Source organism: Centroberyx gerrardi, chromosome 8 (assembly GCF_048128805.1).
Source record: "Centroberyx gerrardi isolate f3 chromosome 8, fCenGer3.hap1.cur.20231027, whole genome shotgun sequence".
Classification (NCBI taxonomy): Eukaryota; Metazoa; Chordata; class Actinopteri; order Beryciformes; family Berycidae; genus Centroberyx; species Centroberyx gerrardi.
Genome location: NC_136004.1, coordinates 32,061,863 through 32,124,362, shown reverse-complemented (window position 1 = coordinate 32,124,362; position 62,500 = coordinate 32,061,863). Strand labels below are relative to the sequence as shown.

The 62,500-nt window shown below is 42.7% G+C and overlaps 2 protein-coding genes across 2 annotated transcripts in view; both read right to left on the bottom strand.

Annotated features, from left to right (window-relative positions):
* cep120 (centrosomal protein 120) overlaps positions 1 to 10,732 on the bottom strand; it is a 30,417-nt gene extending 19,685 nt beyond the window's left edge. The window contains exons 1-10 of the mRNA XM_078285254.1: positions 10,677 to 10,732; positions 9,172 to 9,328; positions 8,178 to 8,292; positions 7,260 to 7,404; positions 6,253 to 6,401; positions 5,305 to 5,502; positions 3,120 to 3,345; positions 1,998 to 2,046; positions 1,005 to 1,217; positions 328 to 477 (exon numbers count right to left, since the gene is read on the bottom strand). Of these exons, the coding sequence (XP_078141380.1) occupies positions 328 to 477; positions 1,005 to 1,217; positions 1,998 to 2,046; positions 3,120 to 3,345; positions 5,305 to 5,502; positions 6,253 to 6,401; positions 7,260 to 7,404; positions 8,178 to 8,292; positions 9,172 to 9,328; positions 10,677 to 10,725 (1,451 nt within the window). The 5' untranslated portion in view covers positions 10,726 to 10,732. The remainder of the gene's footprint in view (positions 1 to 327; positions 478 to 1,004; positions 1,218 to 1,997; positions 2,047 to 3,119; positions 3,346 to 5,304; positions 5,503 to 6,252; positions 6,402 to 7,259; positions 7,405 to 8,177; positions 8,293 to 9,171; positions 9,329 to 10,676) is intronic.
* Positions 10,733 to 15,341: 4,609 nt separating this feature from the next.
* On the bottom strand, positions 15,342 to 52,027 carry znf608 (zinc finger protein 608). The gene is made up of 9 exons (XM_078285124.1): positions 51,146 to 52,027; positions 36,310 to 36,580; positions 29,416 to 29,503; positions 24,158 to 26,675; positions 22,647 to 23,130; positions 20,738 to 20,870; positions 18,878 to 19,026; positions 18,295 to 18,351; positions 15,342 to 15,361 (listed from the first exon to the last, which is right to left on the bottom strand). The coding sequence occupies exons 1-9, from the start codon at positions 52,025 to 52,027 to the stop codon at positions 15,342 to 15,344; spliced, it is 4,602 nt and encodes a 1,533-aa protein (XP_078141250.1).
* Between the last annotated feature and the right edge of the window lie 10,473 nt (positions 52,028 to 62,500).

Here is a 62,500-nt window from a genome sequence, read left to right as displayed (position 1 = left end):
TGGTTTCACAGCAAGAATTTAAATCACCGTCCCATAAACAGACTGACAGACACAAGAAACAGTCAGTCGCCAATGCAAGATTTCAGGCAAGCAGTGTAAGAGAAATCACGTCATCATCATCATCACAACTACCATCACCACCAATAATGATGACATCATCACTGATCGATCATGGCCTTCCTCCTCTCTCTGCCGACCTGTCTGTACGTACTCTGCTGCATGCATATGTGTATAAGGAGAAATTAGGTGCAAAGGCATGTGAAATTAGAGGCTTTCCCTGTGTGTGTGTGTGTGTGTGTGTGTGTGTGTGTGTGTGTGTGAACCAACCTGAGGAAGGTGTCCTGTAGTTGTTGCGGCAGGGCGGCGAAGTCGAAGGCGCAGTAGGACTGAGGCAGAAACACCTCCATGTTCCTCTGCAGCTCCACAGGAGGGTTGGTCATGATGGGAGCCGCGCTGCCAAAGAAGTGGTACGAATACCTGGAACACAACACAACACACACTTTACTATCATTTACTATTACACTGTAATGTATAATACTCTACTGGACTGGAGGGTAGGTCGTTTGGCTGCTATAGGAGCTTAAAAGTAGAAAATAATATATACACTTAAATATCATTTACTATTAGTATATACAGCTGCACTGTCAAAGAAGTGGTACAAATACCTGAAAAACAATACAATATACACACTTTACTATCATTTACTAGTAGAATATAATGTATAATATTGTATTGATTGGAGGGTTGACAGGCGTTATTCTAGTTTTTATTTTCATTTTGCATTTTCAAATTTCATTTCAATTTCAGCTTAGTTTCAGTTTCCAGTGCAGGTTTGGTAGTTTTAGTTTAATTTCTGCTTTTGGTATTTTTGGTAGGTAGTATCTTTTATAATTCTAATTTTTATAAGTTCGTAACAGGTATTTTGTCATGTCATGTTATTTCCTTTTCAAATGTATTTACATTAAGTTTTCAATTAGCGTTCAGTAACAACAGGTGAGTTTTACCTGAGCGTCGCGGCGACAGGATGCGTCAGGCTGAGGTTCCCCAGGCTGCGCAGGTCCAGAGAGAAGCAGAAGTGATGAGCGGAGGAGGGGATGGAGACCTTCGGACCCGAAACACTGACGGACGACGCTCCGCCCTCCGCCGCAGCCTCCGCCTGCCGCTGCAGCGGGACGGGACGCTCCGACTCTGCAGCTGGAGGGGGAGATGGGGGGGGAGATGAGGGGGGAGATGAGGGGGAGATGAGGGGGAGATGAGGGAGATGAGGGGGGAGATGAGGAGAGGATGAGGGGGAGATGAGGAGAGGATGAGGGGGAGATGAGGGGGGAGATGAGAAGAGGATGAGGGGGAGATGAGGGGGGAGATGAGGGGGAGATGGAGGGGAGATGAGGGGGAGATGAGCGGGAGATGAGGGGGAGATGAGGGGGAGATGAGCGGGAGATGAGGGGGAGATGAGGGGGAGATGAGGGGAGATGAGGGGGAGATGAGCGGGAGATGAGGGGGAGATGAGGGGGAGATGAGCGGGAGATGAGGGGGAGATGAGGGGGGAGATGAGGGGGAGATGGAGGGGAGATGAGGGGGAGATGAGCGGGAGATGAGGGGGAGATGAGGGGGGAGATGAGGGGGGAGATGAGGGGGAGATGGAGGGGAGATGAGGGGGAGATGAGGGGAGATGAGGGGGGAGATGAGGGGGAGATGAGGGGGGAGATGAGGGGGAGATGAGGGGGAGATGAGGGGGAGATGAGGAGGGAACAGGCTGAAGTTAGGGCTGAACAAACTAACAACTAACTGAACAAAGTCCAGATTCTGTCCAGATCCATGGACTAGATTAATTAGCATTTATGTGATTTCAGCCCTCTGGCTCCCTAATGATCAGCTGCCTTCACCTTCACCAAATCAGTCATGATGCCAAATCGTGGCTGTAATCGGCCTAAAAGTCGTGTAGTGTGTGCCCAGCCTTACCTGCCAGTCCAGCCTGGTGTCTCCCATGGTGCAGCTCCTCCTGCAGACTCTCTGCCTCGCTCTCTGTATGAGAGGCAGGAGGAGGAAAAGGAGGGTGAGGAGGAGAGGAGGAAGGGCCGGGAGGAGAGGAGGCGGGGCCCGGGGGCGGTCGGACCGGAGACGGGGTACGACGTCTCTGGTCCGCAGGAGGACCGGAGGGAGGAAGAGAAGGAGGGAGGAGAGACGGAGGGATGGAGGGTTTCTGAGGTCCGTCTCCTCCTTTGCTCCCTAACAACTGGAGAAAGAGAAGGAGAGAAGAAGACAAGGCTGTCAATCAGAGGCATGATGTAGCGGTGACACTGACTAAAATCTAACATTAAGTCTACTGTTTGATGCTCAGTGTTTCCATTTTGTTTTTTTGTTGTATTTTTCTTCTTGGTGGATAACTGGCCAATCGTAGACGAGGTGACGTCACCTCCAGATGTTTCCAGCAGCTACAACAGAGTTTGATATGAGAAAATGTTTCAGGATGTAAAACATCAGCGGTAAACGTCAGGTTTTGGTGTCAGTCCCTCAGAATCAAAGAGCGAGGGCTTCTTTCTAGAGCCGCCATTTTGCACCAAGAGACGTTCAACAATCATACAGGGAGAAATCCATCGTAGAAGAGGAGAGAGACCAGTTTCTCCACCACAGGAGCAGGAGAGAGACCAGAATGCACTGCAGCAGAGAGACAGGCTGGGGTTTGAGTAAGGGGAGACTCTCGCTTTTTCTTGACTAGAAAAACTCTCACTCTCTTGAACTTATTATGCTCTTACTGTCGCTCTCTCCACCTACACATGCAACAGGTTCATATCCCTTCTCTTTAGGTTGCCAAAAGGCATTCTGGGAAATGTAGGAAACCACTAACTGAAGTAGAAGTAGACGAGGCAGGTTGAGGGAAAGTGGATACATCAAAAAGTAAATTACAACACTAAATGACTCCTGGAAGGCAGTGAACATCTCAAATTGATGATATAGAACAGTCGAAGAATAAGGGTGGATTTTTCCTTTAGAGATATTGATTTACTGCATTAAATATTGTCTATCAGCAGCTTCAATCCAAAAGAATATCGGTATCAGCCTTCAGAAACTCATATCGTCTGACCCCTGGTGTGTGTGTGTGTGTGTGTGTGTGTGTACCTGCGGTGTGAGCTCCTCCCTCCGCAGGGTGACAGCCACCCCCACAGTGGGCTGCAGGTCGGCAGGCAGAGCCGGCAGCTTCTGCTTGGTGCATTTGGGAGGCTGCAGGACGAACGCCCCCTCCACCGTCGACGCCTCGCTCTCCAGGTCCACAGAGCCGGCAGACAGAGCCGAGAGAGAAACCTCCGCGCTGCCGAGAGAGTGGTTTCCACAGCACAGGTGGATCTGAGGAGGACAGACAGACAGGTGGAGACACAGACAGACAGACAGGTAGACAGACATACTATTAGGTAGGCAGTAGAGCTGGCCGATATGGTTGAAATTAATACCATGATAATCAAAAGGATTTTTTTTCGACAGCGATATACACCGCCCGTCAAAAGTCTGGACCCACCTGATTGAATGTTCTGTGTTTTTCATTCTCTTAAAGCCATTTTGATCTAAAGGCTTCTGCTTAAATGCTTGAAATGAGTTTCTTAGACAAATATAAATAGTGAAGTTGATCCTATGTATGAATTTCTTTCCAAAGCCTTTTGCCTTTCCATCAAGGCAAAGGGCGGCTACTTTAAAGAATCTAAAACATAAGAAAGTTTTGATTTGTTTAACACTTTTTTGGTCGCTGGATAATTCCATTTGTGTTATTTCATAGTTTTGATGTCTTTACTGTTATTCTAAAATGTGGAAAACACTAAAAATAAAGAAAAATGTGGTGTGTTCAAACCTTTGACGGGCAGTGTATATCACAATAGTCTTATAAATGCAAAAATCACATGTTCAAATTGATGCTCATCCATGCCTGTATTACCGACCGGGCATGCAGGGCACATGCCCCGGGGCCCCAGACCACCAGGGGCCCCAAAATATTCTGAGTCCCGCGTCCGTGTTCAATGCATTTTGCAACATTTCACTAATTTCAATTGAAATGTGCCGCCAAGTGGGACCCTGACACACACTGACCTGCCTCAGGCCCGTACGCCACAGTTTAAAATGATTATTGGAGCCAAAGTCACAGCCTCTATTGACATTGGGGGCCCTAAACACGATTTCTTTTGATACGGAAGCCCCAACCGGCCCTGTGCTCATCACTTTGAACTGCATGGTAATGTTAAGTGCGATGTCAACCAAACTCAAACACTCTAAACAAATTTTTAAATAATATTCCTTAAAATTTTGATACCTCATTTGGCTTTAAAATAAGATTTGCTTGTTATCGTCAATTTAACAACAACAGAATTGTGTATCATGATATCACCACTTTTCAGTAATTTTATCTTGCATCCTGACTTATGAAGCTTACTTCAGGATATTTTTAGTCAAATTATCTCTTTGTGCCGGCAGATCATTTTGCTAATTTTAATAGATTTTACTTGATTTGTGTCAATATGTCAAATGTCAACCACAAAACAAGGATTTAAATCTTGAAACACGCTTTCAGGATATTTTCAATCAAATCATCTTACTGCACTGGCAGATAATTTCACTGGTTTTAAGAAAAAAAATGTTTCCCTAGGACATTGAAATTTTCCTTAAGTTTTCCTTGTTTCAAGCAAATGCCTTGAAACAAGGAAAACTGTCTGAAAGCAAGTTAGATTCTCAGCATTTTAGGCGTCAGCCAGGTGGAAATGAAATCCCTACAGTCATGACCACAGGTAGAAACACCCCCGCCGCTAACAGAGACGTTATTGCCATTGCCCGGGGTGGAAAGATCTTCTCGTCATCGCCGTGGGTTACAAATAAACAACAAATTCTCACCGCAAGTAAAAACATCATCACTGCGGGTAGACATTATATCACTGCAGGTAGAAACATCATCGCATGAGCAAAAATGTCATGACCGGAGGTAGAAACATCAAGACAGGAGGTAAAAACATCATGACCGGAGGTACAAACATCATCACAGGAGGTACAAACATCATGACCGGAGGTAGAAACATCATGACCGGAGGTAGAAACATCATGACAGGAGGTAGAAACATCATGACAGGAGGTAGAAACATCATGACCGGAGGTAGAAACATCATGACAGGAGGTAGAAACATCATGACAGGAGGTAGAAACATCATGACCGGAGGTAGAAACATCATGACAGGAGGTAGAAACATCATGACAGGAGGTAAAAACATCATGACCGGAGGTAAAAACATCATGACCGGAGGTAGAAATATCGACACTTTAAATCCTCACCTGTAAACTGGGCTGCTGTGCCAGGAAGGCCTGGAGGATCTGTTTGCTGCTGCGGATGCGTACGGAGGCGCGCTCCGGCTCGAAGGCGGGGCTCAGCAGGTCGTGGAAAGGCTCGCTGGTGATGTCGTTCCCCAGTAAAGAGTAGTAGAAGAAGAACTCGGACCCTTCCGCTGACAGCTTCATGGTGCTGGGGATCAGCTGGGAGAAACAATAAATAAACAACAAACAGCTCTGAACACTGACTGTGACTGCTGTTAGGTGTTCAGGAGGAGCACTTTGCTTTCTGTAAATTCATTCTTCTTTTAATTCTTCTTTGACTTGGCCCGCCCAAGGTTTCTTCCATTTGTTCCTAATAAGGTTTTCCTCGTTCCTTGTCTTCCATCATCCTGTTCTACGACTGACTGTTGATCAGTTAGATCTAGTTAGGCTCATTCTCTGTACAGTCCTTTGAGACAGGCTGAGATACTGGGCTATACAAATAAATTAACTATATTAACTAAACTAACCCTTGAAAGGCAAGTCAGGGTTCATACAGACAATATTAAATCAAATTCTTGGACTTTCAATGACTTTTTCCAGCACTATTTTTCAGTTCATAAGGACTCAGCACAAAAGCAAGAAACATTTCTGTAAACCTTACTGCATTTTAACAGCCATCAATGCTTTAAATCACTCTAAAACAAATTGGTCTTCGTTTTGCATTCTGTCAAATACTGCAAACATTTTATTTATTTATTTCTAATCGATCAAAGAGTCTCCCTGCCACTCAGGTGGGGCAGGTCACCCTGCCTTAAAGAGCTGTTCAGATTTAATTTCTATGGGTTTGAATGGAGAGATTTAGAGGTTAGATGTCCTGTCACTAGGGTGAGGGGAGGTTTCAGCTGTGTGGTTGTCGTGGTAACAGGTACGGTGAGAAGTCAGAGGTCAGGGGTGGAGTATCGTGTGTACCTGTTCTAGTTTGGTAGCGAAGGCCACAGTGACAGACAGGACGAACATGTCAGCACAGCGGTCCGGAGGTCCGACCTGGTGGAAACCCTGATCCTGGATCAGCTCCGCCTCCAGCTTCTCTGGAAGCAGATCAGTTAGTGCTGGGGAACCTGGAGACAGAGGGATACAGCAGAGTAGACAAGAGTAGAATAAGAATGCAAGACAATAGAAGAGAAATAGGAAAGAAGAGAGGAGTGGTGAAGAAGAGCAGAACAGAATATAACACAATAAAACAAGTAGAATAAAAACAACACAGAATATTAAGCTATATATTCAGTGTTTCCTTTACATTTAGTTAGCTGCAGTATGTTTCTAATAATTTGTCAAACTTTTTCTGCAATTTCCAAACTTCAAGACCTGGAAATTACCAGTTTGGTTTTCAATACATTTCCAGACTTTCCAGACCTGAGCAGGAAACCTGAATTTATCCTCATTAGTGCTGAAACGATTAGTCGATTAATCAATTAGTCAACTGACAGAAAATGAATCGATTACAATTTTGATAACCGATAACCAAAATGAATACTTTAGTTTTTATTGGCTTCTGGTCAGACAAAGTAAGCAATTTTAAGAATCACTTTGGGCTGTTTAGAGACTACATTTTATGACATCACTTATGACATCACTTCGGGCATTTAAGAGACTAAATGATTAATTGAAAAAAATAATTCAGACAGACCCCCCCTGGATCCCAGCAAAGTCCACATGAAATCAGATGTTTATATCAGCTAGATAGATGAAGAGTCATTTTTATCAGATTACACATAAACCGTAAATAACCCAAAAACCAAGTTACAACAGATTTAATACATGACAGAAGTGTTACTTAGCTGAAGTTCTTCTAAGAGTCGGCTTTAACAGTCTGTACTGTCCACCTCTACATTTATCTATCTCACAGACGTAAGAACAACACAAACAAAGCTACACAAGATTTAAGAACCAACAGCAGTGTTCCTGGATCAGCTGACCTTGTCGGGGCGGGGCCTTCTTGGCTTTGAACCTATCAGGAGAGGGCTCGGAGGGCTTGGTGTCGCTCTCCAGCAGCACGCTGAGCAGGATGGCCGGACGCTGTTTGGTGTATTTACTGCTCAGCAACGGATACCAGCGGGGCTCCTGGCAGACGAGACAGAAAAAACAACAAAAAAAATTTATCATAACCAGTCCAGGAAACAGTACGTCTAAAAACTCTCCGGCCACTTTCTCTATTTTACCAGCCAACTGACTCCAAATACTGGCTGGTTACTTGCTTACTTACTCACCATGAATAACATTTAAGAGGCTTCAATGCATAAAATATCATAGATGTTCATCTTAAACTCAAATGGATAGTTTGGATAGTTTAAAAGTAGTGATGGGACAATATATCGATATTCAATATATCGCAGTACAAAAATGTGACATTACATATGGAGGGTCAGGAACATGAATGGTGATATCAGCTCCATGTTATTCTGCTGTAGTAATCACTAATGAGACTCTTGACCATCACAGTTTCACAAGCTCTCCATCCAAATTATATTATTGTCACTTTGTAACGACATTTTTAAATTGTTGTTTACATTCTAGCAGCCAATGGCATCGCTAGAAAGATTTGTGTCTCAGAAATAAACAGAATTCTGCACAGTCAGACTTTGTTGTCACTGAACTTTTATTTATTTCATCGTAACATTTCACTTCAGCATCAGGTGAGCAAAAACTCTTAAAGCATATCAGAAAGTGACAAAAACTTGGCGCTCTGATTGGAGCCAAACAGATCTTGTCAGCTGACATCAACACTGCAGAAGCAGCAGGATCTCCCACGCTGCTCTAAACAAACTTCCTGATCTCATCTATTTCAAAATGTCACCCGCGGCCTTGAGGTCAGGACAGAGGGAGAAGAGTTTTACCTGTTTGACCTCCTGTACAGACCGGAGGTCCAGGACGATGTATCCCACACTCTCCCTGGCCTTACTGACCGAGTCCACAGCAAAACACTGAAGCTTGATGGGAGTTCTCTGCAGTCTGGAGGACAGAGAGGGAAACATGCAGGAATAAATACAGAGCTGGACTCACTTTCTCCATCTGCTGGCCATTTACCATTTACCATTTACAAGGCCAATGGATTTTGGGCAACTAAGAGAAGGCCAATAAGCCCTCAACTGAAGGGGATCAATATACCTTTTCAGCTTAGCTTTTAATTAGCCTTCTTTTTAACTGTTTAAATTGATTGTGTTCTTTTTTCTTTCTATTTTACTTGATTTGATTCTTTTAATGCAATGCATCACTTGTTCTTTTATATGAATTTTGTCTTTTTATCTGTTTTTGATCTGCCTTCTATTGATGTAAAGCAGTTTGAGCTGCATGTTGTGTATGAAAGGTGCTACACAAATAAAGGTTATTATTATTATTATTATTATTATTATTATTATTATTATTATTATAACGATTATGTCCTTGTGTGATTTTGAAGATCTAGTATCAACACTGGTTTTTACAGAAAATGAGTCTTGGAAAAGTCACGGAGAGATTGTGAAAGCAGTTATTTCAATGCTAAAATAAAATAAAAAACAAAACAGCAGTCAATTGATGCTAACCAACCAAATATGATTTTAAGAATAGAACAGGAGCTCTGAACAGTGACTGGATTTCTGCCACAGCGGCTCATGGTTTGACAAATTTGACAACCAGTCAAAATTCCCTTTTTTTCCCCCTTTTTTGCATGGGAAGAGTGCCTTGAATACATTTTTTCTGCTACTCCCTGTCACCTAAGCTTCAGTGAGCACCTCTCCACTCCACTACACTGAAGCCAAAGCAGCGTTCCTCTTTTGTAGATTAACATAATTACAAATTGCCTCTTGAGTAAGTGAATCCCAGTGAGCACAACACAGTCCACCTGCTGACCTGTGCTGGTGCAGCGTGCGGCGGTCCAGCTCCCAGGCCAGCTCCGTGCAGAACTGAGGCTGCTCCCTGTGGTCCACCGGGTCCGTGGCCAGCTGCTCCCCGTCAAACCGAGCCTGGACCACCAGACTGTGGCGCTGGCTCTTCGGGAAATGACGACCTGGGAACGGCAGAGGAAGATTTACACTGACACTCCTAACTAGGGATGGGACAATAACTTCCTCGGGATGGGAAGTGCAGATCCAGAGAGGCGGACTGAGGAATCTGGGTGCCACATTTTAGTTGAGGAAACTATGGTTCTTCACACACCTGTTATATACCAGGAGACAGGTGCATAGGAGAGGACTGGGAAGCCGGCAGATATGATATATATTTGCCCGACGAAGGTCTCAGTACCGAAACTTTGCTTATTTTCTAATAAATGTTTTATTTGCAAGTATAGACAGTGTGTGCGGGAATCTCTTCTTATGTTCTGCCACAATTTAGTAAAATAGTTGGCTGCTTTCAAGGCCATCCATTCATTTTCAAAAGCGTTTTTTTATTTTCTTTCATAGTTGTCCAAGGCCAGTGGGAACCCTGGCAGACAAAATCATAACCAGGACAAGACTGACTGGATGCAGACAGCCTTGGTTTATATTCAGCTGCCATCCACTACAGGGAAACTGTGGAGTCAGTCTCTGCCAGGAAGCAGCAATCTAGCAACCAACAACACTGAGAATCATCTGTACCCCAGAAAAATTACAACTCAAAGTGCATAAAAGATGTTAACTTGTTAGTAATGGATTTTCCTGTTAGAGGCTAAATTTAGCTGTTAGTGGAAGAGCTCAATACATTTTCTTTTGATGGTTCAGGCTGGTAAATGATCACCATCATGACTCAAATACAGATAGATTTTGGCTGTCGCTGGTAAATTTGTCTAATCCAGCAGAGACTTTGGCAGGTAACCAACCATCATTTGGAGTTATTCTATTCTATTCTATTCTAAACAGCTAGTTGGCTGGTAAAGTAGTGAAAGTGGCTGGTAAATTAGTCTACTCCACAAGTAACCAGCTGTTATTTGTATACTATTATAGAAATTGGCTGATAAAACAGGAGTGACTAGTCTGCTCTAGCAGCCACTTTGGCAAATAATCAACCATCATCTGAAGTCCTATTTTAAAATAGTGAAAGTGGCTGGTAAATAAAACGGTAAAGTTTCCTGCTGTGGTTGTTTGTAGCTCTGGGAGAGTAGAACTGGATTCTCTGTCCTAGATTACCGGAACAACACGGGTACAATCCGTTTTAAAGTGGATTTAGCTAACCAAGCTATCCATCACCAGTAGCAACAGGCTGCTGTCAGCCGGCCAGTCAGCTGGTTGTAACGTTACAACATTTATGACAGTGATTTAACTAATATCTGCTAATGTCAGCACATTTTGACACACACAGGGAGTGTGTTACTGTATAATGTAGTTTTCAAGTTAACAGTTAACGACGTTAGTTAGCTGGTAAACAGAACAGTAACTTACCTTCCAGAATGGACACAACGATAAGAAGTTGGTCTGTCTTCGAAGCCATGTCGACATTTGTAAAACCCGCAGAGGAAACTTTCACAAACCAGCGTCGACTGTGACTGTCTGTTTAAATTTCTAACTTTACGCCGTACTTTAGTTTCTAACTTGGTTCTGGAGAATAAACAGATGAGATTAGTTTACTGGAGGCTGTCCGTTGCTGCAAACAGCCGCTTTGTTGTCAAGCTTTGGCGCCACCCATTTTGTTTTAACAGCGGAAGAGTTGATGGAGAGGCTCGGGCGGCGCGCGCCCCTGCTGGGGGGGAGGGAGACAGCAGGGAGGGAGGGAGGAAGGAAGGAAGGAAGGAAGGAAGGAAGGAAGGAAGACAGAAAGAAAGAAAGAAAGAAAGAAAGAAAGATTTCCTGGAGAAAATGTGTTGAGTGTCCAAAGCTTTAGAGAGAATACCACTACTATTATTTACTACCACAACTACTAGTAGTAGTAGTACTGCTGCCACTAATTTTAAGTTTACATTGAATAAACTTTGTTTTTGGAAAGCTGCTACACAAAAAAATCATTACCTATATGTTATTATTTCCTGGTGAAAATGTGAGGACTAGCTGAAAGCAAATGAAAATATGGTTAATAATAATAATAATAATAATAATAATAATAATAATACTCATCTATTAATAGATAAATAGAAATGTACATTTCCTGGAGAAAATATGCGGGCTAGCTGAAAGCAGCTGGAAGTCAGCTTTAGAGTTGAAAGAAATTGATTTAATCAGAAACAGTTAATCTAATAAAAGCACAATTTGACCAACAAAGACAATTCACTCTGCCATTAAAAGAAAAGCTGGAAGTATGTACTGTAGTAGAAGTTAAAGTCCAAAGTTTTCAGCAAACTAATTAATAAACACCAAAAATGTTAAATTGTATTGATGAAATTATCAAGGGGAAACGTAACAGTGTAACTGATAAAAGACAAATCTCATGCACTCTCTCACAAAATATACAGTGTACAAATATAAAGTATAACAGTACTTCATATCTTTAGGGAGCATCAGTCAAAAGAAGAAGGTTATTTTCCTAATCAGCGGCATTTCAGAAGAAAAACTCAAGAGACAAAAGACTATATATAAACATCCTTTAATCATGATTGCCAAACATATGAATTAAGGCATATACAGTATAAAAAAGCAACAGCAGGTTTCATGTTTATACGATTTCAATGTTATTAACTGGATACACCGGGTGGATAAACTGAACATACCAAGCAGCCTTACGAGACAACACTGTGTCTCCCAAAAGATGACAGTATTTTGTAAACAGAGTTCATAGCACTATATTCAAGTAATAGAACGACCACTGATACGATGCAGGTAAGGTGTTGTGAGGCAGAGCCGCTGGTAGAGAAGGCTTGGCCATGAGGTTTTATGAGGCCTGTTGGCTTCAGTCCTGCTGCATGGTTGTTGCATTGCTAACTCATATGATCTAATGGAGGCTTTGTGACATAACCCTGTGGAGGCCATGTTGGAGGTCCACTAACTACTGATCACTTCATCACTGATCCATCTGATTGATTTAGTGTTTAGATAATGTCAGCTTGTTAGCTAGCTAACCATAGCATCTGGTCAGCTAACATCACTGTCTTGTTGTTAACACATCTGATTAGCACACTAGCTAACGTATCTAGCAGCAGCTAGCGTTAGCGTGTTCACATTAACATCAGTGTGTTTGCCGGCTAGTTAGCTAGCTAACAGTTTGTTCAGGTTAACTGAGCTGACTCTTCTCAAGCTACAACTCAGAGTGTTTTGGAGTAGAGACTAGGGCTAAAGACAAGACAGTTTACTGTGTCACAGTAACCAAATCCACCTTATCACACTATTCACTTTTACTGAGAATGTTACTGAATGGGTCTGCAACCAAACCACACAAATCTTTATCAGGTATCTCTCTTTTTTTTTTTAGCCTGGTTGTTATATATTTAGCCATTATGTGCACACAGCCAATTCTCCACTGGACCTCCATGATGGCACCAAAAATGTCTGCTAGGAAATTTGTGACCCAACGGCAAAGCCTGTATGGTCACGAGGGGGGTGTTATGGAGGACACTGGTCCATATTTACAGCCATCACTTCTCCCTTCTAGAGAAGACCATAGTACAAGCTGGACTGATTGTGCATTCATGTGCTGTCAGAATTATCGAATATACAACTTTCCGACCAGGAAGCACCACTTGAACGCCCCAAATCGGGCTCTGAAGTCGGGAAATCAGGATACTAGATGGTACACAAATTGGCCGAGTTGTGATGTAGCTTCCATAGCCAACATGTCTGACTACATGTAATTGAATAGTAGCCTAGATAACTGCTTACTTTAAACTTGATAAATCAATCAGATAGGACGCTTTTATGTCCTGATCAAACGCAACTTGCAAGCTATAGCGTTAGCTTGCTTAGCTGACGTAACAATTGAGATGCTTCAGCACCTCAATTTTTGTTTTTATTTCCGACCGAAAAGCACATGAACGCGTGCAAATTGGGTGTCCAACTCCACAACTCGTACAGCCGATGTGCACATGAATGCGACATAACTCTATCAAGGCGTTTTTGACAGTCCGCTCCATGAAAAAGACAGCAGGACAGCACTCCAGAGTATTGATCAAGATAACACAAAAATATGGATGATTATAGAGGGCTTTGCTTCCTATTTACAGCCAACAGTTCTTAGTTGTAGAGAGTGGCAGTGGTATGGCACCAATAGTACAACCTGACCAAACTCAGTCTATCAGAGGCTCTGGAGTGAGTTAGAGCTAGGTCACCTTGTAGAGAGCAGGGGAGCGGGGCGGGCCGAGCCTGACGGGACCCTGACTGGACACAACAGGCTGCTTTGACTTGAGCAATTTTGTGTCCCCAGTAGAATATGACTGATGCTCACACTTCCAGGGTTGGGGGTTGAATTCCCACTGGGGCCACCAACAGTAAAAATGTGTGCGCTCATTTTACTTAAAGAGTAACGAAACCCCAAACCCAAATCTGTGTAAAGCCTGGCATGTAATGGGAAAAAGCGTGCTAAGGAAATGTCCATCTGCTATTGGCTGATCTTTGGTACCAGCTGATGTCACCACCTGGGGCGTGTTCAATCGCCAAAAGGAAACAGTAGTGCATTGAACGTCCTGTTGCTAAGTGTTTGTTACAGGTTGCTACTGGCTCAGACGGCGATTCTGTGCGGCGTCCTCGAAGAATTCTCCGAGCCAATTGTGCAAACGGGTGACAGCCGTTTGTACGTAGCCAATGAAAATACAGAATCACCCTGAACGGGATCAAACATACCTCAAAAGCCGTTACAAAACGTTTCACACCACTGACAGCAAACGTTTTGCATCGTAGCAAAACGATGCAAGCTTTGAATGACATCACCTGGTACCAAAGATCAGCCAATAGAAGATGGCAATTTCAGCAGCATGGTTTTTACCTTCAGTTGTCAGGCTTTACACTTTTGGGTTTCAGGTTTAGTTTCTCTTTAAAGGTGCTTTGGATAAAAGCATCTAGCAAATGGCATGAATTACTTTAGTATTCACTGCTTTAGAATTCACCAAATGGCGCATATACCTTTCATGTTCACCAAACAGCATCATATACCTTTAGCACTCAATAAATGGCATTTATCATCAGCATTCACCAAATGCCACACACCGTTAACATTCATCAAATGACACAGACCTTTAGCACTCACCAAATGCGAGATACTGTATGTGACAATGCAATATAAACAGCAGTGCCATTCATCACGATGCCACCAAGTCAAGTTCCTGTAGGTTTATTGTACCTGGAGGATAAAGTGATTCTGACTCTGCTGCCTTCCCCCCCGCCGCCCGCCGCTCCCCTGCATGGCTGATGGAAATAAACATAGAGTACGATAAAGCATGTTAGTGCTCTGCCATGAATCTATACAGAATATATACACCACTGGGTTCCTACATGGCACTGGGCAGGTAGATGTGAAGGTTTACTCTCACATAAAGACAATACAATCAACATGGTTACGCTCAAGTACAGGTTAGTAATACAAATGTAGCGTCAGCACTATGGGGGGAGGAGGACCACTTCAATAATCATAATAATAATAATCATAATGATAATAATAGACTTTTTAGCTTCCTAATGCTGTTTCCCAATAGGAGTTTTTAAAAAAAACAAACGATCAACACTATTGGGATAATGTAAGTCATCATCAGTACATTCAATCATATGATCATATTACACTACGATAAATGTGCATTTATAAAGTTGAACACGCAGCCGTGGCAGGGCTGAGTGGGCGGCGCTGTGGGATGTTCTCTTTTTTTTTTTTTTTTATACACGCCGCTTGCCGGGCTTCCGTCCAAATTCTGCAAAATCGAAAGCTTCAAAAGTCTAGGTTTCTGGATTTGTACAGTTATTTCGTCCTTCAAAATGATCCCAATCCCACTTTCCATCTGTCCGTCTGTCCGTCTTCCCGTCTGTCTGCTCCTTGGTGGTGTGTTATAAAACGGGTGGTTGCTGTTAGTAAGAAATGAAAGAGGTTTCTTTTTTTTTTTTGTTCTCTGCCTCTCAGCGAGGCGAAGCTTATTCAACACCATGGAATTGATGTCTGATAAATCTGCCGTTCCTCATGTGAGACGCGGTCACATGGTCCTACTTCTTCCCTTCGCTCTCTGTGGAGACAAGGAGACAAAACGCAGGCTTACATTTACATTCTGGGCATTTAGCTGAACGGCTTAAGTCGTCGCTCTTATCCAGAGAGACTTACAGAGAGTGAGCAGGTAGCCCTCTGACAGGAATCACATGGGCTGTTACAGAGATCAAACCTGTGATCCTGCAGCCATGCGACGGCCTCCCGAACCTTTACACCTGCCGACTGAGGCAGCGGCAACATTCATCCGTTTTGTCTGTCTGTCTCTGTTCATTTCAATTCATTTTCAATGAGAACTGTCTGTTGTCCGGACTGTTGACACTCTCTCTGTCAGATTTCCATCTATTTTGACGGATAGAAACTTTAACTCGTTGAACTTTTTCTGGACAGACGGATTCCTCAAAAACCGTTCAGCCAATCAGAGGCGTTCCTACGTTTGTTTTGGAAAAACTAGCACACAGTCCGACCAAAACAAAGATAAAACAGAGAAAGCCTGGTGTAACGTTGGGATGACTGGAGGTTTTCCAGCTCAGTTTCTTATTGAATTTATGCTGTAGAGTCTTCTGTTTTCTATGAAGCAGCTCCGTTATGAGCAAAGCTTCCTGTTCCTCTGCCTGACCACCATGTTGACGCTCAAAACAAACCAACAGACAGGAAACTATCATCAATAATTCTGTCTGTCTCCTGATGGATCAGCATGGCCGCCATAGGAACTGTCGAACGTCCAGGAGTTAGATCCGTTGATTGATTGTAGCACTAATACCAGACAGGGCGTTTTTTACTGTGATTATAGGTATGACTGTCAGGCTGATATTGACGTTTTATTAAATATCTGATATCGGCCGGTCATGTCGTCCACTGCTGACATCACCGTGGTTCCTCCCTGACCACAGCTACATAAAACCAGTCTATTAAACCTTCAATGAAATTTCAATGTCTTTTTTGTAAAGACAGTAAAGGCAGTAATGTCTCCCAGAGTTTCTCTACCATTGAACAGGTGTGATGTCACTCTGTCTTAAAGAGCTGCTGACACTGAAAGAATTTCATCAGTCTGGTTTCAGTGGAGAGTTTTAGTTTCCCATGATGCTCTGAATGCTGTTTCAGAGACAAGAATACCATTCTGGGGAAAACATAGAATACTCATAATTTTTTGGCATACCGTATTTCCTCTAATAGTGGCCGGTAGTCAATTAAAAGCCGGGTCTCCGATAATGGCCGGGGCCGTGGTCGACACGAACAAATAAAGGCTCAAATACAGGCCGGGGGAAAAAACAAAGGAAACAAGACTAGGTCAAAACCTAGTATATGGCTGGACCGTGTCCGTCTCCTCTCTCCGCCACTGTCCTCTCCACCGCGCCCACGGCCCGTACCTATCGGGGACACCCGGTGACGCATCGGCGTCGGGAAATCTCGGCCGGATCACCGGGAACAAATCGGCGCCCAGCTATCGGCGCTGGCCGGAACCGTGCCCCCAGGAAACTCGAAGCGTCGGCAGTAAGCAAATCAAACTTCATACTAAAATATGAGCAAATATACTTATCAAACAGAGGGAATTAGAAATAAAGGCCTGTCTCTAATATAAGCCTGCTTCCAATAAAGGCCTGGCACCCTCTGCAGTTGAGGTAAATAAAGGCCCGGGCCAATATTAGAGGAAATATGGTAATAATTTAACGATTTTGAAATATAGGCTGCTTCAATGCGAAAACATCGGTATCGATAGCGGCCTTGAAAGACCCATGCCAGCTGAGCACTGAACTCCCCATAATGACAGTCAGAGACTCCCTCATGGGTATTATTGCTTTTATACAATGGCTACCAGTGCATGTGTGTGGTGTGAAACATTATCTTCAAAGTAGTTTACATCTGGGTTTCCCCAGCTACCATACCAGCCCACACTCCTGTTTTTCCCAGGATTTTGCCTTAATTCAATTCTCTTCCATTGTGCTTCCCATGACGGCATTACTCCTGTTAATCTCCGTATTTCAGAGCAGTTCTCATTTACAGATAATTGCAGTCTTTGCAGCAGTCATTTGTACTGGAGAGTTACTCATCACATTATGCTGCTCTTTGATTGCGCTGCACGTTCCCTCCGCGTTATTTCACGCTTTGAAACAGAAGCGGTGATATATGGGCTATGAAAATGTATGGAAAATATTGCAGCGTAAGTAATGATCTATCTGGATGATAATTTCGGCAACAAGGCACAAGCTTTAGAAAGCAGCATAAGCAGTGAGTTGTGATTCCCAGGAGAAAGGTGAATATTAGATTTATTGACCCAGCAGACTGCCTGAAAATGAGACAATTCTGTATCTCATTTTGCTCTCAGTTTGCATTTCGGATGATTTTATTACGTGGGCCTTTTGCCAATTCATTTTATAAGATACAAACTAAGAATATAAACTATGAGCCTGGGATCCACACTGAAAACCCATCTGGGGTTTAAAGATATTCAGTATAGAAACTGGCATTCTGTGATATCCAAATATAAATAAGGCCAATATAACTTTAAAAAGACAAAATAGTGCTACTAGCTAGCCCAAATCTACCACTACAGTGGCCTGCGTGTGTGTGTGTGTGTGTGTGTGTGTGTGTAGGAACATAAGGAACATAGCCTGATGCTAATACTACAGAGTCAATATGTTAAGGGAACACAGTCTGGGCTAATACTAACATGTAAATATGTTTAGTGAACATAGCCTCTTACCAATACAACAATGTCAATATATTAAGGGAACATAGTCTGATGCTAAGACTACAGTGTCAATATATTAAGGGAACACAGCCTGGTACTTATACTCAGTCAATATTTTAAGGGAACATAGCCTGGCACTAATACTAACATGTCAGTTTGTTTAGGGAACATAGCCTCTTACCAATACTACAATGTCAATATGTTTAGGGAACATGGCCTGGTACTAATACTACAGAGTCAGTATTTGAAGGAAGGTGTCCTACCAGTAGAGGAGTGTCCTGCCACCTGCTGACTGGAGACCAGCGATCTGGAGCTCAAACCTTCAACACACAGGAGAACAAGAACACAGTGAGGAAATCTGATGGGAACTATCAAACCCTCAAAACACACAGACAGTAAGACGGACCTACTATAATTGATCAAACCTCGAACAAACACTGATAATGACAGATGTACTGTAGCTCATGCTGCTGTTGGTTAATAGACCGATTTAAACCTCATACACAAAGACAATAAAAAAAATCAAGTCTGTCCTTGGAAAAATGGAATATTGCATTTCTATAAATGGGATTTTTCATTATTATTATAATTTATTTTTGTATTTTTTTTACAGATTTTCGCCTTTCTGAAACACCAGCATGGGCTACTACTATCAGATGAATCTGAAATCAATTTCAGTTTCTATTTCTGATGTGTTCCAGTTCTTGTTTAGTAATTAAATCACTAATACAAAGTCGCTTACATTTTTATCCTTGGAAAAAAATAAATAAAATAAAGCTTATTCTGTTTAGAGCTTAATCTGCTTCAGTTTGAATCAGAGACATGGCAGCCGCTGTGCAGTTTTACCTTGGTAGATGTCGTACTGTCCCGACATCAGATTGTAGCTCATACCCAGGTGTGTGTGATGGTGTGTGTGAAGATGCCGGGCGAACGACACATGGTTCCTCTCTCGCTCCGTCTCTCTCTCTCCCTCTGGGGAACCCTTCTCTCCGGGCTGCGGGAACAGACACAACTGGAGTTTCACTTTTCCTTTCCGACCCACTAGCAAACTGTTCCTTCATGTTGTTCATGTTGGTGAGATATCCGTCTCTTCTGCCTGCAGCATTACCACTTCCTGTCTCTGTTCTCCTCACAATGAACAGACCAACAGAACCAGGATCACTTCAGGTTCAGGACTTTGTCTTGTGACACTGGTGCAGAGACCAGCGGTTTTGTGTTTTTTGTTAAAGTACATTTTGACTGAAGGATTGTTCTTCGTATTCCTTCGCATCCCATTACATAGTAACAATTCTCCCAATAAACATTGCATCAGAAACTGTCAAATTATAAATTGCATCTGCATCAAATATGCACAAGAATGTGGTTTTAACATTAACTAACTCAAAAAACACGCATTGCGTTAGCCTGGTTGTTGTCTTGCTAGTTCATTAGCGTTGCTGTTTGGATAGCTAACAAGCTAGCTAATGGCAAAAGAAACATCAGTTTAACATTACTGAATAACAGGGATAGATATTTTCATTTTTTTTAAATATCAAAGATTAAATAAAGACATGAAGTTTAAACTATTTTTTATAAGCTCAACATAGTCTATAAAAACATGCACATAACATATTGAACTCCTTGTCCTTTATGCACTGCATTTGAAAGATCACATGTAACGTCTGTTTTATTTAAAGTAACTCAGTCACTTTTACACTGACTTCATTTTAAATGAGCTACTTTTAACTATTACTTAAGTGGATTTTTACACCAGTAATTTAACTTCTACTTGAGGAAGATGTTTATCTTTCCACTCCTGGCAGAGACAAACTGACACCTAACACAGTCCAGTATAAACCAGCAGAGCCTAACAACCCAAACAAGGCCCAGCCAGGGAGAGCAGGACCTGCAGACAGCAGACGATATAAATGACTCTTAGTTTTTTACAGTCTGAAGATATATGACTGTTTCCTGCCTCCATGGTTCTCAAACAGACATCTTGCTGTGTAACTTGCTGAACCGGGCCACAGTCTACCACACCGCACTATGAAATTTAAATGGCTGCTGCTGCATATCAGAGGCGGCGTTGTGCTCGTGTTGTGCGTGTTAATGAAACATTTGTCACTTTTGTTCGCAGCCTTGCTGCCACAGGCGCCTGCTGCACTGCTGAGAAATCACTTAACAACAATTCAAACCTTTTTGTGACAGCAAACTATCATGTTGGGTATGTTAGCAGTAATTGTGTCAATCGCACCAGCAGCATTATTGCTTTCCTGTTGCTGTTTTACTATTCAAGTCTCATTAACACCATAATCACATTCACACACTTTGGCAAGTCATGCCTCCAAAACAAGTCACGTATTTTCTTGTGCTTGTGATGGTAAAGAACACACTTTTCCACATAACTTAGAGTTAATTAAATGCAAATAATGGAATAATAGCAAATGACTGTATCAAGCATTCATCACCAATCAATTTTTTACAGGCAGCGCTTACTAAATTTGTTTTATTCCTGTTGTATTTGGCTTTTTTCTTCTTTTTTTAACTCTCATTTCATGCAGTTTTTTGCTCTTCACACTGATTAGAAAACATCAGATCTGTGTCGCATGTGAGAGAAAATAAAAATCAGACTTGGGGACAGGTGCGGCTGCAGTGTGAACGGAGCCTAAATAAACTGAATGCGAGCGAGCGGTTCTCACAGCAGGTGATTTCCCGTGGTACTGATGGCTCTGCTGCTGCAGCAGCTCCAGGGCCGACGAGTCGCTGCTCTGCTTGCTGCTCACCGCTCCTCCTCTGCTGGGCTGGTTCACCTCCGAGTCCTCCCTGCCCGCCGTCTTACCGTACAGAGGGTAGTGGAAGCCTGGTAGACACACACACACACACACACACACACACAGAGAGAGCCACAGACAAAGAAACACACATTCACAGTTGTGCACACCCACACACGCAAAGTAAGTTTATAGAATTTCATGATGTACTCCTACTCAGTTTTATTTTTAGAGCCATTTAATTGCCATATTACACATATTTATAATTAAAGTGCGACAGCAGCTGAATGCACTTTTCAGCACTGTTAGCACTTTAACTGAAAACTAAATGTTTTTGCTTCTTTGGTTCATGACGTTTGGGTTTTTTGTGTTTTTTATTCTTATTTTTCCTCTGCCTATTTTTTTCATGTCTTAACATTTTTTGTAATGTGGATGCTGCTGCCACCTGAATTTCCTTCTTAGGGATTATAAAGATAGAACTGAAGATTTGTTTTTTGCACACCACTCTGAGACAAATACCCATGTAAGCATCACACCAGAGGGGTCAGGGGTCAGAGGTCAGAGGTCGCCCGGAGTGGCAGCCATGGGTTCAGTTTAGTGCTCAAAGACACTTCGACAGAGATGAACACACCGGCTGCTGTGAACCCGTCACCCCGGTTACGGCACGTCTCTCTCATCACCAGCTCACCTCAGCCTCATTATCAAAGCCAAAATCCACCCTGTGACAGAAGTACCATATGTTCTCCCTTTGATCGCAGACATCTCAGTCTACATTTGTCTAAATCTAACTAGACGCCAAGAAGTCACACTGTTTGTATCTTCTCCACAGAGAGACAACAGGAAGCTACATTGCTAGACACTTTGACAGCACACAGGGTAATTATCCGGGGATATGAGCACATTTTTATGGTTCAAAGGTGCCGGTACTATAATGAAACAAAGTCTGTTTGGGTGTGAAAGCTCAAAGACACGTTTCATGAGGCCAGAAACTCAAACCTACCATTCACAGTTAATGGAGAAGCAAAAAACGATGGAACAAACAACCATGTCTCTTCATAACTCAGATCAGTGACTTGGTTTTCTCGATTCCAGCTTTATGACAGAGATTCTCATGTTCATAGTTATTGAACTGTCTAATATCAAAAGTCCAACATATGTAAAGTCAGATTTTCTGGGTGTCAAACAATTAGGAAGACCGTCTGGGTTCAACCTCCGTCACAGCAAGCATCCGCCCTGCTGAAGAGTCCTTGAGCAAGTCAGTGAATCCCTACCAGCTCCAGGAGCCTGACCTCTGACCTCTGTGTTTCAAAAAATTGAAAATATTGCTTGTGCACACAGATTTACCAGGGCAGTTGTGTACTACAGAGGCTGGATATAAACCAGTGCACAACAGAAAATCGCTGTATTTGTAAATAAACAGTTTGGTTCCAAAATGAAATAAAAATGGAACAAAGTGACTGCTGGCATAAAAGTAAAACTCACTACTAAAGGTGATTTTCTGCTACCTTGAGCCCTTTACTTACGAAGCAGTAACATTTTATGAGGATGTAATCTTTTACATGTGGAGCATTTAACATCTAAAATGGACAAGTAGTGTTTTGAAATGAAATCCCCCTGAGCAAAAATCTATTCTGGTGCTCAGAACCAGTTGAATATGACACTCAAAGAAGAAAAATGGCCTGCACACTGAGGAAGGCCTTAGTGCTGAAGTGTCTGTGTAGTGCTTTTTTTTTTTTTTTTATATTCTGCATTGATTGAAGAAGTAAAAAGAGAAAATAAAGCGAGCCTGAGCATTGACTTTTGAGTGCAGGCTATTTTTCTTCTTCGACTGAAACCGCGTCAAACCTGGTGCGCCGGAGTCTTACCGGGATAGTTGTGGACCAGAGTCGGGGACACTCCTCGGTAGGAGCCGCCGCCGCTCTCGCACATGGCCAGGTAGGGCGGGTAGGAGGAGTGCTGGTACTGGATGTAGGGCTGCTGGGGCGTCATGGGAGGAGACACCGCCGCCCGGGCGCTCTGGGACTCCTCGGACAGCCCTCCCAGCGGCTCCTGGCCCTGCTCCTCGAGCCCCTCCAGCCTATCGGAGTCCTCCGTGTCGATGGCGAGCGGGAGTTCGTGCGATCCGTGGGCTCTGGCTTTTTTAGCATCGCCGCCTCCTCCTCCTCTTTCTCCTCCTCCTCCTCCTCCCACTCCTCCCGCGGTCATCTTGGCCCCAGCAGGCTCCATGGTAGCTCCCCATTCCTTTGCCCTGTCGGCCTCGCCCTCCTCAGCCTCCTCGCCGTGTTGACTCTGTAGCTCCGAGTATTTGCTGTGAGCGAGGCGGTGAGCCCAGGCCGGGCCGTCTGAGGGCTAGATCGATGGGGACAAGTGTTGGTGCTAGTTGCAGTGTTTCCCCTATAATTCTTTGTTAACAGTGGTGGGTGGGAGTCATTTTGGGGTCGGTTCAACGTCCGTCCATGTCTCTGTCCAGTTTTTGGTTCTAAAGCCAGTTGCGGTGCTAAAACTGTTACTGCGATACTTTTTTAATGATAAGTCTAAATGCTACGCTCTTTTCTCTTTCGTGTTTTTGGGTGGGAAAACAGGCTAAATTATAGTGCTACTTTCATTTTCACATTTTCTTTTGGCAGGGGCGGAGAATTTCTTGCTGTGGCGGCCCACCGCTGCTGAGTGACTATAGAGGAAACACTGAGTACTGGTGTGAACAGAGCCATAGACAGACCATCTATCACTGGCTCTGGTGGGTGATGTTGATGAAGGATGACGACGTTTCGACAGGCGGCCATTTTGAAGTGGGATGAGAGGAGTATGGCGTCCCGCCCATTGACACAAATCAAGATTCACACCTGATAAACTGCAGACTTTAGGTCAAACTGAAGGAAAACAGCATTACCTCCCCAACACGGCCTTTGTTCAATTTGTACAAATCAAACACTTTGTTTCTGGACCCAGTGTCACTAGAGTTAGCGGATAACTGCAGCGTGAGATCACATGTTAAAAATCTGTACAATATTTCTGAAAAATCAGCTCATATCAAAACCAACACGTATATATTAGAAAAGTTTCTTTTGCTTGTTTATGTGTTGAATGTTTTACATTTACAGCTACAGTTGAAATTACACATTTTCCCCCTCGATTCTCACTCAAAACATTAAAACCATTTGCATTCATCAAATCAAACCACACCATTTAGCTTTGATGCCAAAGCACATCTATAGCACCACACAAACCACATCGTCATTGTTATTAGCACCTATTGGTTTTGCTGTACACAATGTATGATTAATCTCTTTGTGATACTTTGAATATCAACAACAGTCATTTAACACACCAACACATCACCGGCGGCGGCGGGCTATAGACAGAGGGAGAAACTTACACTGGAAAAGGAAACATTTGAGTCCAGATCTGTCTGACTGTTCTGGTTGTGGAGTGATGAAGAAGAGGAAGAGGAGGATGACTTGATGTCATCACAGTCTTTCATCGAGACCTGGTGCTGGTCCACCATGCCGCCGTGCGCCGACTTGGCCCCCAGACTCTGTCCCCTCTCCCCTCTCTCACCCCTCTCCCCTCTCTCACCCCTCTCTCCTCTCTCACCCATCTCCACGTAGGACAGGACGGGTTTGGGACAGCACCCTTTAACGCCGTCCACTCCTTTAGCCAGCAGGGGTCCGCCAGCTGAACCCCCGACCATGTGTTTAACCTCCTCGCTGTCTCTCACCCCCTGTCCCCTCTCGCCCCTCTGCTTGCCGCCAGGCGGCTGCTCGCAGCATTTGGAGGCCAGTAGCAGCTTCTGGTCCATGTACAGTCCCCTGGAGTACTGGCCGTAGTACAGAGACTGGGCCAGGGCGGTCTGGGTCTGACTCATCGCCAGCTGGAGCTGAGACTGAGGCGGACCGTCGGATTTCTTAGAGTCCGAGAACTCGTGGGAGGAGCTTTTGTCGTCCTCCTTCACGTCCTCCTTCCTGTCCTTCCCCTTGCCGTCGTGAGCAGAACTCTTGTGGAAGGAGGAGCTGCTGCTGGTCTGCCTGTCGGACTGCATGAAGCCCTGCAGGTAGTAGGGCTCGTAGCCGTGGTAGTACGGGGACTGGGGGTCTTTCGAGGACGGGACGGACGCCGTGGGAGGGGTTTTTCCGGGGTTACCGTGGTTACTGTTAGAGGTCACCTCGGAGGAGGCGGAGGAACCGGACTTGGACCTGGACCCGTCCGAGCGACATTCGGAGGATCCCCCGTCGTCCCCGGCGTCCGAGATGTCGGAGTAGGCGGGGCTGTTGTTCTTGCTGCTGCCGTCCGCTGATGCCAGGCAACTGCCGCTGGCGTCGAGCCGCGAGGAACCGCCGATGGAGGGGCTGGGAGCGTTGTCGGTGAAGGTGTAGACCTTGTCGGCCTCGGCGCGGATGCTGGCCATCCTGCTCTCCTGGCTCTCCGTCAGCCCGTTCATCACTTCCTGCTTACTGAGGTGTTCCTTCAGAAGGCTTCCAGAAGCTTCCTTGGCAGCCATTTTAGATCCCCCGCCGCCGTCTTCCATTTTGAGTCCTCCGGTGTCCCCGTTAGGCGTCCTGGTGGGAGTGTCTTTGCTGTGCTTGTCCTTCAGCCTCCGTTTCTCTTTCTTCCTGGTCTCCTTGCTGCAGGTGACCAGGGTGGCTTTGACCAGGCTCGGCTCCACCACGATGCTCAGCTTTGGTTTGATGGGCTTCAGGGGAAGGTTTTTACTGGTGAGGCCCACGGCGGCCATGGGCGAGGGCTGCTGTTGCTGTGAGGTGGCGGTGTCGGCTGTGTTGGTGCTGGTGGGGTACGCCGTGTTGGGGATGGCGATCAGCTTGGGGGGAGCGGGGGCCGGAGCGATCGGCCGGTTGGTCCGCGACTTGGACAGCTTCTCTACCTTCCCGTTGGCCTTTTTTCCCTTGTCGCAGCCTCCTCCCTTCTTGTCGATCAAACCCTCGGCTTCTAGTTTGGGCATTTCCACCGTGGAGTTCCTGTCCGGGACCATGCAGTTCTCCAGAACCACGGTCATGTTGGAGATGATGGGCAGGTTGCTCAGGTCGTCGATCAGCCCGTCTTTGAGCAGCGAGGTTCTTCTGGTTTTGGAGTTGGCCGTGGGGCTGTGGTCGGTACTGAGGAGGAGCCGTCTGTTCTTAGGAGAACCCACTGTTGTTACCTTGTACAGCGGGGCGGGCTTCTTAGAGGAACTGTTAGCATTAGCGTTGCTGTTCGTCTCGGAGAGGTCGTACGTCATGTTGCCGATGGTCTCCTCGCAGTCCGACAGCCGCTCCTCGCTCTCCCCGTCCTTCATGGTCTCCAGCTCCGGCTTCCTCTGCTCCTCGGCCTCCAGGTGCGCGTGCGTCTGGTGGTAGCGCAGGCCGTTGATGTGCTTGTAGCGCTTGGTGCAGTTGGGGTGGGGGCAGTCGATGAGGATGGGAGGGGGAGGCGAGGAGGCGCAACCTCCTCCCGGGTCCATGAACGAGGGGTCGGACTTGCCCTGCGGCGTGGACGGGGCGCTGCGGGACTTGGCCCGGATCCTCTTCCCGTTCCCGTTTTTAACGTCGTCGGAGGAGACCAGGCTGAGGTCCAGGTCGGCCGGCGGTTTGTTTTTTCGCTTCCCGGAGGAGGAGAGGGAGGAGGCGCTCGTAGGTTTCACCTCCTCCACGGTGAAGAAAGACGGAGGCGCTCTACAGTTACTGTTAATGAGGTTCAGGCTGCCTCTCCGCCCCTTGCTGTGGATTGGTCCAGCGGTTCCGGCCACGCCCCCTCCGCGGCTCCTGTGCTGTGATAGGCCCCTGACCTTGGCGGCGGGGGCGGGCTCGACGCAGGGCCGCTCGGCGATAGCCAATCGCATCCGTTTCCCCCGGCCACGCCCACCTGGCGTCTCAGGGTCACTGGAGGGAGACTCGCAAAACCTGGACAGAGGAAGAGAAGAACCAAAAATTTAAATGGCTTTGTTTAAAAATCACTTACTCACAACCTGGCAATGCTCCACAGACGAGAGAGAGCAATATGTCATATCATATACTGTGCATCATATCATATCATATCATATCATACCATATCATATCATATGATGGGCAGCTTGCTCTTATCATCACCCAAATTAAACTTACAATCACACACACGCCTTGGAAAACGTCGAGATAAAAGATTATCATTCAAGACACATGTGGAACACCCACAATTTGAGAATAAAAATTGGATTTTTATACAGAAGCAAAGCCTGCTTCTCTTTTGATGATAGAAAAACACATTGCCCAATTGATATGAAGACGTTTTGTATTCACATGCTGTCCCTTCTACTTTGAAGTCATTTGATGCAGTTTACCACAGAGCCTTGCATCTTATTATAGGAGATACATTTCACACTCATCATTGTGATTTACATCAAAAACTTTAACTGCACACAGCATTAAATGTATCTACAGTATGAGGCTGTACTCTTGAAGCTGCCCCTGCACCTCGCATCACTACTGCCTTTTAAACCCAGTCATGATGACGCCACACCACAGCACAGTTTGTGTTAAATACTCCACAAACAAATACTGATCTTGGCAACACTGGTTTTTGGTTTTATAAAACTTATAAATGGAACAAACTGCAAAGCACTTTGAAATTAGAATTTCTTTCCCCCTCACTGATTTTAAAACAATGATATCTCACATTCTCTATGATGTTTGTAATTGCTTTTTATAATGTGTGTCCCTGAATGCCACTGAATGACTGACTGCTGGGACATGTGAAGTGATCTGAACTGTACTGTGTCGTTTCTTAGTCAATCTACGAATGTTTTCTGTTCTAAGATCTCTCTTCAAAAAGCGATTTCAATCTCAATGAGATGACCTGATTAAATAAAGGATAAATGAAAAACAGATTATATGATATATATGATACGATATGATATATGAGATAAGATTATATGAGATGAGATTATATGAGGAGAGATGAGATGCCACATGAAACGCGGCAAATAGATAACAGCAGAATACAAAAGGGATTTACATCACTGACCTACAGGGATCCACTATAGCCTACATTTCCCATAATTCCACTTTCTTGAATTTCTTAGCTTTGTCCTGTTTAGCTATAATAATGCAATGGCTCTTCAGCTGGTCTTCTTATTTTATTTTTATATTATGCATGAATGTTATGTTTTGTACTTTTAATTTAATGATTTCAACTTTTCGCATTATTTAGTCATAAATCCATACAAGACAGATAATGAATCATCAAAAAGGAACCATTTTGTTCCATTGAATTATATAATAGAGCTGCATTCAATCGCTGCTGACAGATGTCCGCAGTGACAGAGTCCAAATGAAAAAAGCAATTTAGTTCCTGGTTTCTGAGATTAAGCTGTAATTGCCATGACAACAATCATTTGCATACAGGAGCAATAATTGAGAGGTTTTAGCCCGGAGAGTCGGGACTGTTACATTTTCCACTTGGCAATTACAAAAGCCACTCTCCATTTGTAAAACATTTAGGCTGGAGAGTGGAGAGCGTTTTGTTAATACCCAACGTGGAACAACAGCTGACAGCCACAGAACTGATTTAGCCTCTTTTTTTTTTTCCTCGGTGACATAAAAACACATTGAGAAACAAGCTCCCTTTTACAGAAGATCCAATAAACAATCGACAACAAATAAAAGCCAATAGGATAAACAATAAACTGGTTACACATGAAGAATAAAACAGGAAAATACATCAAGGAAAAGCAGATGAAAGCCAATTATATGAAAGCCTGTCTGTAAAAATGGGTTTTAGGAAGCCATTTAAAATATGACCCTGATTTTACCAGCCTGAGCTCCTCTAGCAGCAATATTGTAGAATTGTCTGTTAGTTACTGTAATAAAAGTCTAAATCTCTACCAACTGTGGCTGCAGATCCATTCAGTAACGTTCTCAGTAAAAGTCTCTGAGTTATATCTTGAGAAGAGTCGGCTCAGTTACAGGAAAACTCCTCCGCTGATATAAATCATCAATCTGTGATTCACTCCAGGAGTTATTTTGTGATGCAGTGTTGTAATTTACCAGTTTGTTGTACCCACTTTCCCTCGACCTGCCTTATCTACTTCTATTTGAGTTAGTGATTTCCTGCATTTCCCAGAATGCCTTTGGACAGCCCCCAGAGAACGGGCATGAATTTGTTCCATTTAGCTGTGACTGGAGCAGACTGTGTGTACGTGACAGGAGTAAAGTTAGCTTGATATTGGATATTGTCTATTCTGTGGATATTCATTTTTCCACTTTCAATAATTTGTAAAGCAAACAAGTAAAAGCACATTAATTCATATTTTTGTGATTACTGGAAGACGAAATTACAACCAGTATTTTTCAATATTTGAGAAGATATTTTTCTTATTATACAACCTCCAGTTCTTATGGGACACAAGCTACTGAAATTTGATTGTGTTTGTAATTTGTTTTTCAAATATTGAAACCAGTGGTTGTAAATTGTTCTTCCTGCTCCAGTAAAAACTTATTCAGTTGAAATGGTGTGAAAACAGGAAGTCCCAGATATATCAGGAGTTGTGGAAAAACAATATGGAGATAACAGATGCTATGGTTAGTATCTGGTGTCTGGTTACTGCCTCTACAGAAGAACAACTGAAGGGAAACAACTAAGACAACAAAACAGAAGCAGCGTTACCTTGGAGGAGCCCAGTCATGCTTGGTACAGTCTAACAGTGTTCCCACGTAGGTCCTCTTTCTCCACGTCACATTCACCACCAACACACCTGCCAATCACAGGCAGAGGACTGTTAGGATCAGGCTTACCAGAACCACAACAGCTCCTGGTATCGACGTCACTTTGAAGACCTCAAAGAGTAAAAAAGCTCAAGATGTTCTTCTACAAAATTACAAATTGTATTCCAAAATGCTGTTGCTGCCCGAAACTCATCAGCATTTCAAAAAACAGATGACTGCATCATTCAGAACAGAACGATTTTGTGACTCATAACATTTAGTAACTCATAATGTGCAGTCGGGACATTATATAATATCCAATAAATTCAATGCATTTTTACATTTGTCCAAATAAGTAAGCTAATAAAACACAATGATAGAACACAGAAAGAAAAGAAAACAACATTTTGTGCAGGTAAACAATACAAGAGGCTTTTAAGAACCATTCCAACTGACAGGATAACAGACAGGATAACAGACAGGCTAACAGACAGGATAACAGACAGGCTAACAGGAGGTAAATGGAAATTCAACAAGCAGGAAAGCGGTTAAAGGTTTGGAGACAAAACGCTCACAACACCTGGAAGTGTGAAGTTCACAGGTTTAAGAGGCTAAAATTGTTTTCAAAGCGGTGTGAGCTGTTTGTGTGCTGCGGTTCAGACTGATGCTGATTCTGTCTGACGAGAAAAATACACCAAAAAATATCATTCCTGTCAGGCTTCTGGATGGAAAGAAAAACTTCAACCTGCGAGGTTTAAACTCTAATCTGAGGACTGAAGAGCCTTCAGCCAGCCGGGGTGAGTGTCTCTCTCTCTCTCTCTCTCTCTCTCTCTCCCTCTCTCTCTGTCTCTCTCTCTCTGTCTCTCTCCCTCTCTCTCTCTTTCTCTCTCTCTCTCTCTCTGTCTCTCCCTCTCTCTCTCTCTCTGTCTACACACACACACAGACTGACATTTTAAAACCATTAACCTCCCTTTTGTGATGTGCCAGCGGCAACGCAGAGAAAATCAGATTTGGGACACATTACAGGTTTAAAACGAGGTTTGACTGCAGCACACTCCTCGCTCTTCAATTAGCTCCGTCGCCACCTTTAAAAATGCTTTCACAGCGCGGGGAGTAAATGAGTTCTGTGAAACACGGCGAGCGTATCGATCGTGTTTAACGAGGACGAGGCGCCGAAACCTCCGGGTAACGAGCTGGACGGGTCTGATAACTCTGTGTTACGTCATCACGCCCCTCAGCCCCTGTGAGGTCACTTCCTGTCTTAACAGCATAAGAAACTAGAGTGTCCAGATATTACAGACAGACACAGCTACAGACAGCTCTACGATCCAGTAATCCCTTAAAATACCCTTACGTTTACATTAAACAAAACCCCCTTAAATACAAGGCGCTTTCCGTTAATAACTCATTAATAACCCTGTAAACCTTGAATCAACCCATGAATAAATCCCTTATAAACCCATGATACTAACCTTACTTTTTTTAAGGCTGCGTTATTTTTAATGGATAATAAATTATTATGTAATGGAGAAATTAAGGACATTTCAGGGATAAAATGAAGGGGTTTGGTTTCATAGTGAAGAAAAACTCCAATGAGAGTTTTTGATCCAAAACAGTCCAGGCTGGAAATCATCCTGTCAGCCTCCAGGTGCATTATGGGCATTTTGTGCTATGGAGCAGAACTTGTCTTATTTCCCCTTTAAGGGAAAAAAAGCATAAATTGATACTTTTACAACTGAAATTTTCTAATTGATTTTTGTTCATATTGGTGGTTGTTTGCATTATGATCATCACTGAAGATCATATTATTCTCCTTATAATTTACCAACAGATCAGACAGACAGACAGAGAGACAGACAGACAGACAGACAGACAGGCAGAAAGACAGACAGACAGGCAGACAGACAGACAGACAGACAGACAGGCAGAAAGACAGACAGACAGACAGACAGGCAGACAGACAGACAGACAGATAGATGTAAAGTCAGACACTATGAATTCTGGGAGTGTAATAAAGAGTCGAGCCAAAAGCCGTTTGATTTGCGCTCATCAAACGGCTCCCAGCCGCGGCGGGGGGGAGGGGGGAGGGGGGAGGGGGGAGGGGGGAGGGGGAGGGGGGCTGAAATGGTGGTCTTCTTCTTCTTCTTCTTCTTCTTCTTCTTGTTCTTCTCTCTCCAATTAGTATTCTGCTTAATCAACATGCAACCCAGCAGCAGCGTCTCCCTCGTATCCCTCCGCCAGAGGAGGGAGGTCCGGCTATCACTACGCCTTCTGAAGGATAGTCCCCGAGCGTCTCTCTCTCTCTCTCTCTCTCTCTCTCTCTCTCTCTTTGTCTCTTGCATCTCATAATATAAAAGCTAAAATCCTCCCTTTCCATCCCTCTCTCTCTTTTCCCCCTCTTCCTCTTCTTCTTCTTTCTCTCTCCATCTTTCCAGTCCCCTGCCTCCCCCCCCCCCCCTCTTCTTCTTCATCTCTCTGGCTGTGGGAAAAAACAAAAATCTCCATTGCGCTTCTCTCCATCCTTCTTCCCGTCCTCTTTTCTAATCCACCTCTCCATCCCTCCCTCTATATCTCTGGCCTGTTTGGAGGGAGAGTGAGCATTAGATGTACTATCTCTCTCTCTCTCCCTCCATCTTTATCCCTCCTCTCTCCCTCTTTCTCTCTTCCATCCCTCTATCTTTATCTTCCTCCATCTTTCTCCCTTTCCCTCCATCTCGCTCCATCTCTCCCTGTATATTATATACCATACATATATTAACACATTCTATATTACTATATTGTATAGAATATACCATATTATATCTATATTATATTATATATCCTACATATAGGCTACATGCATATAATGGGATTGTATATATATTTTATGTATACGATATATTCAGTATCTTTATCCAGATTCCACATTATCCATATTATATATTTGTATTCTATTGTAGATTACTATATTAAATCTCCATATATATAATATACAAATACCTCCGAATTCACCCTACATTCTACATATATTACTGTTACTTTGCACATCGTATTTCTAGGTTAATTTCCAGGTTCTTGACCTGTGTTTTTAGAATTTAGTTTCCCCTCTGCCATTGAATTCAATGCATTGATTGAATGTCTTGTGCCAATGTATTGTTAATGTATTGTGGTCTTCCTGTTTTGTATGAATATTGTGTGGTGGGTACATGTATGTGAGGCTGTGTATAAAAGGTGGAACCAAATTTCCTCTTGTAGGACAACAAAGTATCTATCTATCTATCTTATATACTCTGATATTTTCCCTTTGCATTTATTTTAAATATTTTGCTTGAATATTGCTATTGTTATATTTCTGTTTCTGTGCTTGCTGTCTACTGTTTTCCCTCTTGTCTTTGCTATTTTCTTTTTACTGTCAGTTTAATGCTATTGTCGAGAAGGAGCAATGTTCAAATAACGTTGAAGTTGAACTGCATCTCTCAGCGCAGGATCCATTATCCACTGTCTGGCTTTCCCCGTCTCCTTCCCTCTACCTTTTGGCTTCATTAAAAGCACAGTAAGTGTCTGCTGTATAATTCACTGTCTATCTTCCTCCCCTCCTTCCTCTCTCCCTCCGTCTCTCTGGCCTGTTTAGCAGCTCGGTGCGTCTGGGAAATATTCCCCTGCGTTGTGTTTGTGTTTCCTTTTTGCCCGAGCGGACGGGAGCTCCAGTTAATTAATACTGGGCCGGGATACAAACGCCTCTTCGCAAAAACTCGACACTCCACTTCAGAAGGCCGGCGGCTGGCAGAGCGCGATGGGCGCCGGGAGATGGGATTTATTCATTAGCAGCCTGAAGTAAGGTATTACACCTCCGCTGAGAGGCTATAGCGCTGCCCGCTGTCCTCGTTAACGTTCTATCAAAGTGCGGTGGCGTCGAAATCGGTGAGAGAATCGGGGCCGTCTGATCCGCTGCCCGGCGGCCCTGAGGTATCGTTTTGTAATATTGGAGCGGTTTCTGGTTCCACGTTTCTCTGCTTTGGACTCATGATTGGGTCTAGTGCCGCGCCAAAAAAACGCTCTCATTTGGATAGCTGGTTGTGATGAAAAATTAGGACTGTAATTTGGTTGGAGAGTTTGCAGTCCATCCACCGTTAATGTTTTTATTTCTTTTCATATTGGCGTCATAAGGTGTCTCTTGTTGCATTTGTTTTCCATATTCACACTAGGATAGCAGAAGGGTCTAAAGGCCTTTACATGGTGTGGAAACAAAGGGTTCGTACACGCACCCAAACGGACAGTCTGCAGCCATTTGCCTTTCATATTCAAAGCGTACCCGTGCGTGCTAAAGACCTACATTTCCCACAATCCTTGCTCGCGTTGCCGGATGAAACTGGGACTACGAAACGGCTTTAAGGCAAGTCAAGAGTCTCTGGTCTCTGAGTGGAGGTGAGGGTTTGAATCCCTCTCCTGACAAACTGTCTTGATACTCGTTCAGTTGTCCATTTCCCTGTGATTCCAGACTTTCCGGACACCCTGCAGAGCGACGATCTGCAACCATGTGCCGTCTAAAGCCAAGCGTCCGCAGGTTTTCATTCCAACCAAACACACCAGCTGATAATGCTGGTTTGCACTCCTTCAATCAGAGAGACGGGAACTAATCAGTTTGGTTGGGATGAAAACCTGCAGACACGCGGCCCTCGATGGCACCTGGTTGAGAACTTCGCACGTTGGCGGCCCCAAATGGCAGCGAGAGATAACTGTTTAAACTTTAAATCTTTCACTACCCAGAAACCCTGTAAGGAGAGGTCAGTGAACTAAATGTCTGTTTTTCAGTGTCTGGCGAGGTGGAGGTGAGTCCGGCTTTCTCTGCTGCTGTTCAGGAGACACTTTTTTGGATTTCTCTCTCTCTTCAGTTTGGATCGGTCACTTTGTGTGCAGAGAAGATTTCCCACCAGCGAGCAAACTGACAGCAGAATTTAATTTGGACAAACAGAGAGAATCTGCAGCGGCTCGGTTAGCGGGGATGAGACGCTCCGCTCTGCTGCAGAGACGGAGAAGACGCTGCAGCTTTACATAAAAATCCTGCCTGGTGCAGCTTTAACCTTGTTTGTGTTTTAGGGGGCGAACCGAGCTGAATTATGCAGCTTTTTAATTTCGCATTTTCCCAAAAGTGGTAGTAATGATCTTACTGTGTGGGCTTATAAGTGCTGAATAAATACAAGACATAATACAATACATAAATTTCCTCTGCTATGCTGTTTTGCCGATGGGAAACACTCAAACCTAAAGTCTACTCATGAGGTAGAAGCCCCACTTTTTGCTCGGTTGCTCTTCAGTTACAGTTGCTTCTTCCCAGCGGTAATTGTTTTGCAGACATGAATTTTGTTCCCCATGAGCTGTCAGAAATTTGCTCAATAATGTCCTCATGCAGCCTCTAATGAAGAGCCTCCTGTTACGGTGAAGTCCCCCTTCATGCATTTATCCTGCGTCTATTCTGCATTAGTACTGCAGGCAATGCTGTCTTTACTGTTAGAGAGTAGAACCAAACCGAATCAGTCTAGTCTCTCTCAGTCCAGTAGTTACCAGACCATTCCTTGTAACATCCAATTGATTTTTTTCAAACATTTTCTCTTAGAGATTTGGAAATGGGGCAAAAGCGCAGCAGCTTGCATTCAGTTAAAACTGGGACTCCTTCAGCAGTAGACCATATAGTCCAGTGGACCACAAATTTTAAACATGAAACTGGTGGAAAAGAAAGCCACTGTACCTGAAAGAGTGCCTGGTACGGTAAGTCTGGGCTTTTCCACAAATCGAGGCGCTCTTGTATGGGGAGGAAGAGTAAAGTCTTCTGTCAAAGTAAAGTCAAGTCAGGCTTGGGGAGATCAAAAAAGCCGCTGATGCGTTTCAGCCATCTTGGCCTTCGCTGGTGCATGACAAGGGTGGGAGGCTTTTTTTCTGATTTGCCTGTGTTTGACTTAACTCCGGCATAAGACTTTCCTCATCCTCCGCATACAAGAGAAGCTCAGACTCACCACACCGCGCAGGTACAGACGACCATTTTCACATTTCAGCACCTTGTTTTCCCCCTGCTTATGCACATTTCACCACAGACACAGAACATACCAGACTCTTTCGCTTTTTGATCATCTATTTCAGCTTAGCATTTGAGTACAGAAACTCATCGTTATAAGAAGCTCAAAAGATTTTCGTATATGGTATATGTATATATCTCCTCCCCTTCATCTACATCTCCCTTTCAAGATTAAAGTCGTCTTAATAGGGGAAATTATAGCTTTCACTTCGATCCATCAGTCTATTTCATGGAAAGATAAGTTGGTACAAATGTTTTCAGTGTAGATTTTCCTATGGATGCTCTGGATCCAACAAACACATAGCTTCATATTATCTTGTCATGAGTACAATTCACAGTTTTCAATTTAGCCAATTAGCTGCCACTTTTATTCAGAGCGACTTGGCAACAACTGCAGCAGCATAACAAGGCAACATTATTGGACCCTATTCAATGTAACTGCAACAACAGAAATGATGATTTCTCTGTCACCCACGTGTTTTACAAACAAGGAAACATGGGAAATTAGATTTTAACAGTCTGATGGTAGCATGGTATAACACTGTATATGTAAATGTAGAGTTTTGTTGTCTATAGCTCATTGACTTTAACACCTTGTTTACAAGTCAAGTCAATTTTTATTGACAGCGATTTGTGCTGCAGCAAGCATAAAACACATATCACAACATAAAAACATACAGTATCACATAGAAACATTAAAAGAAAAGTGACAAAGGTCCCTGCTTATACACATTTTACCACACAAAGACATTAGAAGAAGCTCAAAAGATTAAAACACCCTCCCTGCTTATTCCCGTTCCTGCTCACCTTCCTCGGTCTCGTGCCAGACGATGCCCTCCAGGTTGACGCTGGTCCCGGGCTGGCAGGGCCCCAGGCAGGCCGAGTCGCCCTCCAGCCCCCCCGGGACGCCTCCGTCCTGGGTGTTGGTGCCGATAGACCTGGTCCTCACCGCCAGCTGCTTGGGGTTGGAGGGGGGCAGGGCCGGAGGGGAGAAGGAGGGGGCCGAGGGCAGGGAGGCTCCTGGGGCCCCGGGGTGGCCCGGAGCCGGGGGGGCGGGCACTGTGAACATGGGATCCACCTGGAGAAAGAGGAGAAGGTAGGTTAAAGATTGGAGAAAGGGACAATTTGTTATTTTAGTTCAGTTCAATTCAATTCGATTTAATTTTTGGGGTACATTATCTTGTCACATCAGTTCAGTTCAGTTCAATCAAATTTAGGTCCATAGCTGCATTGAATATGCCTATAGACAGGAGGGGAGGAGGGTCAGAGAGATATTAGTTAAAAGAAAATAGTAAAAAGGATTATTACTGTCATTTTACTATTACTGTAGTGAATCCAACCAACTAATAGCAGGCAGCTGACAATTTGAATGTTGGATCCTGCTGCATAAAGGAGACTAGAATTGGAAAGAGATTTTAGAAGAGGAGACATTTTCTTCAAATGTCATACCATTCATTATTCCATGACTATCTTCAGTGTGTAATATACTATATTACTAACTTCCTAATATTGTGTGGAATTTTGCACAAATTGTGCTTCAACTGTCTCCCTTTTTTTTGTTTCCTCCTCTTCATCTACATCTACATCTCCCTTTCATGATTCAAGTAGTTTTAATCAGTGAAATCAATAAGGGATCATAGCTTTCACCTTGATCCATCAGTCGATTTCATGGAGAGAAAAGTTGGTACAAATGTTTTCAGTGTAGATTTTCCTATGGATGCTCTGGATCCAACAAACACATAGCTGCATATTATCTTGTCATGAGTACAAATCACAGTTTTCAATTTAGCCAATTAGCTGCCACTTTTATTCAGAGCGACAGTAACAAGACAACATTATTGGACCCTATTCAATATAATTGCAACAACAGAAATGATGATTTCTGTCACTTATGTCTTTTATAAACAAGGAAACATGGGAAATGAGATTTTAACAGCTTGATGGCAGCATAATACATGCTCTGGGTGATATTTAGCTGTACTCAGTCTGCCATCACCCACCACCTTCACTTCTTATGGAAACAGGGAAAGTAGTCCCTGCTCAAAACAGTATGTTATTTTTATGTCACACTTTGTGTAAATTTTACCAATCTGCTACACACGACTTGGCCGCTTATCATTTAAAATTACATACAGTTTAGCTTTAAAGCTAGGCTACTACAATTTCTAACTTTCCTTTTTAATGTAATGCTAGTTGCCGACTAGCATTACATTAAACACTTAATAGCACTCAACACAGTGTACGCTAAAGAGTTAGCATGGAGCTACTATCACTCAACATAGCGTATGCTAAAGTGTTAGCATGGAGCTGCTATCACTCAACATAGCGTATGCTAAAGTGTTAGCATGGAGCTGCTATCACTCAACATAGCGTATGCTAAAGTGTTAGCATGGAGCTGCTATCACTCAACATAGCGTATGCTAAAGTGTTAGCATGGAGCTGCTATCACTCAACATAGCGTATGCTAAAGTGTTAGCATGGAGCTGCTATCACTCAACATAGCGTATGCTAAAGTGCTAGCATGGAGCTGCTATCACTCAACATAGCGTATGCTAAAGTGTTAGCATGAAGCACTGGAGCCAATGATCTACCAGGAACACTTCAATGATTTTGGTGTCTAGTTCTCATCACTTTATAGATAAGTTGACCAACAGGATACAGAAACCTCGGGGTATTCCTTTAATGACAATACATAATTATCAGCCACAGTGGCCAGTTGTCGACCAGCTATGGCCGACGTTATATCATACGTCTATTCTGCTCTATATTTTCTGTTTTTTTCCCCAGCAGAGCTTCATAAAACAGAGTTTCAGTTTCCAAAGTCTGTGAGTGATCTTAACCATTGTCATCACCATGGTTACTTGTAATAAAATACTAACTCATTGGCGCCTTTAAAAGCCCGTCTCTTATCTTCAGCAGATAGTATAGTCCCAATTACTACAGCGCTGGGAAATAATTCTGCTGAGAGAATAGGAGCAATCAGCAATGAAGGATTTTTCTCAGCGTTATGACTCAATAAAGATTACGGGCTTGACAGATCTCGCTGCATGATGCTCCTGAGTGATTTCTACACTCAAAAAAAAAAATAAAATCCTTGCGATGCCAAGTCAGTAAATACTTGAGAAAACAGCGGCGCTTTGTCAGTCCAAATGGAGCTCGTCTGTGTGGCATTTGGTTTCCCAGATAAAGGAGTTGTCCTCTATTGTGTTTTTATGAAGATCAATCAGTTAGTCGCACAGGTCGCTCTCTGAATCTGAAATGAAATGATTTTTTTTTGTTTCTTAGGAGAGAAAAAAGACATTGGGTGCTCTGCGCTTTCCTTTAAAATCCCTCAGATATTCTTCTTCTTCAGTACCTCAAGCTGCCAGGGTTAGGGGTTCAACTCCTGCAGGGTCACTGATGCTAAAAAATTATACTTCTGGTACTGTAAGAGGTTTTGTTTAAACTATCCACTGTATTTGTTATGTTAGAATTATGATAAACAATGCTAAACTATAATGCAAAATAGCGATAAAACAAAAGACAGACAATCTTCTGTTCTTTCGCAAACCATCTGCTAACTCCCACACACAGTTACTGACAGAGACCACCTAGGATTTCTAGACCAAATCACAAAGCAAATTAAATATAAAAGAAGATTCGTGCTCCCCTGTGATTTCTATTCTGCTGTTAACGCCCTTCCTCGCTCAAACCGCCCGCCGCATCCCAGAATAACACTCCATCACACACACACACACACACACACACACAGCAAATCACACTGAACGCAGAATCACGCCGCAAAATAACAATAAAAAAACAAAAAACACGCCTGTTCCCCTGCGCTTTGAAAGCTTCTACCAAATCATCTTCTCTCACACAGTTTCTTAATTAAAAATCCTACAGTACACAGTTTAAAAAAACGAAATGTGGATGGATGGAGAAAGTGGATGAGTAGCACTCTACTTTCCCTCAACAAATACTTCAACTAAACAAAAAAACAATAAGGATGGGATCATACAGGATGCTGTTTTGAACGTGCTTGTGTCTTTTTTTGATTATTTTGAGTGGTTTGCGTGTCTCCTCTAAACTATGTATCTGCATATCCTCCATTTGATTGATTGATATTTTTTCGTTCATGGCAGCATACTACAATCATCCAAAGTATATATATGTATGTATGTATATATATGTATATTATGTATAACTATTTATACACATATAAACATATCCATATACCCATATACACAGACATATACAGTACTGTATATACGTACCATGACCAGAAAGGAGCAGAAAGAACTTATAGTTTATAAGAAACTTATAGTACCTGCCCCTTTTTTGTAATTCAGATACAAACTCAAATAGCCTGCCACTTATACCAGTACTTAAGCATTTTATCTACAGAAACCTAATTTTCATATTATATATACAAAAACAAAAAAGCTTCTTCTGTACATTTATTTGTCGACGTTTTTTTTGTTTGTTTCAGAACGGAATCCTCGTCCTCTTAAGGAGCGAGTAGAGCTAGCTAACTCTGTCCTCCATTTTTATTTTCAACAGCATTATCCCCTTTGTTACGTGAGATTAGCAAGCTAACGCTAACTAAGCTTCTCCTCTGTCTGTTCTAAAGAGCCGGTGTCTGGTCGCTCTTTCCTGGGAAAAAATCCTCTGCTGCACAGGAAGTGATGCGTTTTACATTTCCAGTTTGTTTGGAATCAACAGAAGAAGAAGAACTGGGTAGTTAGCATGAGCAGTGATAGCCACCATGACTGAACAGACAAAGAAAAGAGAAACTCAAACTGCATCAACAGAAAATCCAAGCTCCGCCCACACTGTTTGATTGACAGGTGATCTGTGGGAGGAGCAGAGCAGAAACACCACAGTGAGGCTGAGCGACAAAGATGGAGACTGAATAAAAAAACAAAACAAAACAAGGATCTCGAGGATTTAACTAAACCACACAGGGACACGATACACAAAGACCAAAATAACAATAAAATATTAAATATGCATGTGTTCCCTCAAGCTTTGCACAAAGACAGAATCTGTCCTGTAACTCCCATTCTTCCTCGCTTATAAAAATTACAGACTATAACAAGACAAAATCACAAAGCAAAATGATAAAATATCCTTCCTCACAGTCCTCACCGGCATGGTGAATGACGCTTCTCCTCACACACACAATCACATGACAGAATCACACAAAGGCAAAACGCCCAATCACAAAATAACAATACACTTTATAAAATCACAAGGCAAAAGGAGAATAAAAACAACAAAAAAAAGACAAAACAGCTACTGTTACTGTACAAAAATAGGTGAATCTGGATAAAAGCTTTGATTTCACCACCTGACTCTGCTTCAGTCATGACAGGCAGATGGAGATGGAGAGAAAAACACTTTATGTCTTCTAGAAAATGAAGTGCAATTCAATATAAAGCAGGTCTCCTTTAATGTTTTCTACACTGGTCTGCGGTGCTTTGTGTTCAGGTTAATCCTTCCTCCATAAACAGCTTTCTACCTCCCGTCCTGTTGGATTTACCCAAATTCATCAAGAGGGAGGCAGCTGAGTTTCCATTAATTTCACCTCTAAAATGTATAATTAAACAAAGGGGAATGTATTTTATCTTTAGTTTTTATCCCGATTTTTTAATCTTCAGTCACTTTTTTATGTGTCTCTGACTGCAGAGCCCGGTTGTGTGTGTTTAAAAATGCCAATAAAGAATTTGAATCAATCCATCCCTATCCATTTATTAATTTATCCATCCATTCATCCCTCTGTCCTCCTCCCTCAGCCTGCCTGGGTCAGGAATGTTTTAGGAGCTGTAAAACTGACTTTTGATGATATTGATTTATTTGATGTAATTGATTTTACCATGAGGGATTTATGATCCCATACTGACACTGGTACCACTGTCTGATACTGAGGTGATGCTGGATCAAATCTACTAGCAAGAGACACAAAACTTGAAGTTCTGTCTTTTTCACACACCAAACATATTAATAAGAAGAATATATAGTATATATACATATATATATATATATATATATATATATATGTGTGTGTAAAGTAGACAAAATGAGAAAACACAAAACAGAGGAAGAGATTAAAATACTGCTATGACTACTACTAATAAACCTATACATCATTTAGTACAATGCATAAAAACAAGAATAGTAAAATATATGAAAAGAAGAAAAATTAGGAAACACATTCAAAAGAAAAAGTGGTGAAATAAAATGAAATAAAAGCATACAAAATGATACAAGATTAAAAACTGTGTAAAAATACAGTTGGAGCTCTTTCGATTTACATCCCATCCTCCTCTTCCTCCTCCTCACCTTTGCTTTCCTTGCTTCCTCCTCCTTACCACTTCCTCCTCCCCTTTCCTCTCCTTGATTCCTCTCCTTTTGTCTTCCTCCTCTTCTTTCCTCTCCTCCTCTTTTCTTCCTCCTCCTCCATTTTCCCTCTTCCCCATCCCTGTCTGTGCTTCCTGCCTCTCCTCCTTTCCTCTTCCTCCTGTCCCTTCCTCTCCTCCTCTCCTCTCCTCTTCTCCTCCTCCTCCTCTCCTATTAAATCCCCTCAGTGAGCCGCCACACTGACAGTTTTTTTCCCAGACAGAAATCATCCTTGTCTTTATTGTTGGACTGTTGAAAGAGGAGGCATTGTGTGTGGCGGTGTGTGAATGTGCAGACGATCTGTGGTTTGTGTAGTGTGTGTGTGTGTGTGTGTGTGCGTATGTGTGTGTGTTTGCAAATGGTAGCCATCTTTTTTTTTTCGTTTTCTTTCTCCTGCCTCTCTCATCTCCCCTCTCTCTTTCTCGGCGCCGCGCTCTGCGCCTAAACACATCACAGTATGTACACACACACACACACACACACGCACACACACACACACACACATCACTTCCCTTTCCTAGTGAATGAGAGGCTCTAATGGCATTTAGACTGACAGAGTGAAAAACGTGGTCATTACTCACCGCTATAATAACTCAGACTGTTGAACGATAAAATATAAAAAAACTAACAACTGTTTCCTCTGAATTCAACACTGACACACTGCTAGAGCAAATTAACCATTAAGAATAATTATCAATTTGTCCAATTTTGCACAAAATAACACCCCAGAGTTGCAATAATTACAAGCAGTGCTTTCATAATGAATTCACACAGATATAGAGCTCTTTCTGGTGATGTCACCCCCTCTGGCGGCCATCTTGGAGGTCCTCAGTTCTGAACAGCTGACTGTGTTTCTGTCCGTCTCAGCAGAATTGAACAGACGGTTAATTTCTGTCTGTTTCTGACTGAACTGATCATTTCATCACTGATCCATCTGATTGATTTAGTGTTTAGATAATGTCAGCTTGTTAGCTAGCTAACCATAGTATCTGGTCAGCTAACCATCACTGTCTTGTTGTTAACACATCTGATTAGCACACTAGCTAACGTAGCTAGTAGCAGCTAGCGTTAGCGTGTTCACATTAACATCAGTGTGTTTGCCGGCTAGTTAGCTAGCTAACAGTTTGTTCAGGTTAACTGAGCTGACTCTTCTCAAGCTACAACTCGGAGTGTTTTGGAGTAGAGACTAGGGCTAAAGACAAGACAGTTTACTGTGTCACAGTAACCAAATCCACCTTATCACACTATTCACTTTTACTGAGAACGTTACTGAATGGATCTACAGCCACACCACAACAAGCTGACTCAGCTGCTCTCTGTTTCTAGCTGCTTGGTACAGATTTACACTTTATTAACTAACACACAGTTCTACAGATTTACACTTTATTAACTAACACACAGTTCTACAGATTTACACTTTATTAACTAACAGCCAGTTCTCCAATGTTCCTCCATGATGGAACCAAACGCAGAGCCACAGAACTGCTGCAACAGAAAACACTGTTCGCTTAGAGTTTTATTCAGAAATGCTACATAGTTTTGAAAAGAAATCTTAACCTTAAGTTTGTGATTCAGTATCTCAAAAATGCCTGTAAGCACTTTCATTTTGTCAACCAAAGACTCAAATTGCCATCTAACCTTTTAAAAGCCCCATTAGTTGTTTTCATTTTGTGCAAATGCTAATGAAAGAAATGAAAACAAGGAGAGGTAAAGTTTTTTGTTCTGTAAAACAAGAAGGGAGCATGATGAGGTGCAACAAACGGATTTATATAGAACCAGAAAATGGTTCTTAAGGCTCGTACCATATCAGAACCCCTTGTGGTGCCGCACTGAACCGCTGCAGAAAGGTTTTTATGCTCAAATGATTCTACACAGAACAGTTTGGTGCTGTGAGGAACCTTTTAACAACGCATGAAATGTTCCAACCAGTAAAGCATAACTCTAACCTTTTTCGACCTGGACCCTATTAATTTTCCATCGTACCGATCAATTCTGACCAACATTTCGTCCGTTTCTTCACTACTGAACTAATTAGATAATTCCCTCTTGCTTGACTCTCTGAAAATCCACCCCAAAAACAGCCAAAGTCTTTGTGAACATATTGAGGCTCACTCTGTAATGTGACACGTTAAGATTTCATTTTCAGTTCATCCATGTCCTTACAACTTTCACTGTTTATTCTGTAAGCTACTACTTTACACAGCGGTGCATGAAGACGGGGTTCAGGTCAAACATGGTTGGAGTTAGGCGGCGGGCACGCTGATCTGTGTCCGTTCATTTCAATTCATTTTCAGTGGGAGCCGTCTGTTGTCCGGACGGGACTGATGACGCTCCGTCTCCGTCAGATTTCCGTCCATTTTGACAGACAGAAAGTTGAACCCAGTTGAACTTTTTCTTGACAGACGGATTCGTCACCGTCCGTTTAGCTATTCAGAGTCATTCCTACCTCCTAAGTTTTTTATTTTAACGAATCAACGAGAACCAGAGAACCACTGTAGAACCATCCTGTTCCCTCCATGTCGCGCAGAGGAACAAGATATGATTTAAGACGACATGGAGGGAAGGGAAGAGGCGTTTCCTGAACAGATGAGTGTTCGGGTTCTGGCGGAGGCTCAGGAGAGTTATTATCGTGCCTCTTTCTTATTTTTCTGTATTTCCTCTTGCAGCGGCAGCTGCTGAATGGAGGCAGAGGAAAGCCTGGCAGCGCAGAGTGTGTGGGAGTGCAGTTGTACCGCGGAGCTATTTCAGACCTGTTGGCATTGATACTTAGACACCTAATGGACTCTCACTACGATCTGCCCCCATCTGCCTCCACACCGACTGCCGCACTGCCACGAAAACACTTCTGGCGCCTCCAGCAGGTATTAACGCTGCCAGTCGTGTCCTCGCTCCTGCTGCTAGCAGCCGTCCGCTTGTCCTTCTTCCCTCGTACGTGAGATCCGGTCCAACTATGAAGTCTGTGGAAAGCACCGATCTTCCTGTTGGACTCATATTCTCATTTCACAAACATGGCTGACGTACTTCTGCAGGGTCTAGATTAGAGATGGGATGATCTGCTTATCTCAAGATACGATTCGATACGTGATCTGAGGTTCAGGATTCAATACAACCAGGAAACGATGTGATAAATAAAAGTTCAGTGACAACAAAGTCTGACTGTGCAGAATTCTGTTTATTTCTGAGACTCAAATCTTTCTAGCGATGCCATTGGCTGCTAGAATGTAAACAACAATTTAAAAATGTCATTACAAAGTGACAATAATATAATTTGGATGGAGAGCTTGTGAAACTGTGATGGTCAAGCGTCTCATTAGTGATTACTACAGCAGAATAACATGGAGCTGATATCACCATTCATGTTCCTGACAGCAGAATAACATGGAGCTGATATCACCATTCATGTTCCTGACAACATACGGATTGTCACATTTTTTTATCGCGATATATTGAATTCCGATAAATCGTCCCATCACTAGTATAGATCTGTTATCAACATTGTCAGCAATGTTAAAAAGCCAACTTTCTGTCTTATCTGACTGTCTGTGATCACTGATTTAGTGTTTCAACAGAGTGTAAAACACAACACAGCTGTTGTCACTGACAGATCTTTCTGTTTCAATGACTGCACCACTGGAAAAACAGAGATTTGATCGAGGGTCACAAAATGTTAACAGACCAGAAATTACCGTTAGCCTTGGTTAGCCGGGTAGCATTTTGTGACCCTCGATCAAGTCACTTTTTTATAGTCAAGCATATTTGGTCAGATATAAAGATACTGAATATCAGCACAGAATATCGACAATCTAAAAACCATAAACCCATATCGGGAAATCACGTGCCTTATTATCTAAAAGATAAATACCTGGGAGGGACAGATACCTTGTTAGAATACTATTGGCAGCTAGTACAGTAAAAACACAGTCATGAGGAAATGGTTCAGAGTGGAGCCTCCTGTCCAGAGACAATCTGGATATTGTCAAAGAAATCTTCCTAATGGAAAAACTCACGTATACTTTGAGATTGCAAGAAGAGCAATTTGAGAAAATATGGGTGAAATTAACATTATTCAAGACGCTGAAAATGGAAATGATATTTGTACTCTGTAAGAAAGAGACTGTTAGTGTTAGACGAACTATTGGAGTTGTAATTCCCAAACAAAGTGTAAGATTTGTATAATTATGTAAAAGACAATCACAATTAAAGTGACAAAAAAAAAAAACATCCTACACTGAATTAACTGAAGATGACAGTGATTCTGATTCTGAAGTAAAGACCCACAGGTAAAGGTAGAATAATAATAATACGTTTTTCAGGGTTATGGATTGTCCTAAAACCCTTTATGCCTCCTATGTAAATTATATGCACTGTTTTCCTACAGAATCACACAGGATTGGTTGGAAATGACGACAGATTCTGATTGGATCCCATCGTCTGTCTGAGCGGTCTGTCAGGATGTTGAGACTCAACATGGACAGCAATAATCTGATATGAAACCAATTAAGGCAATATTCATTAAAGCCTTATAATGAGTGAGGCTTCCAGTAAATTCAGTTTACTGGTCTTTGTACAGATAATAAGTGTATTATATATTATGTTATAACTTATGAGATTGCTATTGTCCCACAGTAAATATACTGTGGCATATTATATCATGTTTTGCCAAAATTAATTATGTGCCTATAATGAGCTTATAATGCCTTATAATGAGCAGCGCTTCAAGTAAAGTCGACGTTTATTGGTCCATTATAAGCACACATACATTATTCTCACATGATTATATCAGAAAATTAGACGCATAGCTTCAAAATATTATGATATGACTGTATTATGAGATTGCTATTAGCCCACATTAAATATACTGTGGCATGTTAATTATAATTCACTAGTAACGTGCCTATAATGATCTTATAATTCATTATAATGAGCAGCACATCAAGTTAAGTCGACGTTTATTGGTCCAAGACAGTGATGCTAATAAGTGTATTATAAGCACATAGCATACATGCAATATTCTCACATGATCATATCAGAAAATTGGATGTATTATGAATCTGATGTCATTATGTTACGTTGTTAATCTCACAAGTTTTTGCACATTATATATTGTGTGGCATATTAGATCATGTTTTGGTCAAATTAATTATAATGCACTAGTAATGTGCCTTATGAGTTTATAATGCCTTATATTGAGCAACACTTCAAGTAAACTCAACGTTTATTAGTCCATGTATAGATAATAAGTGTATTATAAGCATACATGCATTATTCTCACATAATCACATGACAAAATTAGACGTATTATGAATCTGATATTTAACCTCATATGTTTTTTGCACATTGAATATACTGTGGCATATTAGATCATGTTTTGGTCAAATTAATTATAATGCACTAGTAATGTGCCTTATGAGTTTATAATGCCTTATAATGAGCAACACTTTACGTTTATTGGTCCAAGAAATGATAATAAGCGTATTATAAGATTAGAAGCACTATTCTCACATGATTACATCAGAAAATTAGACGTATTATGAATCTGATATTTAACCTCAATACACTGTGGCATATTGTTGTCATGTTTTGGTCGTTGCACTTAATGTAATGAATCATGAATGAATAATGCTGTTGTAACACACCTAACGCCTTATAATCCACAACATGTGAAATCCAGTTTCCCTCGGTCTTGTCTCTACAGCGGAGCGTGTTTCCATCCTGATCCGGCTCTTACTCAGGATCAGCTGTTTATATGCGACATCATATCTCCATCCCGGCTCTCCCTGAACGCACCGAGCACTGCGAGCGTTGCCATGGAAACGGAGCCTGTGCAAACCGCGAAAAAAAAACCCGGCGGTAAACGGGATCATTTGTGTGCAGAGTGTGTATCAGGAGTCAGATTCCTGCTCCGCTCACACTGAACAGGATGTGATGTTTACATGCAGCGGCACAAAAACACCGGAGAGCAAAGTAATAACCGGATATTGATGAGCGTGTAAACACACTGCAGATTGTATTGGATTATCAGGATGCAGCGTCCGACCAGATAAAGCAGTCAGATATGCAGAGAGAGAGAATTTCCTTCAGTAAAGAAGAGCGTTCGCTCAGCAGACTGCAGGAAAACAGGCTGACTGGCATCATAGAAACTGACTCCAGACCAGCCATTCATATTCAGACAGAAACTGAAGTGGGTCTTATTGTCATGCAGATGATGACAGGCTGGGCGCTTTCTCAGAAGCAGATTGGATCATATCGGCTGGGGTTTGACTGATGTGGCTTCTGAAGGCTGATACTGAGGTTTTTAGATATTCAGGATCTTTAAATTTGATCGCTTTCATTGCATTTGCTGAAAAATTTCCAGTATTCAGTGTTTCCACCAGAAGTGTATTGCTGTCAGGGAGGAAAAGCCTCTGAATCAGCATTCAGACCAACATGGGACACTAAAACGCTCCACTGAAACACAGACTAATTAAGTTATTTTAAATTCTGTGGACGACACTAACAGGACAATATCTCAAATTTAAGAAAAGGCCAATATCGGCCCCATATATCGGTCTAATACTAATGTTTCCCAACATGTTCTTACTATTTTCTCACAATTTGTTTTCTGTTGATTATCTGTGTTGGACTATTTTGAATCATTAAGCTCATTTAATTCGTTATAGGTACATATGATACTTGCATAGCACTTTCTCCATAAAGTCCCTGGGTGATTACAGCTCACCACCATGCCTTCAGACAGTGAGAAGCCTTTAGATCAAGAGGGATTAACAAAGTACAACAGTAAAAATATCCAAACTTTCCCTCAGAATTTAATTCCCATCAGGGTGGAAAAGCCTCTGAAGCAGCATTCAGACATTTAGTGTCATGGGACACTAAAACTCTCCACTGAAACCCAGACTAATGAAATTATTTAAAATTTTGTGGACGACACTGACAGCACGATATCTGAAATTTAAGAAAAGGCCAATATTGGCTCCATATATCGGTCTACCGCTAAACATTTTCTTATTTTGTTGCAATTTGTTGTTTCCTGTTCATCATCTGTTCGACTGTATTGAATCATTAAGCTCATTTAATTTCTTTATATATATCATATTTGCATAGCACTTTCTCCATAAAGCCCCCTGTTGACTATAGCTGACTGCCATGTCTTCAGATAGTGGGAATCCTTTAGATCAAGAGGGATTAACGAGGAGCAACAAAATATCCAAACTTGAATTGTCAGTCATATTAAAAGCACAAAGTTTTGTTACAAATAAACCTCCTGACTGTTCAGGTTTGGTCATTTTTCACTGACAGAGTGTTGCACCTCCTAATCCTCTGATGCAGTTTCATTCAAAGAAGCATTTCTCCATCTGGCAGCTTGAACTCGCTTCTTTTCCACAATCCTTTAGATCAGCAAATAAACAAAAAAGCAAGGAGGAGGCAGGTCAGCATCCAGCCGTCAGTCGCAGGGTTTGACCAGTAGCCTCTCCTTTAGATTTTACTCCTGTAATTTAGGAACTTTAAGAACAGGTCTTCAAAATTTCTAAATTCTCCTGAGTCAACTTAACAGTCCAGTTCCCTCCATATAATTATCTGCTTTTCTAGACGATCTTTTGTGCTGATATTCACTATTTGACCATTTTCAGGCCCAAAAAAATCCAAGTATTCAGTGTTTCCCCTAGAAGTGTGTTCCTGTCAGGGTGGAAAAGCCTCTGAAGCAGCATTCAGAGCATCATGGGACACTAAAACTCTCCACTGGAACCAGACTGATGAGAGGGAAACAGTCAGCAGGGTGACTGCACCTCGCCTCATGGCTTCAGCAAATGGGAATCCTTCAGATCGACAAATAAACAAAGCAGGTCAGCCTTTCCCTGTCAACAGCATATGCCAGGAGGAGTGTGTGTGTGTGTGTGTGTGTGTGTGTGTGTGTGTGGGGTGCCTCTGCCTCTGCCAGCCAAACTGTAACGCTGAACCACTCCATTAAAAAGGGGAAACCGTGTCTGTTTCCATCGCCTCCGTCTGATTTCTGTTTCCTGCCAGTCTGACAGCGGCTGGACGTTTGACGGCGACCGCTGCTGTCACGTCCAATCCCTCCTCTCTGTCAAATGTCTCTTTCTCTGCCTCCTCTCTTCCTCCATCCATCCATCCATCCATCCATCCCTCTCTCTCTCTCTCTCTCTCGCTCTCTATCTATCTCTCCCTCTCTCTTCCTCCCTGTTTTTCCTCTCTGGACGACTTATTTAAATCCAATAACCAGGGCCTGATTTCAGAAGTGCCAACATCCCTGTTCTTCTGTCACATTATTGGAAAACAGACTTCAGACTGGCTTGATAAACCTCAAGCATCTATCCATCTATCTATCTATCTATCTATCTATCTATCTATCTATCTAGGCCTATCTATCTGTTTGTTCAGCTCATTATTTCTGACACAGTGGGTGTTTTTGCCCAAATGGAAAGATGCAAACAAAAGCCTGTATAATGCAATAAAAACAGGATTTACAGGGAAAAGGAAAGGAGGTAAATTCTTATTTTCTTCATGCTTTCTGTTTTCTGTTCTGAGTTGCCACAGCGACGCAGCGGCAGCGGCGGCCATGTAAATAGTTGCTTTTCTCCCACGTTTATCCTCTAATCTCCAGTAAAACAAGGAGGATTGGATCTAATGATTTGTGCTTGGGAGGAGGAGGAGGACACAGCCCCCCCCCCCCCCCCCTTCCCCCTCCTTCTCCTTCTCCCCCTCCTTCACCCCCCCCCCTCTTCCTCAAATCACAGCTCTGTACATCAGCATGGTTAAATATCAGCAGACAGCATTGGGGAACAATGACAGCAGCTGGACAAAAACAATCACAAAAATATCAATACCTCACATCCATCCATTCATCCATCCATCCATCCATTCATGTCACCATTACTATATTACTATTCCTGCTGTGTGTGTATGTGTGTGTGTGTGTGTGTGTGTGTGTGTGTGTGTGTCCAGGCTGTGTGGATGCTTTGTGGCCTTCACACCTGCATTCTTTGACAGTACTGTGTGTGCCTTGAATATCAAGATTCTGTGATGCCCCAAAAGAAAAAAAAATGTGTTTTTTTCCTCGTTTCATTTTACCTCTATAGAATAAAAGCGCCGCACCGTCTTGTCAAGCCTGAAAACGTTTTCACGCAAAGAAAAGAGCAGACGGTTCCAGCGGGGAACGTGATGGCTGCTGTATATGTGTATTTATTTCTTTATATATTTTATGATTGGCCTCCAGACAATAAAAGCCCGTCTAAGATGCTCCTACCTTCTCGGCTCCTCTGTGTTTCTTGGCGGCCGGTGTGTCGTCATGCCGCCTGACAACAATAGCGCCGCCGCCGCCGCCGCTCTTTACTCCACAATCCAGCCCGGTTTTATTATTATTACTCCCGCTGTTATTGTTGTTATTCATATTGCTATCCCCCATGATCCTGCAGTCCGGGGCGCAGTGTCCGGGGCCGTCTCGGCACAGATGCTCGGGCAGGGCGGACGACGGGAGGAAGACGGAGGGAGGAGGAGAGCCATCGCCGGGCTTCTCCTTCCTCGTCCGGACAGGAGGAGCAGCGGGAGGAGCGGGAGCGGCGGGAGGAGCGGCATCCCTCTCCCTCTCCCTCTCCCTGTCTCTGTCTCTCTTCCAGCCCCGGATCACATTTTTCCCCTTCCTCTCCTCCTTGCCTTTGGCGCATGACGCAGGAGAGGCCGTGGCCACATCGGAGACGCCGTTGTTGTTGTTGTTGTTGTTGCCGCTGCTGTCGGGGTCTCTGGCCGCTGAAATCATCTCCAGACCTTCTCCACCGCCGCTGCGTCCTTGAGCCTCCCGACGCTGCTGCTGCTGCTTACCGACCCCGACGCACACCTCGCCGCCGCCGCCGCCGCCGCGCACCGCGACGGCCGGCGCTGGATCCGCCGCCTCCGGCTCCTCTCTTCCCTCCCGGCCGGCCCGGCTGCGTTTCAGCGCGGATCTCCTCGGCTCCGACCCGACGCCGACAGGTCCCCGGGTCTGGAGCGAGGGCACGGCCGCGTGTCTGTCGGCTCCCGCGGCGTTGGAGGAGGCGGTGGAGGTGGAGGTGGAGGAGGCGGTGTGGTTGGGTGACAGCTCCCTGCAGTCCGTCAGCAGCCCTCCATTCTCCCCTCTCAGGAAACGATTCATCTCCTCCTTCCTTGTCTCCTTTGTCGATCTCCCAGCTTCCACAATCAGCATTCAAGTCATTGTCAGATTGCCAGCCAGCCGCAATGTGCCAGTGTGTACCGAGGCGGCCACATGCGGGTTTATTATAGGCAGCTGGATCAGGCCCGGGTCCCCATCAAACTAAAGGCTGGGATGACATCTAAATTAATTCTGACAGAGCCAGTGGTGGGTAGGAAGCTTTACTGGGTCCCCTGTCCTCACAGACAAAAAAAAACCACACACACACACACACACACACACACACACACACACACACACACACACACACAAAATCATCACATCCCAGATAAGCATATAGCCTACACTCAAGCCATTCTGCAAAAAATACGTTCATTTCACATAAACCTCAGAAAAGTAAATAAATAAATATATATAATTTTGAAATAAGTAGGCTATATTTTTAATATTTAAAAAAAATAGCCCAATGTGTTTGGACATGTAGATGACATTCATTTGAAATAGCCAATATGTTTAGTGGCTAAAATATAAATTTTGGATATGTTTCCTAATGAAAAATCACTTTTATTATCATATTCCTATGGGCACCTATAGTGTATCTTATAGTCTCTTATAGCATGTACATGATATATAGGTAAAACATGGACACAATATCTGTAAAGTGTGGGCACGATATAGCTAAAGCTCGCAACAACATAGGTAAAGCGTAAACATGATATAGGTAAAGTGTGGGCACGATATAGGTAAATTGTGATATATAATATATAGGTAAAGTATGGAAACAATATAGGTAAGCATGTACATGATATAGGTAAAGTATCGACACGATATATAGGTAAAGTGTGGACATGATATAGGTGAAGCGGGAATAGGATATAGGTCAAATGTGGATACGATATAGGTAAAGCGTGGACACGATATAGGTAAAGCATGAATACGATATAGGTAAAGCGGGAATAGGATATAGGTAAAGCGTGGACACGATATAGGTAAAGCGTGGACACGATATAGGTAAAGCGTGAATACGATATAGGTAAAGCGGGAATAGGATATAGGTAAAGCGTGAATACGATATAGGTAAAATGTGGATACGATATAGGTAAAGCGTGGACACGATATAGGTAAAGCGTGGACACGATATAGGTAAAGCGTGGACACGATATAGGTAAAGCGTGAATACGATATAGGTAAAGCATGAATAGGATATAGGTAAAGCGGGAATAGGATATAGGTAAAGCGTGGACACGATATAGGTAAAGCGTGAATAGGATATAGGTAAAGCGTGAATACGATATAGGTAAAGCGTGAACACGATATAGGTAAAGCGTGGACACGATAAAGGTAAAGCGTGGACACGATATAGGTAAAGCGTGAATACGATATAGGTAAAGCATGGATACGATATAGGTAAAGCGTGAATACGATATAGGTAAAGCGTGAATACGATATAGGTAAAGCGTGAATAGGATATAGGTAAAGCGTGGATACGATATAGGTAAAGCGTGAATAGGATATAGGTAAAGCGTGGATACGATATAGGTAAAGCGTGAATAGGATATAGGTAAAGCGTGAATACGATATAGGTAAAGCGTGAATAGGATATAGGTAAAGCGTGGATACGATATAGGTAAAGCGTGAATACGATATAGGTAAAGCGTGAATAGGATATAGGTAAAGCGTGGATACGATATAGGTAAAGCGTGAATAGGATATAGGTAAAGCGTGGACACGATATAGGTAAAGCGAGAACAGGATATAGGTAAAGCATGGATACGATATAGGTAAAGCGTGGACACGATATAGGTAAAGCGTGAATAGGATATAGGTAAAGCGTGGACACGATATAGGTAAAGCGTGAATAGGATATAGGTAAAGCATGAATAGGATATAGGTAAAGCGTGGACACGATATAGGTAAAGCGTGAATAGGATATAGGTAAAGCATGAATAGGATATAGGTAAAGCGTGGACACGATATAGGTAAAGCGTGAATACGATATAGGTAAAGCATGAATAGGATATAGGTAAAGCATGAATAGGATATAGGTAAAGCGTGGACACGATATAGGTAAAGCGTGAATAGGATATAGGTAAAGCATGAATAGGATATAGGTAAAGCGTGGACACGATATAGGTAAAGCGTGAATAGGATATAGGTAAAGCGTGGACACGATATAGGTAAAGCGGGAATAGGATATAGGTAAAGCGGGAATAGGATATAGGTAAAGCGTGAATACGATATAGGTAAAATGTGGATACGATATAGGTAAAGCATGAATAGGATATAGGTAAAGCGGGAATAGGATATAGGTAAAGCGGGAATAGGATATAGGTAAAGCGGGGATACGATATAGGTAAAGCGTGAATACGATATAGGTAAAATGTGGATACGATATAGGTAAAGCATGAATAGGATATAGGTAAAGCGGGAATAGGATATAGGTAAAGCGGGAATAGGATATAGGTAAAGCGGGGATACGATATAGGTAAAGCGTGAATAGGATATAGGTAAAGCATGAATAGGATATAGGTAAAGCATGAATAGGATATAGGTAAAGCGTGGACACGATATAGGTAAAGCGTGAATAGGATATAGGTAAAGCATGAATAGGATATAGGTAAAGCATGAATAGGATATAGGTAAAGCGTGAATAGGATATAGGTAAAGCGTGAATAGGATATAGGTAAAGCATGAATAGGATATAGGTAAAGCGTGAATAGGATATAGGTAAAGCGTGAATAGGATATAGGTAAAGCGTGAATAGGATATAGGTAAAGCATGAATAGGATATAGGTAAAGCGTGGACACGATATAGGTAAAGCGTGAATAGGATATAGGTAAAGCGTGGACACGATATAGGTAAAGCGGGAATAGGATATAGGTAAAGCGTGGACACGATATAGGTAAAGCGTGAATAGGATATAGGTAAAGCATGAATAGGATATAGGTAAAGCGTGAATAGGATATAGGTAAAGCGTGAATAGGATATAGGTAAAGCGTGAATAGGATATAGGTAAAGCATGAATAGGATATAGGTAAAGCGTGGACACGATATAGGTAAAGCGTGAATAGGATATAGGTAAAGCGTGGACACGATATAGGTAAAGCGGGAATAGGATATAGGTAAAGCGGGAATACGATATACTGTAGGTAAAGTCAAAAGCTTATAGGAAGAAAATGTATTCCCAGGGTCCAAATGATTATAGTTGCCAACCATTTTTTGTTTTCTTTTGCGGTTTTTGTCATTTGTCATTCTGTCATTTATTTTTTTCCTTTATTTTGAAACACATTTCTCTGACAGACAGATCAAGGAAAAAAAAAAATTGGATTCGGAGTAAAGTGACGCATGAGTGAGATGTGTGTAAAGCCGGTAATTATTCACTCACTCACCAGGCCGCTGAGGAAATAATGAAGGAAATCTCTCTCTCTCTCTCCATCTCTCTCTCTCTCTCTCACCTAATATTGTTATGAAGAAATGCCTCAGAAATTCAACAGTGAATACTCAGCATGGGCAGGAATCACTTAAATGAACTGGTATAATAAATGTACAGAGATCTGTCTTGGTGACAGAGGTGCAGACACACACTGATAACTTCTACACCAACACAATACACACTGATGCACATTATACAGGGACAGCAGCAGCTCATATACACTGCAAAGGGACAGCGCAGGACATTTAATAAGAGAAGATGAAACTTTTATCATCCCAGTGGAGCAACTGAGTGAATTAGAAGACAGAAGACCATATCAGCCTACATATATTCAGTATTTAGTAGCATAACACAGTATGATAGCGGCTCTAGAGGGAAGCGTATTGCATTGGTCCAGCAGGAGCAATTTCCTGTATCTATTTCTATACAGAATATAGAATAAGATGCAGGAAATAAGTTATAGGCATCGCAGGACCCACAGTGTATTTCTGAGGTATAGTGTCTGAAGATCTGCAGGTTCGACTGATATGGGTTTTTGAAGGCTGATACCAATACTGATATTTTTATAATTAAGATAGCCAGTATTTTGCACCAGTATTCGATATATATATATAATTTAAAGGTCCCATATGGTGTAAAGCAGGACTCCCCTTGCCTCTGTGATGATAAAGGAGTTGGATGTGTATCTAAACATGGTGAAAGTATCAAAACTAAATCCACACAATCCATATTAGAAAAGCGAGCCTCTAAACGAGCCGTTTGGACTTCCGTAACTTTGTGGCGTCACAAAGGTTCGCTCATTATCATTTCTGTAAGAAATAATAGACTAACAAAGTGTTTTTTTCAAAGCGGTCGAGCGGTTGTCATCGTTTATTACCGGAGAGTTTTCCCTACCTGTAGCTGCCGGGCCGCGGCGTCTCACGTTTCACTCTCGAAACGGTTAGCCAATCGGAACAGAGGGGTCGTTAATATTAATGAGCCTTAAAGACACGGCGACAGAAACGGCCTGTTCTTGGTAAGGCTCAGAGAGATGCTGGAAAATGAACGTGGAGAAATGGATTGAGAGTGTTTTTGGTTCATGACACCACACACACAGCTTTGAATGGACCTCAAGACACAAAATAAAACTCTGGACAGTGGAGAATATGAACCTTTAAATTTGACCATTTTCGTGCCAAAAAATTTAAAGTATCCGGTGTTTCCCACAGAATTTTCTTCTTGTCAGGGTGGAAAAGTCTCTGAAACAGCATTCAGACCATCATGGGACACTAAAACTCTCCACTGAAACCCAGACTAATGAAATTATTTTAGGGTCAGCAGATATAAAATTTACAGCTTTGAAAAACATGAAAAACATTGAGTTCATCTGCCAGCTGCATACTGCCAGTCCTTTTAGTCAGTCTTTTGAGAGAAAATCATGTCTTTAGTCAGGAAGCTCAGCAGGGGGCGCTGCACTACAACCTGGACCGGGTCAGGTAGCAGATACCAGATCCAATCAATCAAACTTGAATTTTGTTGCACGTTTCATACAACTCAGTGCACTTAAATAAAAATAAAAGCAGAAAAATTTGAATGAAACTCATTTATCTAACAAAGTACAATAAACATGGGCCCATTTTTCTGTACATATAACGTGAAATCACTCTATACATTCAACATTAGACAGGTGTTGATGTATTTTTAATTGATCTGCTGTGATGTTTTTGTATTGAGTTGTTATTGAGATGAATGGAGTCTAGACAGGAAACAACAGACTGATACTGGTGCATTACAATAGACAGTTGAGTCATGAGTCACAAGTAGCATGTTATGTAGTGTAAGTGTAAATATGGTTTAATATGAATGAATGAATGAAAGAAAGAAAGAAAGAATGAAACCTTTATTGGGAATTTGTGTTGCACACGAATGAACACCATTAAAAATATTAAAGACATTGAGCAACATAAAACAAACAACCAACATTTAGCATAGGGACACAAACCACAAATAATAATACATAGGCATAAGTCATCATCATCATCCTCATACAATAACTATAATACATAAATAAGTGTATAAAGTAGTTGAGTTACTGGTATTGATCAACACCCCAAACATATAATAAGGTCATGGTAAAACTTATTATTTTTGAGGAAAGTGTCAGACAGATTGTGATATTTTCAGGCTCATGCTCTGTTTCAGATGAGACCGGTTCGGTCCGTCTGTCATCAAACCGTACGAGCCTTTGAGCCGCAGCACCCCATGTGTCAAAACCTTTTCTCCCTCCTGTAGAGTGTGACAGCTTCACTGGAGAAAAGTCTAACTTCACTAACTTTAGTTATTTAATCTTGTTTGAGCCTCAGTGTGTTAAAACAAGTGAAGATCTGCCTTCTTTCCTCTGCAACTCAAGTGACCGTCTGAAATAAAGCACATCGCTCCGGTCAAGGTGAAGTCGCTGGATTACAAAAATCTTGAAATCAGCTGAAATATATTAGAAATGAGTCAAATTATCTCAGCTCTTTGGTCGATTCCTTCACCTGTTTTTGTGACCAAATATGGTTAAAACATTTTGTACCGTTAATGTTACACCCTCTGGACAAATTGAGTCTTAAAATCTTACTTTTCTTTAAAAAAAGAAAGATTCTGGCCTTCAGTGGGTGTTTTGTTGTGTTGGACCCGCTTTATCATTTCGAGAGTTGAATTCCAGCACGTGGGTACATCCTGGACGAGTGACTCCTCTTCTTTATGGAGAGCCATTTCATTCAAAACCCCACCCAACCTGCACACCACCCATCCAGTTACCAGACACCCACCACCCAAACCACCACCCAAACACTTACTTTTCATTTTTTCGATTTTAGTATGTTCTCAGTAGTTTTTATTCTCATTGTGCACACCCTGCATATGTGCTGTAAGTCATATATTTTCATTTTCATATATTTTCCTTAATATATCTCTATATTTAATATAGTTCTATTGTTGTGTGGTCAGGTGAACTGAAGACTCTAAAAGTGTGTTTGTGTGTAGTATGGTATATAATGTATATGATATAGTATATGATGTGAAGTATGTATATGATGATGTAGTATAGGATGTATATGATGTGTATATATAGTAAGTATATATGATGTAGTGACATGTATATGATGGTATGTAAAGTCCTTTGAGACTCGACTGTGATAAAAGGTGATATAAATAATCCAGACTAGACTAGACTAGTGTGTAATACCCCTCATTTGCTCTATCCTTATTTATATTCTATTTTTCAATGCTGTATTCTACTATTTGCTGCTGCAACAACCCAATTTCCCCACAGGAAATATATATATATATATATACATACAGTATATATTTCTCTTTGCATGGTTTAGTTGTTTTGACACATTTCAAAGTAACTCATATACATACATGCAAGAGTCCAAATCTGTGATCTCTTGTGCTCCTCTCTTGTTCTCAACATATCAAAATGTGTATTTACTGAGACTAAGTTACAGTTTACATTATATTTCAGTGACATATGGTAAGAAAAACTGTGTTGTAGACAAAGTTCCCTCCATCCTATGCAGTGTAAACAGACCGGCTGACCTTTGAACCTCAAACACAACCTCTGTCTGAACTATAGGTTTGATTTTGTTGATGAAAGCAGGGAGCAGTGGGTCAGCGGACCGGACTCAGGACGCCGCGGGTAACTGGATAGGTGGAGTGCAGTTTGGATGGTGGGTGTCTGGATAACTGGATAGGTGGCGTGCAGTTTGGATGGTGGGTGTCTGGATAACTGGATAGGTGGCGTGCAGTTTGGGTGGTGGGTGTCTGGATAACTGGATAGGTGGTGTGCAGTTTGGGTGGGGTTTTGAATGAAATGGCTCTCCATACTTCTTGCCCATGGGAGGCTTGCTTGAACTTTCAGCTCTGCTGTGTTTGCAGGACTGTGTTTGAAATGTCCGACTATTTTACGGCACTTGGCTAAAGCACCGTCAAACCCGCTGTCAGGGAGAGCCGCTGTGATTACCCTCTGTATAATGTGCTACACAGGGCATGTGCTCGAATGGTAGACTCCTTGCTGCCGCGTATATATCATATTGCGAGCGCTATCTGTTCCTATAGTGGTGACCTTGTCCGTTATCTCCCACTCCTTTGCAACTTCAAGAAACTGGCGAGCGCATGCTTCAGCAAAATGCCTTCCCTCTGTTTTCACCAGTTGCCATTTGTCATCGATTAGGTGTGCTGTTACACTGAGGTAGTTATGGTTGCTTACTGATGTCCAGTGGTCTCCAGTCAGTGCAATAAATTTAGCTTGTGCCAACTGCTCCGCTTTCGTTGAGTTTTCACTGCCGTACAATTCATGAATTCTTGTGACAATACTTCCCCTCGAAGGAGGCTTGTATGATGGGTCGTCTGAGGCGATCTGGATAATGCCTTGAAGCCCCTGGTCTTCAACAATGTTGATGGGCCTGCAGTCCATGGCGATCCATTTAGCGATGGCATTGGTTAGCTTAGTTGTTGTCGCTTTGTTGACAGACTTGCCCTGGCTGCACTGCCAGTGTAGTTTGACGAACACGGCTTGATCCTGTCTCAGTGCTAGCATCTTTGCTAACATCAGCAAAGATGTGCTTTGCCCGAAGATGGTACTTCAGACTTGTTGTGCTTCGGTGGAAAGACAGTTCATCACTGCAATATGTGCACACAACTTTGGTTTTATCTAAACTTTCATCTGGAAGCTTTTTAAAACGAAATTTGCCGTTCAGCACACCGGGGGATGTCTCCTCAGTCATCATGTTTTCATTCAGCCAGGTCCGCGCTGGAATTACGGGAGGAAGTTGGGGGCAAACTTGGTAATATGATTAATATTAAATATTAAATATTTAAAAAATTAACGCGTTAAGGTTTCCAGATTAATCGCGAGCGTTAACGCGTTAACGTTGACAGCCCTAATATAAACCAATATCCACACAGCAGCAGCTGTGTTGCTGTTTTCTCCTCTTTTCTAAAGCTTGTTGTCAAATTCCTCTCCTGAACGAAGCTCCTCCCGCTCCATTTAGCAGCTTTTCATTTTTTAAAACTAGCTTGTCTCCTCCCTCGCTGTTTAAAGCGGCGCTCACCCCCTCCTATCCTGAAAAAAATTCTCGTAATGGAGGAACCAATGAAGCAAGAGAGTAAACTTGTTGAACTAGTAAACTTGCTACCTGCCTCTTCACTTGTCATTGTGGATCATGTGACCTTCAGCAGGAGAAAGATCTGTCAGAGTGAGACTGGTAACCGGTGAGACTTCTCCGCAGGTACCGTTAGCTTAGCTGTTAGCCTTTAAGCACGATCCTTCAGGAGGTTTGTCCTTTGGGGCCTCCGTAGTCCAGCAGCTTTGCTGTAGTTTATTTACAAATGTGTGTGTTTCTGTCACCCTCTAGTGGTCGGAAAACCGTTTAGTGCAGCTTTAAAAATGCTGCACACAGCAGGTTTAAAAATGGGCTGTTTTACAGTGAAGGTGCTATAGTCTGCATCCAAACACAGACAGGAGCTTGTCAATCACTGACTAGAGCCGCTGATAAGAGATTTGGGTCAAGAGGAAGAGGAGGAGGAGGAAGAGGAGGAGGAGGAGGAGGGAGGCTGGCACTGACACATCTTCATGACTTGTATACAGTACAGTGGGACATCAGAACAAACACAGAGCTGCTGTGCTGTTGATGACAGACAGGAGATATAATGAGGAGGCGTGTTATTTGTATATCAGTATCACAGAGCAGCAGAGGTTAGTTAGCTGGGTGTTCTGCATGAGGCTCCAGGTCACACCGACTGCTGGACCGCCTGGACAAACAGAGCGTGGTAGAGCAGAGCGAGGTGTACTCAGTGTGTACTGTACGTTTTGAGTAGTAGTTGGGTTAGGGGTCTGTGAGGGGAACAGTGCAGTGTGTGTGTGTGTGACCCTGCAGGACAGCAGGTGATGGAGAGCTGCGGCGCTGAAGACTCGTCTTGCTGTCGCAGACGGAGCGCCGGCCCGCTCACCCCGACTCTCAGCAGCAGATCTGGACAACAACAACAACAACAACAACAACAACACCACCGGTAAGACAATTCACTTCAGGACAAAGCAGATTCTGACAATATATAAAAAAAATTAAAGAAATATAAAGAAATTTTCTCACTTTTTGTCGCCTATTTACAATTATTGGTGAACATTATTTTCTTCGTTCCATCGTCATAAGTTTCCTCCGACCGGATTTTCGGTGTTCCACTTGTTCAGACTGAAAGGTTTAATAACATAAAGAAAGAGATTCACTTAAACACAATTCAGCAGCTTGACTATTTTTTTTTTATATATTGTCAGAATCTGCTTTGTCGGCGTTCCTTTATGTGCTAGAAGTGATTTTCAGACTGTTCCTCTAGACAATGGCAGTGAATGGAGAGAGAAAAAAACACAATTCTCCAGTCTGCTCTACCGGAGCAACAGATCACAGAATCACTGATTTGGGGGTTTTATCATGGAGGAAGAGACACAACCCAAGATACTACCAGAGTCACACAGAGATTTAACCGGCTCTTACTTCTTTACCTTGTGCTTCTCTATCTTCATGATCAGTCCAGGGTTTGTTCCATCTGTTGTTGCTGTGACCTCTGACCCTTGACTTCCTTGTACTATTGGTTGTTTGTAATGTTGCTGATGCAGGAGCTGAAGCTGATTCTACTGCTGACCTCAGTGGAAGTCAGTCTGGATAAGAGAGTCAGAGATAATTCAGCAAAATATAATATGTGAAAACAAAATGTGTTATTTAGAGATAATGACAACTCAAAACTATCTTCAATGGGATTCCATAGTTTACTGTACAGTGGATTCAGATGTGAAAGATGGATGGGGGGGGGGGGGGCGTCCTGAGTCCGGTCCGCTGACCCACTGCTCCCTGCTTTCATCAACAAAATCAAACCTATAGTTAAGACAGAGGTTGTGTTTGAGGTTCAAAGGTCAGCCGGTCTGTTTACACTGCATAGGATGGAGGGAACTTTGTCTACAACACAGTTTTTCTTACCATTTGTCACTGAAATATAATGTAAACTGTAACTTAGTCTCAGTAAA

What these genes read in the sequence shown, in the direction of transcription:
- znf608 (XM_078285124.1), bottom strand. Translation starts at nt 52,027, where the DNA reads ATGAATCGTTTCCTGAGAGGGGAGAATGGAGGGCTGCTGACGGACTGC. An exon ending in CAAATGTTTCCTTTTCCAGT is followed by an intron (nt 23,131 to 24,157) that starts GTAAGTTTCTCC and finishes CCATCGATCTAG; the next exon opens with CCCTCAGACGGCCCGGCCTG. An exon ending in TCTGGTCCACAACTATCCCG is followed by an intron (nt 20,871 to 22,646) that starts GTAAGACTCCGG and finishes TGTGTCTACCAG; the next exon opens with GCTTCCACTACCCTCTGTAC.